Source organism: Oncorhynchus mykiss, chromosome 30, assembly GCF_057628025.1.
Source record: "Oncorhynchus mykiss isolate SJ-2025 chromosome 30, ASM5762802v1, whole genome shotgun sequence".
NCBI classification, from domain to species: Eukaryota; Metazoa; Chordata; class Actinopteri; order Salmoniformes; family Salmonidae; genus Oncorhynchus; species Oncorhynchus mykiss.
In genome coordinates this window covers 40,890,623-40,962,711 of record NC_143051.1, presented here as the reverse complement: position 1 = coordinate 40,962,711, position 72,089 = coordinate 40,890,623, and the positions used below count along the sequence as shown (strand labels likewise).

Genomic DNA, 72,089 nt, shown 5'->3' with positions numbered 1-72,089 from the left:
GAATATGGCACCACAACAAACCTGTCAAGAGAGGGCCGCCCACCAAAACTCACGGACCAGGCAAGGAGGGCATTAATCAGAGAGGTAACAAAGAGACCAAAGATAACCCTGAAGGTGCTGCAAAGCTCCACAGCGGAGATTGGAGTATCTGTCCATAGGACCACTTTAAGCTGTACACTCCAAGGAGCTGGGCTTTACGGAAGAGTGGCCAGAAAAAAGCCATTGCTTAAAGAAAAAAATAAGCAAACGCGTTTGGTGTTAGCCAAAAGGCATATGGGAGACTCCCCAAACATATGGAAGAAGGTACTCTGGTCAAATGAGACTAAAATTGAGCTTTTTGGCCATCAAGGAAAACGCTATGTGTTGCGGAAACCCCAACACCCCTCATCACCCCAACAATACCATCCCCACAGTGAAGCATGGTGGTGGCAGCATCATGCTGTGGGGATGTTTTTCATCGGCAGGGACTGGGAAACTGGTCAGAATTGAATGACGGATGGTGCTAAATACAGAGAAATTCTTGAGGGAAACCTATTTCAGTCTTCCAGAGATTTGAGACTGGGATGGAGGTTCACCTTCCAGCAGGACAATGACCCTAAGCATACTGCTAAAGCAACACTTGAGTTGTTTAAGGGGAAACATTTAAATGTCTTGGAATGGCCTAGTCAAAGCCCAGATATCAATCCAATTGAGAATCTGTGGTATGACTTAAATATTGCTGTACACCAGCGGAACCCAACCAACTTGAAGGAGCTGGAGCAGTTTTGCCTTGAAGAATGGGCAAAAATCCCAGTGGCTAGATGTGCCAAGCTTATAGAGACATACCCCAAGAGACTTGCAGCTGTAATTGCTGCTAAAGGTGGCTCTACAAAGTATTGACTTTTGGGGGGTGAATAGTTATGCACGCTCAAGTTTTCAGTTTTTTTTGTCCTATTTCTTGTTTGTTTCACAATAAAATGTGGTAGGCATGTTGTGTAAATCATATGATACAAACCCACCAAAATCAATTTTAATTTCAAGTTGTAAGGCAACAAAATTGGAAAAATGCCAAGGGGGATGAATACTTTCACAAGCCGCTGTATATATAATATAAAACCACTTCTAAGACTCTTTCCCCCGTTTAACACCTTAAAAATGCGCCATTACCCATCAAACTATTTGTAGCTCGCTAAACTTAGATAGCTAGCTAACGTTAGCTAACCAAGCTAGGTAGCTAGCTATCTCGTGATCATTTTGTGAACAGAACTTGAGTATGGCATTCACATTTTTTTTATTTTTATATATAAATAAAATATATACCGTACCAGTCAAAAGTTTGGACACACCTACTCATTCAAGGGTTTGTCTTTATTTGTACTATTTTCTACATTGTAGAATAATAGTGAAGACATGAAAACTATGAAATAGCACATATGGAATCATGTAGTAACCAAAAAGTGATCAACTAATCCAAATATATTTTATATTTGAGATTCGTCAAAGTAGCCACCCTTTGCCTTGATGACAGCTTTGCACACTCTTGGCATTCTCTCAACCAGCTTCATGAGGTAGTCACCTGGAATGCATTTCAAATAACAGGTGTGCCTTGTTAAATGTTAATTTGTGGAATTTTTTTCCTTCTTAATGCATTTGAGCCAATCAGTTGTGTTGTGACAAAGTAGGGCTGGTAAACAGAGGATAGCACTATTTGGTAAAAGACCAAGTCCAGATTATGGCAAGAACAGCTCAAATAACTAAAGAGAAACGGCAGTCCATCAATTCGGAAACTTACAAGAACTTTGGAAGTTTCTTCAAGTGCAATCGCAAAAACCATCAAGCGCTATGATGAAACCACTACTAAAGGACACCAATAAGAATAGACTTGCTCGGGCCAAGAAACACAAGCAATGGACATTAATCTGTCCTTTGGGCCAAATGTGAGATTTTTGGTTCCAACCTTTGTGTATTTGTGAGATGCAGAGTAGGTGAATGAATGATCTCTGTGTGGTTCCCAACGTGAAGCAACAGTGGAGGAAGTGTGATTGTGCTTTGCTGGTGACACCGTCTGTGATTTATTTAGAATTCAAGGCACACTTAACCAGCATGGCTACCACAGCATTTTGCAGCGATACGCCATCCCATCTGGTTTGTGCTTAATGGGACTATCATTTGTTTTTCAACAGGACAATGACCCAACACACCTCCAGGCTGTGTAAGGGATATTTGACCAATGAGAGTGATGGAGCGCTGCATCAGATGACCTGGCCTCCACAATCACCTGACCTCAACCCAATTGAGGTGGTTTGGCATGAGTTGGACCGCAGAGTGAAGGAAAAACATCCAACAAGTGCTCAGCATATTTGGGAACTCCTTCAAGACTGTTGGAAAAGCATTCCAGGTGAAGCGGGTTGAGAGAATGCCAAGAGTGTGCAAAGCTGTCATCAAGGCGAATGGTGACTACTTTGAAGTATCTAAAATATATTTTGATTGATTTAACACCTTTTGGTTACTACATTATTCCATGTGTTATTTCATAGTTATGATGTACAAATAAAGAAAACCCCTTGAACGAGTAGGTGTGTCCAAATATGTGACTGGTATTGTACATTCACACGTACAGTACCAGACAAACGTCTGTACACACCTACTCATTCAAGGATCTAGGAGACAAATAACGAGGGGTAGATGCCTAGATGATTTTAGTAGTTCCGTGAGTTAGCCATGGTTGGTATATGGGCACAGTCACAGACAAGCTCTCACACCCAACACCGATGATGGAACTGTCGAGTCGAGTGTACGTTACTAAACGAGGACGGGGTGATAGAACAATGCTGCATAGAATGTGCTTTAGCTGAAATTGCTGGCATATTTTGAAGACTCGTTTCGCTTTGAGAACCTTAAAACATAGGTAATTATCTAGCTAAAGCTATTGTGGAATTGCACACATTTTGTTTCATACTAATTTAGCTACTGTTAGCCTGACTAGCTACTGACTACGAGTTGAGTGCACTGAGATGAATGGAGAAGCAAACTAACTAGCTAGACGATTTTCCGTATTTCTAATGTTCACTATTCCTAGCTATAATATCAGACTGGCAAAGAAAGGCGGTACAGTTAGGGCTGCGTCTATATAGGCCCTTCAACCCTTTCTGGTTGTAGCTAGCTAGCTAATATAGTTAGATAAATCGCCAGTACATTTAAGATTATCGTAAGCCTAGGAATATTGAAGGCACTAGGTCAATACCATATTTGGGTAATTTATCCTCCACCACCATAGTCCAACTGCTAGCTAACTATATATTCACAGCTACATATTCACAGCATACCTAGCTAGAAGTTAGCGGACTAGCTCAAAAGCAAAGGTCGCTAACTGCTAGGTCCTTGCTATCAGGGATCCTTGGGACGTCCATACCCCCCATTGCAGTTGTCATTTAAAAAGGTCAATGTTTGGGCTGGGAATTGCCAGGGACCTCGATATTATCACTATACTTAATGAGGTTCCGATGCGATATGTATTGTGATTCTCACGATTTCGATATGCGATTCGATGTACCAAACATTGCTCACTATATCAGCTGCAGATAGGCTGGGCACATGACATTTCTAAAAACTTTTTTTTTTTCTAATAGAAACTAGTTAATTGCATCCGCCATTGAGCCCAGTTTCGTACCATTTGTTCCAGCTGTTTGCCGTAGTGTTTAAGTAATCGCGAAAAAACGCCTTATTTTAGGTTCATTTTTCACCCTGCCAGTCCCTATTAGTTCTATAGAGCACCGTGGCATCTCGCCTTCCGAACGATATATTCCCTTCCCATTGTTCTGCTTAACCTTGTAGGCTTACCTCGGGTAACTCATTATTAACAACGTTACGGCTCCTTGGTGAGCGCTCTAACAGTTCGCCTGTGTAAACGTTGTGGTAACTAGAGATGGCTGGCTGGCGCGTAGCCTTCAAACGTTTTCTGGTCATAGTTAACGTATAATTTTTTCAAAAAGGGTGTAAAACCTAAACGCATATCCATGTCCTCTTTTTCAAGATGTGGGCGATTTTAAACAGCCAGAATACATTATTTTATTAAATAACCATTTTAAAAGATTTGTTGTTTCTAAATGGCTGCTGGGTCATTAGATATGCACGCAATCTGTTCATTTGTAGGCATCGAATTGAGCGAATGCTGCACAGGTTCACTGAGTTGCAAACCAAATGGATAGGTCTAGCTCATTGATTTGTAGAGCTGACGCAGTTGCTACCTCAGATTGAGGATAGTGTCGTGGAGGATAGTGTAGTGTATGTAGAAAAATAATTGTAGACCTCCACAAGTCTGGTTCATCCTTGGGAGCAATTTCCAAATGCCTGAAGGTACCACGTTCATCTGTACAAACAATAGTACGCAAGTATAAGCACCATGGGACCACTCAGCAGTCATACTGCTCAGGAAGGAGACGCGTTCTGTCTCCTAGAGATGAACATACTTTGGTACCAAAAGTGCAAATCAATCCCAGAACAACAGCAAAGGACCCTGTGAAGATGCTGGAGGAAATAGATACGAAAGTATCTATCCACAGTAAAGAGTCCTATATCGACATAACCTGAAAGGCCTCTCAGCAAGGAAGAAGCCACTGCTCCAAAACCGCCATAAAAAGGCCAGGCTACGGTTTGCAACAGCACATGGGGACAAAGATCAAACTTTTTGCAGAAATGTCCTCTGGTCTGCTGAAACAAAAATAGAACTGTTCGGTCGTAATGACCATTATGTTTGGAGGAAAAAGGGGGATGCTTGCAAGCTGAAGAACACCATCCCAACCGTGAAGCACGGGGGTGGCAACATCATGTTGTGGGGGTGCAGGAAGGACTGGTGCACTTCACAAAAAAGATTGCATCATGAGGGTGGAAAATTATGTGGATATGTTGAAGCAACATCTGAAGACATCAGTCAGGAAGTTAAAGCTTGGTCGCAAATGGGTCTTCCAAAGGGACAATGATATAACCAATGTAAACAATTGTTTACAGACAGATTATTTCACTGTATCACAATTCCAGTGGGTCAGAAGTTGACATACAATAAGTTGGCTGTGCCTTTAAACAGCTTGGATAATACCAGAAAATTATGTCATGACTTCAGAATCATCTGATGGGGTGTGTTGTGCAGGGTGTGTTGAGTGGTGGTGTCGCGTCCTCTCAGACTGTTGGCCTAAGGTAGAACTAGGTATATTTAAATAGTGGAGTAGGGTGGTGGATTAGAAGGTAGGCTATTTTGTTGATTAACATTTATTTTCAAGCAAAGTATAAAGGGATAATTTAGAAGGTGACAGTAATCCAACATTTATTGGATGCCAACCGTTGTTAAACCTCACCGAAGAAGAAAAAGTAGGCTTAGGGTTCCCACACGGCCATGTTTCCATGTTATAGCGCTTGTTTATGGAAAGCAGAGTAAGACCGTGTGGACTACCTGTGCTTATTAAACGGAAGACCGATGGCACAAACTTGTCACTGAAAAATACCGTTGGTCGCATCTGAGATAAGAGTGTAAAGTGTGTGTTTTGCATTTGTTGAAATTATTTTGGTGTGATATGAAATTAGAGAACCGTACTGTAATTGATAATCGATTCACATTTGAAATTGAGTATTTGGCTGTTTTGGCTCGCAGAGACAAACGGAACGTGCAGGGTCCTTGGGCTAAGGAGTAACGTTAGTCTCCTTTAGTCCAATATTGGGCTACAGAGGGACAAAAAAGAGCTATGAGAAAGTTTTGAGTCATGGGGGAAGAAAGTGCTGAAAACAAATTGGCTACCTAATTTAAAACTAAGATGGAGAACAAGCTATGGAGGAAAAATACTAGAGTTGATTTGCCAACTAGCAGAAAAATAATATTCTGATATGTAAACTGTATCGATTTATCTTCTCTCCCCCCCCCATCACAAATTAAGGTTAGGGTTTTGGGTAGGGATGTCCCAAGGATTCCCAGATAGCACTAACCTTTACTGCTAGCTAGCTAACAATTTTCTTCTTCCCTGGTTTTAGGCTCAATGGATCAGGGCTGCATTAGCATAGTCTCTGGTGCCCCTGCTGGCCCGAAGGTTCAAGTATGCTTCCCTGGTGTGCGTGCAGCAGTTTTGGACAGCCTAAATCGACAGCGGGAGGAAGGACGGCTCTGTGACCTCTCCATCCAGGTGCAGGGACAGGTGTTCAGGGCCCACCGCTGTGTGCTGGCTGCCTCCTCGCCATACTTTCACGATCAGGTTTGTCTGTTTGGGTTTAATGAGTGTGTGTACTAGTAGTCTCTCTTGGGTTGACACAATGTACCAATGTTCTGGCTTTACACCTCTGTTTGTTAACCAGGTTAGTTTGGCACGGAGGAAAAGGCAGTGATGGGGAGATCTGGCTTTTGTACGTCACTGCCTTATCCGTTTGTTGGACTAGCACAATTCCCGCCCACATTTTAAGCCTACACAAACTTGTGAGTTATCTATATGAAGTTGGACCCGTTTCCCGAAATCGATCTGGTATTTCCCATCCGGACCCGATATACATAAATACTTTTCTACAATATAGAGACCCGTTCCAAATGGACCTGAGGACAACTAGACCCATTCCATATAGAACTGGACAGATCCAAGTGAGGGAAGCAGCAGAAAAGTCCATTTTTAAGGTACTTTATTAACCAGAGCTAATAAAGTGAGGTAGATAGAGGTGAAGCTCTAGCAGGGGCCAGTGTGTGTGTGTGTGTGTGTGTGTGTGTGTGTGTGACAAAGGGGGGAGGGAGAGGCGAGAGCTCGCAACTAACCAAGGCAACTCATGCTATAAAAGACTAGTTGCGCCCTAGCTAGGTTGTTTATCATCGAATATGATTACATAATACCTGTCTTGACTGCAAACCGGGAGAAGCTAGCTAGGCTAATGGCGGCTGCATGCGCTTTATCATCCTACACAGTTACAAACAACTCCTTTCAGAATATAAAGTAGTAGCCTACCTGTTGGCTCTTGGTCGTTGTAGCCTCTCTCCTTTTGTCCCACAGGAAGGCTCTGACTGTGTAGCCTGTTGTTGCTTTGATGACTTATGATTGGCCAACAACACGTTCCACTCGCCACTCTTGTGAAAAGCAAAGAGCAACAGCATAAATAATATTTCTCTCTCGCTCTACTGCAGCAGTCGTGTTCCATCTATATGGGTTCTTCCGGACAAGTCAGTTAAAATTACACATACAGTGGGGCGAACAAGTATTTGATAACCTGCAAAATCGGCAGTGTTTCCTACTTACAAAGCATGTAGAGGTCTGTCATTTTTATCATAGGTACACTTCAACTGTGAGAGATGGAATCTAAAACAAAAATCCAGAAAATCACATTGTATGATTTTTAAGTAATTAATTTGCATTTTATTGCATGACATAAGTATTTGATACATCAGAAAAGCAGAACTTAATATTTGGTACAGAAACCTTTGTTTGCAATTACAGAGATCATACGTTTCCTGTAGTTCTTGACCAGGTTTGCACACACTGCAGCAGGGATTTTGGCCCACTCCTCCATACAGACCTTCTCCAGATCCTTCAGGTTTCGGGGCTGTCGCTGGGCAATACGGACTTTCAGCTCCCTCCAAAGATTTTCTATTGGGTTCAGGTCTGGAGACTGGCTAGGCCACTCCAGGACCTTGATTATGCTTCTTACGGAGCCACTCCTTAGTTGCCCTGGCTGTGTGTTTCGGGTCGTTGTCATGCTGGAAGACCCAGCCACGACCCATCTTCAATGCTCTTACTGAGGGAAGGAGGTTGTTGGCCAAGATCTCGCGATACATGGCCCCATCCATCCTCCCCTCAATACGGTGCAGTCGTCCTGTCCCCTTTGCAGAAAAGCATCCCCAAAGAATGATGTTTCCACCTCCATGCTTCACGGTTGGGATGGTGTTCTTGGGGTTGTACTCATCCTTCTTCCTCCAAACACGGCGAGTGGAGTTTAGACCAAAAAGCTCTATTTTTGTCTCATCAGACCACATGACCTTCTCCCATTCCTCCTCTGGATCATCCAGATGGTCATTGGCAAACTTCAGACGGGCCTGGACATGCGCTGGCTTGAGCAGGGGGACCTTAGGTGTGCTGCAGGATTTTAATCCATGACGGAGTAGTGTGTTACTAATGGTTTTCTTTGAGACTGTGGTCCCAGCTCTCTTCAGGTCATTGACCAGGGCCTGCCGTGTAGTTCTGGGCTGATCCCCACAAGGTGAGATCTTGCATGGAGCCCCAGACCGAGGGTAATTGACCATCATCTTAAACTTCTTCCATTTTCTAATAATTGCACCAACAGTTGTTGCCTTCTCACCAAGCTGCTTGCCTATTGTCCTGTAGCCCATCCCAGCCTTGTACAGGTCTACAATTTTATCCCTGATGTCCTTACACAGCTCTCTGGTCTTGGCCATTGTGGAGATGTTGGAGTCTGTTTGATTGAGTGTGTGGACAGGTGTCTTTTATACAGGTGCAGTTAATACAGGTAATGAGTGGAGAACAGGAGGGCTTCTTAAAGAAAAACCAACAGGTCTGTGAGAGCCGGAATTCTTACTGGTTGGTAGGTGATCAAATACTTATGTCATGCAATAAAATGCAAATTAATTACTTAAAAATCATACAATGTGATTTTCTGGATTTTTGTTTTAGATTCCGTCTCTCACAGTTGAAGTGTACCTATGATAAAAAAAATACAGACCTCTACATGCTTTGTAAGTAGGAAATACACTGCCGATTTTGCAGGTTCAAATATTTGTTCTCCCCACTGTACCTGTGACAATCCTATCAGACCCGTGACATTATTTTGCATCCGGACCCGCTCAGATCCCGTCTCAGGTATTCAGCTACAGGTGGAGCCTTGTAGACCTCTATTGTGAAATCCTATTTTTTGTTATCACTTTCACCAGGTGTTGCTGAAGAATGTGACGACAGTGTCTCTGCCCTCTGTCATGGACCCTGTGGCCTTTGAGAGTGTCCTGAGTTCAGCCTACACTGGCCAACTGAGCATAGTGCGTGATGACATTGTCAACTACGTGACTGTAGCCAGCTTCCTCCAGATGTGGCATATTGTTGACAAGTGTACAGAGATCCTGAAGAGACCTCGACCCCCAGCAGAATGCAACCCTGGGGATGCTGCAGCTGCCACACACCATGGTGCCTCCTCAAGGCAGCAGTCCCCAAGCAGCACTGACTGCCTATACATGGAGAGAGAGGGGAAAGGTAAGGAGAGGAGGCCCTATGGCCAGGAGCAGAATTCGCTGCCTCCATTGGCCACGTGGAGGAGGCCCCAGCAGTTCCCCAGGTGGAGCCGCCCCAGGTCCTCACCCCAGCAAGTCATATCCATGCCTGCCCAGCACCTAGCTGACTCACACCTGGACTACCACCCTGCTGGGGAGAGTGACTACTCCAGCTGTGAGGAGGTGTGGATGTCCAGCCACAGCAAAGCCAGCCCCCTAAGTCATCATGATGGGAGAGGACTGGACCATAGCCACACCAGGCATGGGGGGATTCCTGGTGAGGCGTTGAGACTGAGAGCTAGACTGAGACAGAGGGCAGTGCCACCAAGTGCTGAGAAACTCCATGGCAGGGATAGAGGAAGTGGAGGGGGCTTTGGGGAAGAACCTCAGGAGAAGAGAGGGACTGAAAGAGGGATTGAAGCAAATGAAGAAATGGGGGAAGAGGAGAAGAGGGAGGTGCCTGAGCGGAGAGGAAACTCTGGTATGTACTCCTAGAATGTGAAATGTAAACCGGACTTGGCGATCGATATGCCTGGGTTGGTTGTGTTTATAAAAGTCTCTTTCAATGGGGCATTCTGCAGTTGCTACATACATTTTTGGACTTATAAATTAATGATATGTACCCATTTGATTCTTGAAGAATATACCTTATAAATGCCACATGAGCTTAGTTCAACTGTCGTAACCCCTCAGAACCCCAAATATAAGCTTGTTTTACTCCAATGTTTGTAAACAAAGTAATCTAAACAAACACTACAGACTGTTCAAGTCGGAAGTTTACATACACCTTAGCCAAATACATTTAACACTGTTTTTTACAATTCCTGACATTTAATCCCAGTAAAAATGCCCTGCCTTAGGTCAGTTAGGATCACCACTTTATTTGAAGGATGTGAAATGTCAGAATAATAGTGATTTATTTCCGCTTTTATTTCTTTCATCACCATCCCAGTGGGTCAGAAGTTTACATACACTCAATTAGTATTTAGTATTTGGTCGCATTGCCTTTTAAATAGTTTAACTTTGGTCAAACATTTCGGGTAGCCTCTCACAAGCTTCCCACAATAAGTTGGGTGAATTTTGGCCCATTACTCCTGACCGAGCTGGTGTAACTGAGTCAGGTTTGTCGGCCTCCTTGCTCGCACACGCTTTTTCAGTTCTGCCCACACATTTTCTATGGGATTGAGGTCAGGGCTTTGTGATGGCCACTCCAATACCTTGACTTTGTTGTCCTTAAGGCATTTTGCCACAACTTTGGAAGTATGCTTGGGGTCATTGTCCATTTGGAAGACCCATTTGCGACCAAGTTTTAACTTCCTGACTGATGTCTTGAGTTGTTGCTCAATATATCCACATAATTTTCCATCCTCATGATGCAATCTTTTTTGTGCACCAGTCCCTCCTGCAGCAAAGTACCCCCAAAACATGATGCTGCCACGCCGTGCTTCACGGTTGGGATGGTGTTCTTCGGCTTGCAAGCCTCCCCCTTTTTCCTCCAAACATAACAATGGTCGTTATGGCCACACAGTTCTATTTTTGTTTCATCAGACCAGAGGACATTTCTCCAAAAAGTACAATCTTTGTCCCCATGTGCAGTTGCAAACCGTAGTCTGGCTTTTTGTGGCGGTTTTGGAGCAGTGGCTTCTTCCTTGCTGAGCGGCCTTTCAGCTTATAACACCCCAGCAAGTCACAGCTCTGGGTATCGCTTATAGGATATAGGACTCGTTTTACTGTGGCTATAGATACTTTTGTACCTGTTTCCTCCAGCATCTTCACAAGGTCCTTTGCTGCTGTTCTGGGATTGATTTGCACTTTTGCACCAAAGTACATTTAACTCTAGGAGACAGAACGCGTCTCCTTCCTGAGCGGTATGATGGCTGCATGGTCCCATGGTGTTTATACTTGCGTACTATTGTTTGTACAGATGAATATGGTACCTTCTGGCATTTGGAAATTGCTCCCAAGGATGAACCAGACTTGTGGAGGTCTACAATTATTTTTCTCAGGTCTTGGCTGATTTCTTTTGATTTTCACATGATGTCAAGCAAAGAGGCACTGAGTTTGAAGGTAGGCCTTGAAATACATCCACAGGTGACTCAAATGATGTCAATTAGCATATCAGACGCTTCTAAAGCCATGACATAATTTTCTGGATTTTTCCAAGCTGTTTGAAGGCACAGTCAACTTAGTGTATGTAAACTTCTGACCCACTGGAATTGTGATACAGTGAATTCTAAGGGAAACAATCTCTGTGAACAATTGTTGGGAAAATTACTTGTACAAAGTAGATGTCCTAACCGACCGGCCAAAACTATAGTTTAACGAGAAATGTGTGGAGTGGTTGAAAAAGGAGTTTTAATGACTCCAACCTAAGTGTATGTAAACTTCTGACTTCAACTGTAGTTTTAACCATTAGAAAGAGGAGTATGTATGTAGAACACCTTACACTGTAGGCAATGAAGACTACCCAATGGCAAGGCACTACAAGTCCTTACACCATGGCAACCCTGCCTCCCTACAAGCTATGGGTATTGATCATGTTCCGGCCTCTATTAGGAAAGGGGACCGTCATAAACAGTTAAACCAAAGGGAAAGTTTTTGGATTTACAAATTACAGGTCACTAAATACCCTGGTTTAAATTAAGATATGGATTTACAAACTACAGGCCACTAAGTACCCTGGTTTAAATTAAGATATGGATTTTTCACCCTTCCTGAAGGGTCGTGATGGGTCCATTTGCTGTCATCTAGTGGACATTTCGCTCCTTTGCCCTCAGCTGTGTTTAGACTGTTGTTCATGTTTTGCTGTGTTCTAGTGTACTATGGAATATATTCTTGACACTTCTTGTTCTTGACACTTCTCCCAGTCATATTTAAGGTTAGAACTACCTCTCTAAGTGTTCTGATACTTCTAGCTTGGAGTTGTATTTGTATGGTAACAGCTACAATATTTCACTTTTTAATGTGTATAGTATTGCTTACTAGGTGTGTCCAATCAATCCCTCTTCTAATTAGGGCTAATTGGAAAAGCTGTTCAAAAGAGGACATTGTATTATTGCTTTGTACTCCCTGACGAAGGCTATGCAGCCGAAACACGCTGGATTTTTAAAACTTTGTTTCTATTGAACACGCCATACAAATAAAGGCATTTTAATTAATTATATGAAGAGTACCTTGGTCCTCCCTTTTTTTTGTAGTAGTTTTAACCATGTTGAGGCTATAATTTTTAAATCATGGATGCACCCATAGCTATGTTGTGTTTTTTGAGAGCGGTTACATTTATCTAGCCCCATCCATCAGCTTTTTACCCAAACCAGGGCAGGGAATATGCTTTATTGTTTCAACTGCTGATAATTTTAAACAACTGTCTCCTATTTATGAGATGATAAGCACCAATATGTGATAAGCACACATCCCTGTACCATTATATAATTATCTATGTGTATGTCTTTTGTACATGGTACATCTCTCTGTTTTGTATTTCTCCAGGAGACTTCCACACTAGTGTACACCAAGTTGAAGAGGGAGGACAGCCAGAGGGGAAAAAGAGCTCAGGGGAACTGCAGAAGAAAGAGGAGAGACCGCTGGGGAGAAGCTTAGCCCTGACTTCTCCCCATGTTGTGGATCCAGATGATGTGATTCCTGGCCCATCCTGCCCAGCTCCTACACCCTCATCCCGGATGCAGTGGCAGGCCGGTCCCTGGTCTCAGCAAGTAGCTAGGCCGCAAGCTGGAGAGGAATACTACAGAAGAGAAGACGATGAAGAAGATGAGGAGGAAGTGGACTTTGGCCGATTTGCAGATGGTGCTTTTGGAAGGGGCACCTATGATGAGATTGAGGATGGCACCGGGCAAGTTTCTCAGAGACCCTTAGTACCTGACTCTCCTGATGACAATGACTTTATCCTGGGGGCCCAAGTGTTGAACTGGCCCTCTGGGGCAGACATGACCCTTGGTGGTGGTACCCCAACCTCCAGCTGCCCCCTGTCCCCATCCCCTGCTCCATTCCCCCCTTCCTCCTCACCCCCCATCCCCTCTTCCTCCTCCCTCTCCCTTGCTGGGGCCCCTTACACGGGCAAAGTGCACTTCTGCCACTGTGGGAAGGCCTACACCCTAAAGAGCATGCGTGACCGCCACGTCAAGATGCAGCACCTCAACCTGCGGCCCTTCGCCTGCCCTGTGTGCACCAAGAGCTTCAAGATGAAGCACCACCTGACCAAGCACCTGAAGACCCATGGTGGGCTGCGGCCTTATGAGTGTGGCCTGTGTGGGAAGAAGGTCATCTGGAGGGACAGTTTCCTGCGCCACCAGGCCCGCTGTGAGAGACTGGCCGCCAGCTGTGATGGCGCTGCTGCCAGTAGTAACATCAGAGCGGCTGCCGACATGGACGATGGTTATGCTTATGGGTTCGGGGAGGGGTTTCTCTCACAAGGCGGGCAGGTGAAAGTGGAGCAGGCAGACTTTCAGGGGGAGGCAGAGTCTGGGATGAGTGGGCTGTTAGGGGCTGGGGCTGAGTTAGGCTCTCAGTCAAGGACTCTGGTTAGTCACAACTTTAAGGAGGAAGCCAGCGACAGGTTTAGCTGAAGCGAAATGAGGTAAACAGTTGGAATATAGGGCCCACAGCACTTGAATTGAGTAATAGATTGGTTGATTATGCTCATAATGGTCCATGTGTAATCCATTAACACTCTGATCCATGTTAATGCACCTGTTTGTGAACAGTTATTCTACGAGGGACATTTGTTTATTATTTATTTAAATGACTATCCCATCATGCTATTGATATCGCAAAAGAGGGCACAAACATGTGATGTGAGTCTGTGTACATTTTGTATTTAAATGAGCCAATTTATCTAATGAGCTGTCTTGTGAATGTATTTGAGTCACAATAAACTCAGTTTGCACAGATATGGTTTGAACAAGAAGTTATCAGGGTCATATTGGATAACTAACATAATGCCATAACTGGTGGTTTGCTTCCCAGGAATATTGGAAGAAATTACTGAATATTAATTGAAAGTGTATGCAGGGTAAATACAGGGAACACAAGCGGTCTCTCCTGCTAAATGGAGGAGAAAAAAAGTGTCGTCTTATTTTCATAGTTTGCAGCTAGGTCTGTCCCAAATGGCACCATATTCATAATGTAGTGCACTATAAGGTCAAATGTACTTTAGTGCACTATATAGGGGAAAGAATGCCATTTGGGACCCATAGTACACACAGAGTAGATCAACCTGTACAAGGACACTGCAATCCACTTTCATCAACCCAGCCATCTAGACATTATCTCACATTTATTTTAGAATAACATTTTATTTAAATGGTCACATGCGGCGAATACAACCGGTGTAGACCTTACCGTGAAATGCCGACTTACAAGCCCTTAACCAAAAATTCAGTTCAAGAAATAGAGGTAATAAAATATTTACTAAATAAACTAAGGTAAAAAATAAATCGAATCAGTCAAAAAGTAAGACAAATGTACTTAACAATAACGAGGCTATATACAGGGGGTACTGGTACAGAGTCAATGTGCAGGGGTACAGGTTAGTTGAGAGAATTTGTAAAGTGACTATGCATAGATAGTAAACAGTGAGTAGCAGCAGTGTAAAAACAAGGGGGGTCAATGTAAATAGTCCGGGTGGCAATTTAATTAGTTTAGTTGTTTAGCAGTCTTATGGCTTGGGGATAGAAGCTGGGAGCCTTTTAGTCCTAGACTTGGTGCTCTGGTAGCGCTTGCTGTGCAGGAGAAGAGAGAACAGTCTATGACTTGGGTGACTGGAGTCTTTGACAATTTCTTGGCCTTCCTCTGACGCCTAGTATATAGGTCCCGGATGCCAGGTAGCTTGGCCCCAGTGATGTACTGGGCCGTACGCACTACACTCTGCAGCGCCTTACGGTCAGATGCCGAGCAGTTGCCATGCCAGGCGGTGATGCAACTGGTCAGGACACCCTCAATGGTGCAGCTGTAGAACTTTTGAGGATCTGGGGACCCATGCCAAATCTTTTCAGTCTCCTGAGGGGGAAAAGGTGTTGTCGTGCCCTCTTCACAACTGTCTTGGTGTGTTTGGACCATGATCGTTTGTTGGTGATGTGGACACCAAGGAACTTGAAACTCTCGACCGTCTCCACTTTTCCTGTAGTCCACGATCATCTCCTTTGTCTTGCTCACGTTGAGGGAGAGGTTGTTGTCTGGCACCACACTGCCAGGTCTCTGACCTCCCTATAGGCTCTCATCATTGTCGGTGATCAGGCACTGTCAGCAGACACTGTTGTGTCATCAGAAAACTTAATGATGGTGTTGGAGTTTTGCTTGGCCACACAGTTGTGGTTGAACAGGGAGTACAGGAGGGGACTAAGCACCCATGAGGGGCCCCAGTGTTGAGGATCAGCTTGTCAGATGTGTTGTTGCCTACCCTTAACACCTGGGGGCGGTCTGTCAGGAAGTCAAAGATCCAGTTGCAGAGGAAGGTGTTTGGTTCCAGGGTCCTTAGCTTAGTGATAAGCTTTGTGGGCACTATGGTGTTGAATGCTGAGCTGTAGTCAATGAACAGCATTCTCACATAGGTGTTCCTTTTGTCCAGGTGGGAAAGGGCAGTGTGGAGTGCGATTGAGATTGCGTCATCTGTTGATCTGTTGGAGCGGTATGCGAATTGGAGATTTCAACAGCCGAGATTTATTTAAACTTTGCTGTCTGTCTTTCCGAAAATTGCAACGTTGTTCCAATAGTCAAATTACATTTCGAGCTGTCCCATAGTAATGAATGTGTAGGGGACGTAAAAGGCAGGCAGCGTTTCTCAGCCAGTCGAAATCATGAATCAGCTGGCATCATTTTTATGGATATATGCAAAGAAATGAAAATTGAAAAAAGGTCAAACAAAACAAAGTGCACCAAGTTTGCAGTCTTTACAGATTCAGTGCAGATTTTTTAATGACAGGCGAAATCGCTCCTCATTAGCTCATTGTTATGCATGTCTCCAAATAATTGTCACTAGAAAACAGCTTAAACAAATGCAAATGTAGCTCCTGTTATTCTGTTTAATGTTTGACGTGACTGTAAGTTAGCCGTAGTTGGCTAGTTAGCAAGCAAGTGATAAGAATGTTGCCAGACAGTATGGCAATGGAACATTTAGAACGAATGACTGGGTCGCGTCCATAAATACAGAACAATAAAAATGAATGACTGGGTCGCGTCGCTGGCAAACGAACGGACAGAATGAACGACCAGCCGGCTTGGGTAGCAAACCTTAGATTTATGTCGGGACCATATCTTGTGGAAGGATGAAATAATGTGAATAAATTAACAAAAATAAAGTTTTTAATTCAAATACTTTTTTTTTTTAACAATATGCACATTTTCCCACCAAAAGTGTTTCCATCAAACAGACTTGTTGCAGATAAAAGGCTGTGCCTGATGACGTAGTACACATTTTAAGAACAAGTTAAATGGGTTTTGATTGCATTTTCAACACGATGGTTTTGTCACAAAAACTCTACGGTGGGAACCACACATGCGGAGATCATCCATTCACCTACTCGGCGTCTCACAAAGACATGGCGGTTGGAACCAAAAATCTCAAATTTGGACTCATCAGACCAAAGGACAGATTTCCACCAGTCTAATGTCCATTGCTCGTGTTTCTTGACCCAAGCAAGTCTGTTCTTCTTATTGGTGTCCTTTAGTGGTGGTTTCTTTGCAGAAATTCTACCATGAAGGCCTGATTCACGCAGTATCCTCTGAACAGTTGTGTCTTAATTGAAATCTGTAAAGCATTTATTTGGGATGCAATTTATGAGATGCAGTTAACTCTCATGAACTTATCCTCTGCAGCAGAGGAAACACTGGGTCTTTTTTTAATTAGATTTTTTATAATTATTTATTACAAAAGACACGAAGAAGAGGTAACATTAAGGTATTAGAACATGAAGGACAAACAATACAACATCAAGACACTATCAAACATGTATCAGTCTTTCCGCAACAGAGCCATCCTTATGTGTGAGGGTGCGTGTGCATGATAGTGACATAAAATGTCATAGTTTCCTTTTTCACGATCACCGTCTTGTGAAACCCAATAGCTGTCTTTTTGCCCCTCCGACAGCCCAGAAGAAAATAAAATGTTAAAATCCAATTCATTCCATTCCCCACCCCCAAGAACCCCCCAATGCACCAACAACCAACTAAAGAGAAAAAAGGAAAAGACAGAAGAAAATAGCAAACAACAATGCACTTTTTTTAACAAACTAATACATTTAAAACAAAGGACACCAAGGACAACTGAAATCATAACAGCAATGCCTACTTTATATGTTTGTGTGCATGTCTGGCACTATTACATGTATGTGCGTGTTCTTGTATGTGTTTATTTTAATGAGAGTGTGTGTATATGCATGTGTACAAACACCTGCACGGCATCAGCCTCAGGCAAACCGGCATTCTTTGTAAAAAAAATGCCACTTAGTGTCATTAAAATGTACTTTTTCTATGTTTTATTTTGACTTTTTTTTCTCCTTTATCTTTTGACCATCATTCTCTCTCTCACACAGCAACTCCACTCCCACTTGTCTCCAATTCCACATACCAACCCTCAGCTTCCCTCAGCCCATCCCATCTATCTCTGCTGGCCACCCACTTTGTGTTTCTACGCAACACATATCTTTCAACTATGCTATGATGTTTAACGTACAATTGCAATCTATCTAATCAAATAGAATCTACAGATTGCGTGTTGAAGATAAATACTTTTACTAAGAATATTAGCATATTAGTAATTGACTGACTGGTCTCTCCAAATCTCCTAAGAGTACTATTTCTAGGGTCAATTTTAGATCAATGCTATGCATTTTCAGCCATTCCTGAACCTGAGACCAAAAACAGGCTACCTGAGGGCAATACCAAAATAAATGGTATATTGATTCTGTATCCTCACAACAAAATCTGCAGAGCTTCGATGATTTTATGCCCCAAATATTCAACGTTTTGTTGGTGGCAAGAATTCTATATAATAATTTTAGCTGAAAAGCACGAAGTCTTGAATCTTGCGTTGTTTTATATATCAACTCATACATGGAATCGATACATCAAAAATCTCACAGTTGTCAACATCCTGGTCCTCAAATGAAACTGGTATACTTTCCTATTTATGTTCTTTTTTTTATTCATCCGACAGTTTTGATTCTTTATATTGGGCAGACAGACCAGTTCCCTACCTCCTCCCACTGCCACCCGCCTCCTCCATTTTTGGGGTAATGCTGTAATGAATTGGTTGTACTCTTGGATTGAGCAGACCTTCCCATACAATTCTGATAACTCCATGAAGGACATAACTCTACCATTACAATTTACAATATCATTTAAGAACAAAATACAATTTTCAAACATCTTTCCTATAAATACAGGTATTTTATCAACCAGCACATTTGAGTTCAGCCATAATATTTGTTGTAATATTTGTTCTATCTTTTCAGGGGGATGACATTGAAATTGTAGCCAGCTCCGCAATGCTTGTTTGAAAAAGACAGATACTTTGAAAAAAGTATAATTTTCAATTAACGAAATGAGACATGGCAATCTCATTTTCATCTTAACATGTGTAAATATGTGTAAATATTTGTATGAACATAACAAGATTCAATTACTGATACATAAACTGAACAAGTTCCACAGACATGTGACTAAATGTAATAATGTGTCCCTGAACAAAGGGGGGGAGGGGGGAAATCAAAAGTAACAGTCAGTATCTGGTGTGGCCACCAGCTGCATTAAGTACTGCAGTGCATCTCATCCTGATGGACTGCACCAGATTTGCCAGTTCTTGCTGTGAGATGTTACCTCACTCTTCCACCAAGGCACCTGCAAGTTTCTGGGGGGGTGGCCCTAGCCCTCACCCTCCGATCCAACAGGTCCCAGACGTGCTCAATGAGATTGAGAGCCAGGCTCTTCGCTGGCCATGGCAGAACACTGACATTCCTGTCTTGCAGGAAATCGCGCACAGAACGAGCAGTATGGCTGGTTGCATTGTCATGCTGGAGGGTCATGTCAGGATGAGCCTGCAGGAATGGTACCACATGAGGGAGGAGGATGTCTTCCCTGTAACGCACAGCGTTGAGGTTACCTGCAATGACAACAAGTTCAGTCCGATGATGCTGTGACACACCACCCCAAACCATGACGGACCCTCCACCTCCAAATCAATCCCGCTCCAAAGTACAGTCCTCAGTGTAATGCTCATTCCTTCAACATCTGCCCATCGCCCCTGGTGAGAGAAAACCGTGACTCGTTAGTGAAGAGCACTTTTTGCCAGTCCTGTCTGATCCAGCATAGGTGGTATTGTGCCCATAGGTGACATTGTTGCTGTTGATATCTGGTGAGGACAGGCATACAAGCCCTCAGTCCAGCCTCTCTCAGCCTATTGCGGACAGTCTGAGCACTGATTGAGCGATTGTGCGTTCCTGGTGTAACTCGGGCAGTTGTTGCCATCCTGTACCTGTCCCGCAGGTGTGATGATTGGATGTACCGATCCTGTGCAGGTGTTGATACACATGGTCTGCCTGTAGCGCTATCTTAGGCGTCTCACAGTACGGACATTGCAATGTATTGCCCTGGCCACATCTGCAGTCCTCCTGTCTCCTTGCAGCATGCCTAACAGGCTGACCACACCACTCGCATCGTGTGTGCGAGCGTTGCATAATACATTTAGGAATCTTTGTTATTCAATTATTGCACCTACACTGCTCGCGCACGTCAAGGAGCACCTGCGTTGCCAAGGGCTAAAATAGAAGTCCTTTCTATTTCTGACGCAGATCGCGTAGCAAGTCCTGCCTCACCCATCTCCTCATTGGTTTATTGAAGCAGGTACCCACGTGCCATCCCCTCATTGGTTATACCCATGTGGGTAATTGAAAGACAAACTGTTTTGCCGATAGGCGTAGTAATACTATGAAAGTTTAGATGATAATCACCATGTAAATTCAAAGATGAAAAAGCCTGGAAGGAGGAGAGATAACTAGAAACAATTCTGTTGACCGTTTTATGTGTGGATTAACTGTTGGAGTAGAGAATCTTCTAAGACATCCCTGTCATCTGAATTAGCTACATTTCCATAAATGTTTAATGCTAAGACATCCCATCCCTGCTTAAGACATCCCTGTCTTGTGCCCTTCTATAAAGCAATTTCATCAGATAATTTATTATTTGTCTATATTAGTTTTTTTGTTATATTGTATTATTTTAGCTGGAAATTTGAAAGCTTCCAAAGTTTTAAATGGAAAAAGCCATTCAAGACGATCGAAAGCCTTTTCAGCATCAACAGACATCATTGATAAATATTTGTTCTTTTTTTTGTATTGTATTAAACTGACATTTTTTGTAAGTGTCTTATTGTTTGTAAGTGTTTATTTTTAATAAACCCTGTTTGATATGTATCAAGTCTGGTAATACTTTTGCCATTCTATTGCTTAAAAGCTTTGTTATTATTTTGTCACAATTTATTACATTTATGGGTCTATAATAAGCAGGGGACTCTCCAGATTTTCCTGGATTTAATATAAATGAAATAACTGTTTGATACATGGAACTAGGAAGTACTGAATGAAGTGACATGTGTGTTTCCATTTGTGTAAATAGGGTGGCTACTTTGTCCCAAAATGTTGAATAGAATTCCCCGTGTGAATGTTTTAACAGTATCTAACATTTCTTCTTGAGTGATTTCTGTTTTTATAATGTCTTTTGTCTCCTGAAAGTTGTTTCAGAGTTGTTGAGACTAAGAAGGTCCATCCACTGTTTAATTCTGATTTATATAATGTAAGTGTTCATAGAAACATTTAAAATTGTCATTAATCGCATTGTTGTTTCTAATTACCTCTTTTAAAATGATAACTGGTTTAGCATGTATTTATTTTGTGAGAGCTGTGAGATATTTACCAGGTTTATTTGTCATTAAGTAGTATGCTTTATTTGAGTTTAACCTGGCTCTCTTCAGCAGTAGTTCAGACATTGTATGTTCATCTTTGCCTTGTAAAGATAGTGAGTTATTTAAAATGTTCTTTATTTTTAATTTCTAAATCATATTCAACTTTATCAGAGGATGAGATTATCATTCCCCTAAAATTCGCCTTAAAGACACCCCAAATTATATCGGGGGTCGGCTTTTCTCTGTCATCTATGTCTACATTTGTGAAGGTAAAGAATAAAAACATTTTGTTGACATATTTAAGAAAATTTGGGTCCAGAAGATGCACTCTGTTCGTTCCTCAAATTCTGTTGCTAATTTTATTTTCTCTTGGTGTAATTAAGCATGATGCCAGAGAATGATCCGATATCTCTATATCAAACATTTTTGAATCCAGTTAATAATTGTTTTTTTGTCAATTCTTCCATAGCTTTTCTTACTTTGAGAAAAAAAATGACTAGTATTTTGTAGTTGGGAATAGAGATGACATTTTTCAGCGTCTTTGGAGGCTCTCTGAATATAATTTTTTATTACTACATCTGTTAATCTTATCAAACATGTGATTTTTAGGTAAAATAATAGTTCCTGCCTTGATTTGAACTAATATAGAATTCAAGCTATCTAAAAACACCAGGTTTGCCCCTGGTGGGATATACAATGAAATCAATGTGCTTGTGAACTCCATTCTCTGTGTTCCCCCATACCCATAGGACTGCTGGGAATCGGAGTTGAGACTTGATCCCTTTTTCCTCTAGTGAGTGTCTGATCGGAATTAATTGCTGGAGTTTTTTCCTCAGTCTAGCAGATAGGTTCTAGACAAATTTGAATGGACTGGTCTTGGACCTTAATCTCCTTTCCCCCCCTGTGCCCTCAGAATGTTGACTTTGGTCTGAAAGTTCCACATCTTAAAGATTACCATGCAAGTGTATTTAGCGTTATTCTGTTTCACGCCAATCCAATGGCATTTCTCCAGATCCTCCGATATCAGCTTGATCACATAGCTGGAAAGGTCCCCTTTTCCCTCATCCTACGGTAAAGACAGTATGTTCATGTTTTCTAACTGATCCAGTTCATCTTCTGAAGTTTGCACTTTTGTTTCCAGAAGGCCAATTTTGTTGTCTTGTTCATCCACACACCAGCCCTGTATATGCATACTGTATATGACTCAATAGATTCTACTTTCTTTTCAAACAAATCAACTTTTTTAACAACAGATTGTAACAGTTTCTTTGTTTTGATGAGCATTGAAAGCATTTTAGCTATGTTTTCCTGAATATCCTTGAGCTGTTTGCTGCTCTCATTTACATTTCTAAGTTCCTGTTTGTCTTTTCCTTTAAGGGATGCCACGGCATGTGTCTGCCCTATTGACTGTTCTGTTCAATCTAGTTCAAAGTGGCAACTGTCTATCTGCATGGTTGAATAACATGATTTGTAATTTCATTGATAAGGGACTGCACAGACAGGTATATATATCTGTGGTTACCGCCTTGGAAATTGTTTGATAGAGGACTGCTCAGACAGGTAAATAAATCTGTGGTTATCGCCCTAGAGTAAATGTATTGTTACAAGTAAAACCCGTAAATCAGGTCACGTAGGAAAGTGTAAGAGGTGTATAAAAGTGAGTGTGAAAGTTCTCTGCTGTTGGTGGGGAAGGGATTGAGCACCTCTCCCGAACCGTTGCTTAATATAGTGTAACCTGGTAGGGAGGACGCATCTGGATCTGCACTAGGGGAGGTGAATGTAAATGGTATGAGAGAGACTGTTGAAGTAATATAAATACTAGTAGTTTGAACAGTCCGGATAAAAAAATATATGTATATGAACATTATAGTAAGGTAGTAATAAATGTCAAGACGACATCAGCGATGGCCATTAAAAATTGCATACTGTGTTGCAAGATAGAAGAGTATATAGAAATTGAAACATTTGAAGTAAGAATATACTCAAAAAGAGAACAATTATAAAAACTTAGAGACAGGGGCAATAATCAATAGACCGAGTACAATAATCAGAGAAAGAAAAATGATGTGGATATAAATAGGAGGGAATTAGGGTGTGGTCAAGTCATTCAGGGCTTAAACAGACCATTAAAGATGTTTAGCCCTGGACCTGTAGGGAGAAATCTAAGAACAAGAGAAAGAGAGTGGTTAAATAAAGTGAATTGCACAATAAAACAAAACTAGGAGACCAAGAATAAATACGAATATCACAGGAAAATAGGGAGGCTTGGAAAATAGTTATTTTAATAAAACCATGGAGTCGCTGAAAGAAGCGCAAAAAATATATACCAATTCAGCTCGAATATGGAAAGAATTGAGCAAACTGGATAATATTGGGCAACATTCCCCTGCTAACAGAGAATTCAAATCAAATAAAGAATTCAGGGAGGCAATTGTGAATTGGCACAATCACATAAAACCAGAATCAAAAGCTCAATATACTAGCGTATTGAAGTTAATGTTCTATCACCGTTATTGCACTAATCAACTATTTTGAGAATGGATAGTTTAAAATTGAGTACTTGGTAAAGTCGTTCAGGCTATTTTGTTCGGATTTGAAAGCACTAGTTTGGATGTACCATATTGCAGAATAACTGATGAATTTATTAATGCTCAAAGCCGGATTGAATGAATGGGGCCATGTAACAGGACAGAGGAGCCTCTTAAAGAAGAAGTTACAGGTCTGTGAGAGCCAGAAATCAGAAATCTTGCTTGTTTGTAGGTGTCCAAATACTTATTATCCACCATAATTTGCAAATAAATTTATTAAAAATCCTACAATGTGATTTTCTGGATTTTTTTTCTAATTTTGTCTGTCATAGTTGAAGTATACCTATGATGAAAATTACAGGCCTCTCATCTTTTTAAGTGGGAGAACTTGCACAATTGGTGGCTGACTAAATACTTTTTTGCCCCACTGTATATTTTCTACATTTGGCGCATTACAGGTTAATCTTAAAAGAATACATGTTTAATGAGTGTGAAGCAGTGGTTTGTGATACAAATATAGTCATATTGATAAAGAGGATTGATGTAAAAGTAATGAGTGTTAACAGTATGTGAATGGTAATATGTTATTAGTGCTTTTTTATTAGTGTCTTTTTTTATATAATTTGAAAAGCTGAGGTTTCAATACGAGGTCATATGATGAGTAGAGGGATTGAGCCTTGAGATTGTAAAAAAGATTAGCTGCGGTTGAAATCAAGCAGGTATTGGAATATTTGAAGTAGAGGTATGAGAAACATTACTGTTGCTTGGTTTTATAGATAGGTAACACCAGTGAATTTGAGCAGGGAGTTAATGTATTCTAGAAATTATAATCTGTTTCCATTACGTGGAACAGTGTCCAGTAATAAAAGTAGAATGAATTAAGTATTGGCTATCAAGCTGATAAGGCAGCACCAACTTTTTGAAGGTCCTACATTTGTTAAACAACCGTTCTGTATTTTACTAAACTAATGCAACAGGTTAAACTGATAGGATTACTGGAAAGGGACTCTGGGATTGTATATTTTAGATGGGGTCGATTCCACTTAATGGAATACTGTATTATCTGATGTATCTTGAATATAATTATTGCTTTCAGGACTGATGGAAGTCCAATACAGAGACCATGTCTCAAGCAACTTTTTATTAGATGCCTAGGATCAAATATCACTGATTTCTTAAACTGAGAAATTGACTACATTTGCGACAGGAAAAAGTATTACATTTAGAAAGGTTAATCGGAACACTAAGGTGAAACAGCTATTACATATGTTGATTGGACATTGGTCTATTAACGATACCAGGATAATTGTACATGGGTATGGGAGAGAGAGACCAATTGTGTCTAAGGGTAGTACATGCTAAATTAAGAATGTTTTTGCCATATGGTTTACCACACACCGTCACCAGCACACGCACACAATTTACAGGTTATGAAATATGCGATAGTGGTGTTGATATTGTGGGATTTATTTTGGATAGGGTCTTTTCAATTCCGTTTTAAATTGGGTATGCAGAAGGATGGAAATATGAGATACTAAGGTTGTGAAATGGGTTCTGAAGGACAGGGAAAGGAAAGGGAGAGGAAGTATTTTAATGGTGTCGAATGCCCTGTATACTGACTTTCTGGTGAGGCCAGTTCAATCTCACTAGAAATGATCGAAAACAAGTGGGATTTAATTATTAAATTAATGAGAAACACCAGTCGCTATTCAATGTGCACCATTACTTTGAGATACTATTATTTCCTTAGAATTACAACTCCTTATAACTCCCTAAGTTGATTAGTTATTCCAATTGTTTATTTTTTATTTAACATGTATCAAGGCACAAGGCGAGACCCAAATGCAGACACAGGAGGCAGATGGTTGGAGTCTTACAATGTTTATTAATCCAAAGGGGTAGGCAAGAGAATGGTCATGGACAGGCAAAAAGGTCAAAACCAGATCATAGTCCAGGAGGTACAGAGTGGCAGACAGGCTCGTGATCAAGGCAGGCAGAATGGTCAGGCAGGCAAGGGTCAGAAACAGGCAAGGGTCAAAACCAGGAGGACTAGAAAAAGGAGAATGCAAAAAGCAGGAGAACGGGAAAAACGCTGGTTGACATGGAAACATACAAGAAGAACTGGCACAGAGACAGGAAACACAGGGATAAATACACTGGCACAGAGAGACAGGAAACACAGGGATAAATACACTGGGGAAAACTGGAGGTTGGAGACAATAATGAGGACAGCTGAAACTGATCATTACTGCACTGTTGGAGCTACAAACAAGCATTTCGCTACACCCACAATAACATCTGCTAAACACGTGTATATGACAAATAATTTGATTTGAAAAACTTCCATTTCAAATTTCCACTCGGGCAGCCCTGAGAACCAATAACTGAGCATGCATAAAGCACTTAGCTTGAGACTGTTTTCTTTAAGCAGATAACATTATAATGCAGTTTAAACCACCTCTGTGCGAATGTATGTAATGTGCTCCAGTGTGCCCAAAGTCATTTTCCAGTGCGTTGTCTCCATGTCTCCATTCTTGATGTGAATCAGTTCTAGCGTATTAATATGTTTTATGGAAATAGGGTTGGAAATAGGTGTTTCCCTAATGACAATCTAAAGAGCCTAACTACAACTGGTAAAAATGTGTCACAACGTCTACACGTGCTGCTCTCTCTCCTCTCGCTCATGTGACTCAACCATGTGCTGACAACAAAATCACACAAAAATTATCAATGGAAATCAAATTTATCAACCCATGGAGGTCTGGATTTGGAGTCACACTCAAAATTAAAGTGGAAAACCACACTACAGGCTGATCCAACTTTGATGTAATGTCCTTAAAACAAGTCAAAATGAGGCTCAGTAGTGTGTGTGGCCTCCACGTGCCTGTATGACCTCCCTACAACACCTGGGCATGCTCCTGATGAGGTGGCGGATGGTCTCCTGAGGGATCTCCTCCCAGACCTGACCTAAAGCATCCGCCAACTCCTGGGCAGTCTGTGGTGCAACGTGGCGTTGGTGGATGGAGCGAGACATGATGTCCCAGATGTGCTCAATTGGATTCAGGTCTGGGGAACGGGCGGGCCAGTCCATAGCATCAATGCCTTCCTCTTGCAGGAACTGCTGACACACTCTAGCCACATGAGGTCTAGCATCGTCTTGCATTAGGAGGAACCCAGGGCCAACCGCACCAGCATATGGTCTCACAAGGGGCCCCCAAAACAGTTTCACCCGCGACATTGTTTTCAAAGTAGCCCAATTTGGCGGGAAAACCGTGAACATGGCAATACTGTCTGTAGAAATGTGTCAACATCCACTGAAGTCACTAGCAAGTTTACTAGATGGCTAGTTGATGTCTACAGTAGTTGCCGTAGGAACCAAACAGATTTGCTAGTTTAGCTAACCAAGCCATCAGTCCTAGCTTGCTATTATGAAAATCGAATTCAGCCAGGGGCACAATCGAATCTAATAAATACTCCAAATAGCCTACACGATGCTCGGAGGCATCCGCATGGTCCTAAAGCAGACCTTTGCCTCGTTTTGTATCCCATTCCAATGATAAAACTGGGGGGGGGGACAAAAGTTGCGCCCCTGAATTCAACAATACCAGTACTTCAATTCAGCTTTTGCTTTCAAAAGCACCTCAAACAAACATGTAAAAACGTACAATATCCATTGAATTCTACCATGCAAATGAGTGTTCAGCAATGCCATGGTATAAAACTATTTATAAGTTGTGGTTCGTCAGACCGTATACTGCTCTAGTTGCATTGGTAACCAGTTTATAATAGCAAAAAGGCACCTTGGGGGTTTGTGGTATATTTCCAATATACCACGGCTAAGGGCTGTATCCAGGCACTCCGCGTTGCGTCATGTTAAGAATAGCCCACATTTCATTGATACACTGTAAGCTGATGAATTTCAAGCAGAGAGAGGCAATACTGTATCAGTTGACAAGTCACATAGAAAAGGTGATCTTGTACAATCTTGCAAGGGACAGAAATGGCATACAACATCGTGATACGTTTTACAACAGCCAACTGCTTTACAATACCCCCATTTCTGATGATTTGCCCTACATACTATACAGTACCAGTCAAAAGTTTGGACACACCTACTCAGAGTTTTTCCTTTATCATCTACATTGTAGAATAGTAGTGAAGACATCAAAACTATAAATAACACATGTAATCATGTAGTTACCAAAAAAATGTTTGCCTTGATGACAGTTTTGCACTCTCTTAGCACTCTCAACCAGCTTCACCTGGAATTCAAGATGACTGGTACTGTATGCATTGTATAAGAATAATGAAACCATCTACTATTTGTTATATTCAGCACTTCAAAAAGAACAGTCTTGACATTTGTATCTTGTATTTTTTAGTTGTTAAAATAGCATAAACAAATAGTTAGCATTATCTGATGTATTGGTGACTAAACTAAATGTTATCATAGTAATTCACAGAAAACATAGATTTTGCATGAATGACTCATGGGTGAAATGTGTGAAACCCCAATTAATGCACAATAAAATGTTTTGAACATAAGATAGAGGGTATTACAAGTGTTATACATGGGAGCATTACTTTACTCACTGCGAATAGCATTTACCCACCAATCTTTTTTTTTTTTTTTTTTTACATATACATGGTTGGCACTACTGCAGCTGGTACACACAGTCAGTATTGGGGTACGGAGGAAGGTTGAGCTGGTACTTCTTCTCCATGGCAGGAGGCACAAAACGTCCCCCCAGATAGTGGTAGCGTCCACAGAAGTGTTTTGCTGACTTCTTAGGGGCAGTCAGGGAGATTAGCATGTCTGGCTGGAGTCCATCTGTGCTGCCCTGCTCCACATCCCAACCTGAAGAGGACATATACAGTAGGGGAGAATATCTCCATCCCAATGGAAACATTTTGGCCAAGCTAATAGACTTAAGGCACACTGTATTGAACCTCTGGATTCAACAAATAACGTTCCCAATGTTTTCTGAACAAAATACTGCCCAAAATGTGGTTTTTAATCAAGGCATTTTCTTATAAGCTTTTTTTAGATCAATAGATCAATTTAAATATCTGGTGGTGACCCACAGAAATGCAGGACTGACTATGGCAAGTCAGTTTATATTTGGCTTGGCTAGCTAGCTTGCTAATATGATTTGAATAATGCAGCAACACCAGATCAACAGTATTAGCTATTTAGCCCCGTGCCCCAGTTCCTAGAGGTAAGTGGACTGCGGTGTGAGGGGATGCAGAGGCTCACTCCGTCTGTTGCTTTTCTGGACCACTACCGAGGGTGGGGGGGTATTACTGCCACTTTTACAGTTGCCGAAGCATCACCCAGGTGGGTGCTACATTTCAGTAGTGGATGATCCAGCCTACCTATGGAGGAGGAGCTGCGACTATCCAAGACGACTAAGTGCCCATTGAGGAGCTCCGTGGCCTGTCCGTCTGAAGGTCTCTGTACCATCTATGCTCCCTCTTCTCAAGATACTACCTTTATGTACTGCCTATCATCTTAAGATGTCGAAGACCATCACCCAAATACTGCCAGATTTTGCTAAAATTGTTTTTAAACCAACTTTGAAATTCTACTATATAAAATCAATTATTACCTTGTGATTGAGATATAGTACAGACTGGATATTTTTACTCAACTAGCTTATTAGTGAAAAACATCTACAGTGCCTTGCGAAAGTATTCAGCCCCCTTGAACTTTGCGACCTTTTGCCACATTTCAGGCTTCAAACATAAAGATATAAAACTGTATTTTTTTGTGAAGAATCAACGACAAGTGGGACACAATCATGAAGTGGAACGACATTTATTGGATATTTCAAACTTTTTTAACAAATCAAAAACTGAAAAATTGGGCGTGCAAAATTATTCAGCCCCTTTACTTTCAGTGCAGCAAACTCTCTCCAGAAGTTCAGTGAGGATCTCTGAATGATCCAATGTTGACCTAAATGACTAATGATGATAAATACAATCCACCTGTGTATAATCAAGTCTCCGTATAAATGCACCTGCACTGTGATAGTCTCAGAGGTCCGTCAAAAGCGCAGAGAGCATCATGAAGAACAAGGAACACACCAGGCAGGTCCGAGATACTGTTGTGAAGAAGTTTAAAGCCGGATTTGGATACAAAAAGATTTCCCAAGCTTTAAACATCCCAAGGAGCACTGTGCAAGCGATAATATTGAAATGGAAGAAGTATCAGACCAATGCAAATCTACCAAGACCTGGCCGTCCCTCTAAACTTTCAGCTCATACAAGGAGAAGACTGATCAGAGATGCAGCCAAGAGGCCCATGATCACTCTGGATGAACTGCAGAGATCTACAGCTGAGGTGGGAGACTCTGTCCATAGGACAACAATCAGTCGAATATTGCAGAAATCTGGCCTTTATGGAAGAGTGGCAAGAAGAAAGCAATTTCTTAAAGATATCCATAAAAAGTGTTGTTTAAAGTTTGCCACAAGCCACCTGGGAGACATACCAAACATGTGGAAGAAGGTGCTCTGGTCAGATGAAACCAAAATTGAACTTTTTGGCAGCAATGCAAGACGTTATGTTTGGCGTAAAAGCAACACAGCTGAACACACCATCCCCACTGTCAAACATGGTGGTGGCAGCATCATGGTTTGGGCCTGCTTTTCTTCAGCAGGGACAGGGAAGATGGTTAAAATTGATGGGAAGATGGATGGAGCCAAATACAGGACCATTCTGGAAGAAAACCTGATGGAGTCTGCAAAAGACCTGAGACTGGGACGGAGATTTGTCTTCCAACAAGACAATGATCCAAAACATAAAGCAAAATCTACAAAGGAATGGTTCAAAAATAAACATATCCAGGTGTTAGAATGGCCAAGTCAAAGTCCAGACCTGCATCCAATCAAGAATCTGTGGAAAGAACTGAAAACTGCTGTTCACAAATGCTCTCCATCCAACCTCACTGAGCTCGAGCTGTTTTGCAAGGAGGAATGGGAAAGAATTTCAGTCTCTCGATGTGCAAAACTGATAGAGACATACCCCAAGCGACTTACAGCTGTAGTCACAGCAAAAGGTGGCGCTACAAAGTATTAACTTAAGGGGGCTGAATAATTTTGCACGCCCAATTTTTCAGTTTTTGATTTGTTAAAAAAGTTTGAAATATCCAATAAATGTCGTTCCACTTCAAGATTGTGTCCCACTTGTTGTTGATTCTTCACAAAAAAATACAGTTTTATATCTTTATGTTTGAAGCCTGAAATGTGGCAAAAGGTCGCAAAGTTCAAGGGGGCCGAATACTTTCGCAAGGCACTGTATATCTGCCCTCTAGATTCTATTGAAGTGAGTTAAGGGCCCACCCACCTGAGGGGATGTCAATACTAACTATGGGTACAGTGGTCTTCTTCAGCACGTCCAGGATGGAGCCAAAAGGCTCCCGCACTGCACCCTTGAAGCTGAAGCCAAAGATGGCGTCTATCACCATGTCGTAAGCCTCGTCGACCACCATTGCCTAAGAGGATCATCTCTGTCACTGTCAGAACTGTAACAACTGCACAGCATCACATACACACTCCCAAGATAAATACACCAACAACCTTTTATACAACACTACTGACACTCACAGAAACTTATGTGAGGTAGCCGAGGAGTCAGGACACACACCTAACAACCAAATAGACTTTGTTCTGAGGTTAACACAGGAGCCAGAGCTCACTAGTACCTCAGGCATTTCAGTTAGGAAAGGGATGTCCATCTTCTCACACTGGGTGGTCAGACCCTGGAACAACAGTTTGTTTGGCCTCTTTGGGTACAGTATGGTGGGTGCATAACCCTGTAGTCACACAAAGCATCAAGCACAAAGAATCAGACTATAGGCATGTTACTTAGCAATGCATACTAATAGGTTATTTAAGCCTATGTGATGCCAATTTAAAGTCACTATTACAGAAAAAGCACAACACAGCATTGATTCCAAAAGCAATAGATGCCTTTAAGAAAAATTGGTTAATTATAACAAGAACCAATTCTCTAATATCTGCTGCATGCCTTGATATTTGGAAACATAGCAGATGAGAAGGATGAAACACTCACAAAGAGTTTGAGATGTCTGGCACAGACCAGGCCATCTCCTCCATTGTTACCTGGGCCACAAATCACAAGCAAAGAGGGTCTGGCTTTGACTAGAGAGCTGGTGGGGTAGGCCTGGAACAGAAGAAAGGCAACAGGTGAATAAAAAGGTAGCCTAAAAGCAACACTTAAAGCACATGTCAAGCTTAAAACCATTTCAACCAGCCTAATAGAGCCCTCATGATTTCCAATTGTGAAATGTCTAATCTACACTATGCAGAGTCTAAATTGAGATAAACTTGTGCTTCTGAGATTTTCCAATGCTGAACAGCACACAGCTGTGGCATTCACCACCTCACAGCACCTTGGGTAGTACCAGTCATTGTAAGAGACACTCCTAGGGGAAATGCTGAGTCTCACCCTGGTGATTGCTGTAGCACAGCTGAGCCCAGCCAGCTCCATCAGCTGGTCCACACTGAATCCATACTCTGAGAACAACTCCTCGTCAATTTGTTGAGCCTCCTCCTGCCTGAGGATACAGATATAAATATTTCACACACACACACACACACACACACACACACACACACACACACCTTACCCAAGGTATTTTATGGACTGGGCCATGGTGGACACTTGTCCACTGAAGCACTCCTTATATAGACTATTCGTCACACTGACCAATGGACATGCCCTCCTGCGGGAGAGGACTGTGGTTGCCCGTAATGTCACAAGGAACCCAATCCTAAACAGAGCCCGCACACTCAACATCCAGTTGGTTCAAACACCTGGAAGAGGAGGAACACATTCAATGAGATACCCATGTTTGAATGTAATGGACACTGAAGATGACAGATGAGTAAACTATTGTTATTGCCTGGGTGACAGTTGTTTCTGGGCCCTTGCCAACTCCTTATGGAATTGTCATCCAATTTTTTTTTGATTTGACAATGAGCAATGGAGTTGACAGGAGCACAAACAGGTCTGGGGGCTGGCTTATGTTATTGTGCATGTATGTGCTTTAAGCTATGGTTTTCATAACTCAAAATATATAAATAACTTAAGTTATCAAGAAAGAGTTCTGCAGTAAAACATCTAAATAACATTTTAAACAGAACTATGCCTAATACCATGCAAGCACAACACTGAAAACCTCCAACTTGTCTACTAGTTTGACTTGCTCACATCCATAACAAAGTGATTTGAGAGATGATTAGTAAGACTCACCAAATGCACAATCTTCTAGATTAAAAGGTTGTTAATTTTCAAATATTCTATTGCACAATTTACGAATCAAATGACACAATTTAAATCGCCTTTAAAACCGTGTGTCTGGTGCAGTTTGTCACGCGAATTGCTTAGCATTTACTTCCTGTATAAACGGAAACCGTTTCTTCTTCTGGTATCATCGCGTTCGCACATTTGTTTGTGCATGCCGCCACCTACTGTGCAGTAATGTGTTCTCAATCACGTTATATTTTGTGATACAAAAATAAAAAGGAAGGAGGAAAGGAAAAAATGGCACCACTAACCTTACAGCTATATACCACTATTTCATCACCCCCCTAAAACACCTTAAGCAGGGTTTCCCAAACTCGGTCCTCGGGACCCCATGGGCAACAACTTTTGGTTTTTGCCCTAGCCCTACACAGCTGATTCAAATAATCAACTAATTACTAAGGACATTTATGTAAAAGCAAATAATTATGTGAATATGTATTTTCAGATGCAAGTGGAAAGGCATAAACCCTCATTTTTTGTAGCAATTAATGTACATGTAATTCTACATTATAAAGTTATTAAAAATAAAAACACATAATAGAAGAAACCATGTGTCAGTATTTTCCTTTTATATGACCACCTTATGTCCTTGTAGCCATTTTCCATATTCATTTTGATTATTTGATTATTTATTTTTTTCCTTTGAATGAAAAGAACAGATAACATTTCAACTGAGACAAACCATATGACTCGGTGGAGGCAGAAGCACATATACATCACAGTGTATCCAGTAATCCAGGTACAAATCAAACTTTATTCGTCACATACAAATATTTAGCAGATGTTATTGCAGGTGTAGAGAAATGCTTGTGATCCTAGCTCCAACAGTCCTAGCTCCAATCTAACAATTCCCAACAATACACAAAAATCTAAAGTAAAATAATGTAATTAAGAAATATGCAGTACAAGTCAAACGTTTGGACAAACTTGATGACAGCTTTGCACACTCTTGGCATTCTCTCAACCAGCTTCACGAGGAACGTTTTACAGTCTTGAAGGAGTTCCCAAATATGCTGAGCACTTGTTCGCTGCTTTTCCTTCACTCTGCGGTCCAACTTATCCCAAACCATCTCAATTGGGTTGAGGTCAGGTGATTGTGGAGGACAGTTCATCTGATGCAGCATTCCATCACTCTCCTTCTTGATCAAATAGCCCTTACACAGCATGGAGGTGTGTTAGGTCATTGTCCTGTTGAAAAACAAATGATAGTCCCAAGAGCAAACCAAATGGGATGGCGTATTGCTGCAGAATGCTGTGGTAGCCATGCTGATTAAGTGTGCCTTCAATTCTAAATAAAGCACAGATAGTGTCACTAGCAAAGCACCCCCACACCATCACACCTCCACCTCCATTTTTCACAGTGGGAACCACACATGCGGAGATCATCCGTTCACCTCCTCTTCGTCTCACAAAGACACGGCAGTTGGAACCAAAAATCTCAAAGGACAGATTTCCAACAGTCTAATGTCCATTGCTTGCGTTTCTTGGCCGAAGCAAGTCTCTTCTTCTAATCGGTGTCCTTTAGTAGTGTTTTCTTTATAGAAATTCAACCATAAAGACCTGATTCACGCAGTCTCCTCTGAACAGTTGATGTTGAGATGTGTCTATTATGTGAACTCTGTGAAGCGTTTAATTGGGCAGCAGTTTCTGAGGCTGGCAACTCTAATGAACTTATCCTCTGCAGCAGAGGTAACTCTGGGTCTTCCTTTCCTGTGGTGTATACCACTCCTACTTTGTCACAACAACTGATTGGCCTAAACACATTAAGTAGGAAAGAAATTCCACAAATTAACTTTTAACAAGGCTCACCTGTTAATTTAAAAGCATTCCAGATGACTACTTCATGAAGCTGGTTGAGAGAATGCCAAGAGTGTGCAAAGCTGTCATCAAGGCAAAGGGTGGCTACTTTAAAGAATCTCAAATATATTTAGATTTGTTTTTGGTTGTTTGATTTGTTTTTGGTTATTACAAGATTCCTTCCATATGTGTTATTTTATAGTTTTGATGTCTTCACTATTAATCTATATTGTAGAAAATAGTACAAATAAAGGAATACCTTTGAATAAGTGTGTCCAAACTTTTGATGGGTACTGTATAAATATTAGATAGGTAGATAGGGCAATGTCGAAAATACAGTCAAATAGAAAACAGTATGTACACATTATTAAAGTGACTACTAAAGTGGCCAGTGATTGCAAGTCTATGTACGTATATAGGGCAGCAGCCTCCATGGATGTTGGCTCGTGATGGTTATTTAACAGTCTGATGGTCTTGAGATTGAAAAACAGCTTCTGTCTCTCAGTCCTAGCTTTGATGCACCTGTACTGACCTCACCTTTTGGATGATAGTGGGGTGAACAGGCCGTGGCTCGGGTGGTTGATGTCTTTGATGATTCCTGTGACATCGGGTGCTGGAGGTGTCCTGGAGGGCAGGTAGTTTACCCCCGCTGATGCGTTGGGCACACCACACCATCCTCTGGAGAGCCCTATAATTGCCGGTGATACCAGGCGGTGATACAGCCCAACAGGATGCTCTCAATTGTGCATCTGTAAAAGTTAGTGAGGGTTTTAGGGGCCAAGGCAAATTTCTTCAGCCTCCTGAGGTTGAAGAGGGGCCGTTTGCGCCTTCTTCACCACACTGTTTGTGTGGGTGGACCATTTCAGGAACTTGAAGCTTTCCACCTACTCCACTGCTTTCCCATCGATGTGGATAGGAGAGTGTGCCCACTGCTGTTTCCTGAAGTCCACGATCAGCTCCTTTGTTTTGTTGATGTTGCGGGAGAAGTTATTTTCCTGGCACCACTCTCCCAGGACCCTCACCTCCTCCTTGTAGGCTGTCTCCTCCTCATTGTTGGTCAGCAGTCCTACTACTGCTGTGTCGTCTGCAAACTTGATGATTGAGTTGGACGCATGCATGGCCATGCAGTCATGGGTGAACAGGGACTAGAGGAGGGGGCTAAGCACGACCCTTGTGGGGCCCCTTTGTTGAGGATAAGCGAAGTGGAGGTGTTGTTTTCTACCACCTGGGGGCAGCCCGTTAGGAAGTCCAGGACCCAGCTGCACAGGGTGGTGTTTAGACCCAGGGCCCCGAGCTTAATGGTGAGCTTGGAGGGTACTATAGTGTTGAATACTGAGCTATAGTCAATGAACAGCATTCTTACATACAGTGCCTTGCGAAAGTATTCGGCCCCCTTGAACTTTGCGACCTTTTGCCACATTTCAGGCTTCAAACATAAAGATATAAAACTGTATTTTTTTGTGAAGAATCAACAACAAGTGGGACACAATCGTGAAGTGGAACGACATTTATTGGATATTTCAAACTTTTTTAACAAATCAAAAACTGAAAAATTGGGCGTGCAAAATTATTCAGCCCCTTTACTTTCAGTGCAGCAAACTCTCTCCAGAAGTTCAGTGAGGATCTCTGAATGATCCAATGTTGACCTAAATGACTAATGATGATAAATACAATCCACCTGTGTGTAATCAAGTCTCCGTATAAATGCACCTGCACTGTGATAGTCTCAGAGGTCCGTTAAAAGCGCAGAGAGCATCATGAAGAACAAGGAACACACCAGGCAGGTCCGAGATACTGTTGTGAAGAAGTTTAAAGCCGGATTTGGATACAAAAAGATTTCCCAAGCTTTAAACATCCCAAGGAGCACTGTGCAAGCGATAATATTGAAATGGAAGGAGTATCAGACCACTGCAAATCTACCAAGACCTGGCCGTCCCTCTAAACTTTCAGCTCATACAAGGAGAAGACTGATCAGAGATGCAGCCAAGAGGCCCATGATCACTCTGGATGAACTGCAGAGATCTACAGCTGAGGTGGGAGACTGTCCATAGGACAACAATCAGTCGTATATTGCACAAATCTGGCCTTTATGGAAGAGTGGCAAGAAGAAAGCCATTTCTTAAAGATATCCATAAAAGGTGTCGTTTAAAGTTTGCCACAAGCCACCTGGGAGACACACCAAACATGTGGAAGAAGGTGCTCTGGTCAGATGAAACCAAAATTGAACTTTTTGGCAACAATGCAAAACGTTATGTTTGGCGTAAAAGCAACACAGCTCATCACCCTGAACACACCATCCCCACTGTCAAACATGGTGGTGGCAGCATCATGGTTTTGGCCTGCTTTTCTTCAGCAGGGACAGGGAAGATGGTTAAAATTGATGGGAAGATGGATGGAGCCAAATACAGGACCATTCTGGAAGAAAACCTGATGGAGTCTGCAAAAGACCTGAGACTGGGACGGAGATTTGTCTTCCAACAAGACAATGATCCAAAACATAAAGCAAAATCTACAAAGGAATGGTTCAAAAATAAACATATCCAGGTGTTAGAATGGCCAAGTCAAAGTCCAGACCTGAATCCAATCGAGAATCTGTGGAAAGAACTGAAAACTGCTGTTCACAAATGCTCTCCATCCAACCTCACTGAGCTCGAGCTGTTTTGCAAGGAGGAATGGGAAAACATTTCAGTCTCTCGATGTGCAAAACTGATAGAGACATACCCCAAGCGACTTACAGCTGTAATCGCAGCAAAAGGTGGCCCTACAAAGTATTAACTTAAGGGGGCTGAATAATTTTGACGCCCAATTTTTCAGTTTTTGATTTGATTTGTTAAAAAAGTTTGAAATATCCAATAAATGTCGTTCCACTTCATGATTGTGTCCCACTTGTTGTTGATTCTTCACAAAAAAATACAGTTTTATATCTTTATGTTTGAAGCCTGAAATGTGGCAAAAGGTCACAAAGTTCAAGGGGGCCGAATACTTTCGCAAGGCACTGTAGGTATTCCTCTTGTCCAAATCGGATGTGTGCAGTGTGATGGCGATTGCATCGTCTGTGGATCTTTTGGGGTGGTAAGCAAATTTAACTGGGTCTAGGGAGTCAGGTAAGGTAGAGGTGATATGATCCTTATCTGGCCTCTCAAAGCACTCCATGATGACAGAAGTGAGTGCTATGGGGCGATAGTCATTTAGTTCAGTTACCTTTGCTTTCTTGGGTACAGGAACAATGGTGGACATCTTGAAGCGTGTGGGGACGCAGACTGGGATAGGGAGAGATTGAATATGTCCGCAAACACTCTAGCTAGCACACTCTACGTATGCTCTGAGGATGCGGATAGGGATGCCATCTGGGCTGGTAGCCCTGCGAGGGTTAACATGCTTAAATGTCTTACTTATGTCAGGGCACGGAGAAGAGCCCACAGTCCTTGGTAGCGGACCGCATCGGTGGCACTGTGTTATCCTCAAATCTGCCATCTACGGTTTCTAGTTTGGGTAGGTGTTAATAGTCACCGTGGATACAACATCTCCTATACATTTCCTATGAACTCAGTAACCTTATCCGTGTATTTGTCAATGTTATTCTCAGACGCTTCCTGGAACACATCTCCACCCGTGTGATCAAAACAATCTTGAAGCATGGATTTTGATTGGTCAGACCAGCGTTGAGTAGCCCTTAGCACGGGTACTTCCTGTTTGAATTTCGGCCTATAGGAAGGTAGGAGCAAAATGGAGTCGTGATCAGATTTGCCGAAGGGAAGGTGGGGGAGGGCCTTATAGGCATTTCAAAAAGTTGAGTAGCAGTGGTTCAATGTTTTTCCAGACCGAGTACTACAGTGAACTTGTTGGTAGAATTTTGTTTGTGTTTTCCTCAAATTTGCTTTGTTAAAATCCCCAGCTACAATAAATGTGGCCTCAGGATATGTGGTTTGCAGTTTGCATATTGTCCAGTGTAGTTCTTTGCAGGCCGTCGAGGTATCTGCTTGAGGGGGAATATACACGGCTGTGACTATAACCGAAGAGAATTATCTTGGGAGGTAATACGGTCGGCATTTGATTGTGAGGTATTCTGGGTCAGGTGAACAAAAGGACTTGAGTTCCTGTAGGTTATCACAGTCAAACCATGAGTAGTTAATCATGAAACATACACCCCTGCTTTTCTTCTTCCGAGAGTTATTGTAACGGCTTTCTTCTATCTCTTCCTCTGACGAAGAGGTGGAACAAGGATCGGACCAAAATGCAGCGTGTAGATTGCGATCCATGTTTAATGAACAAACGTAAACATGAATTAATACAAACACTACAAAACAAAAGAACGTAATGAACGAAACCAAAACCAAAACAGCCTATACTTGTGTAAACTAACAAAGACAGGAACAAGGACACTAAGGACAATCACCCATGACAAACTCAAAGAATATGGCTGCCTAAATATGGTTCCCAATCAGAGACAACGATAAACACCTGCCTCTGATTCAGAACCACTTCAGACAGCCATAGACTTAACTAGAACACCCCACTAGCTACAATCCCCATACATACACACCACATACAAAAACCCATGCCACACCCTGGCCTGACCAAATAAATAAAGATAAACACAAAATACTTCGACCAGGGCGTGACAGAACCCCCCCCCCCCCTAAGGTGCGGACTCCCGAACGCACCTCAAAACAATAGGGAGGGTCCGGGTGGGCGTCTGTCCATGGTGGCGGCTCCGGCGCGGGACGTGGACCCCACTCAATCAATGTCTTAGTCCCCTCTCCTCGCGTCCTTGGATAGTCCACCCTCGCCGCCGACCATGGCCTAGTAGTCCTCACCCAGAACCCCACTGGACTGAGGAGCAGATCGGGACTGAGGGGCAGCTCGGGACTGAGGGGAAGCTCGGGAGTGAGAGGAAGCTCAGGAGTGAAAGGAAGCTCAGGAGTGAGAGGAAGCTCAGGCAGGTTGATGAATCTACCAGATCCTGGCTGGCTGGTGGTTTTGGCAGATCCTGGCTGACTGGCAGATCCTGGCTGACTGGCAGATCCTGGCTGACTGGCAGATCTGGCAGATCCGGGCCGACTGGCGGATCCTGGCCGACTGGCGGATCCTGGCCGACTGGCAGATCCTGGCCGACTGGCAGATCCTGGCCAACTGGCAGTTCTGGCAGATCCCAGCTGACTGACGGATCTGGAAGAGTCTGGTTGACTGGCAGATCTGGAAGAGTCTGGTTGACTGGCAGATCTGGAAGAGTCTGGTTGACTGGCAGATCTGGAAGAGTCTGGTTGACTGGCAGATCTGGAAGAGTCTGGCTGACTGGCAGATCTGGAAGAGTCTGGCTGACTGGCAGATCTGGAAGAGTCTGGTTGACTGGCAGATCTGGAAGAGTCTGGCTGACTGGCAGTTCTGGCTGCTCCATGCTGACTGGCAGCTCTGGCTGCTCCATGCTGACTGGCTGCTCTGGCTGCTCCATGCTGACTGGCTGCTCTGGCTGCTCCATGCTGACTGTCTGCTCCATGCTGACTGGCATCTCTGGCTGCTCCATGCAGACTGGCTGCTCTGGCTGCTCCATGCTGACTGGCGGCCCTGGCTGCTCCATGCTGACTGGCGGCTCTGGCTGCTCCATGCTGACTGGCGGCTCTGGCTGCTCCATGCAGACTGGCAGCTCTGGCGGCTCCATGCAGATTGGCAGCTCTGGCGGCTCCTTGCAGACTGGCAGCTTTGGCGGCATCCTGCAGACTGGCAGCTCTGGCGGCTCCTTGCAGACTGGCAGCTTCTTGCGGACTGGCAGCTCCTTGCGGACTGGCAGCTCTATGCAGACCGGCAGCTCCTTGCAGACTGGCAGCTCCTTGCAGACTGGCAGCTCTATGCAGACTGGCAGCTCCATGCACACTGGCAGCTCTATGCACACTGGCGGCTCTATGCACACTGGCAGCTCTATGCAGACTGGCAGCTCCTTGCAGACTGGCAGTTCTGAACAGGCGGGAGACTCCGGCAGCACTGTAGAGGCGGAAAGCTCTGGCAGCACTAAACAGGCGGGAGACTCCGACAGCGCTGGAGAGGAGGAAGGCTCCGGCAGCGCTGGACAGGCGAGGCGCACTGTAGGCCGAACCGGAGACACCGAACGCAAGGCTGGTGCCATGTAAGCCGGCCCAAGGAGACGCACTGGAGACCAGATGCGTAGAGCCGGCTTCATGGCACTTGGCTCGATGCTCACTCTAGCCCGGCCGATACGTGGAGCTGGAATGTACCGCACCGGGCTATGCACCCGCACTGGAGACACCGTGCGCACCACAGCATAACACGGTGCCTGCCCGGTCTCTCTAGCCCCCCGGTAAGCACAGGGAGTCTGCCCAGTTCTCCTACCTGGCGTAGCCATACTCCCTGTTAGCCTCCCCCCCCCCCAATACATTTTTGGGGCTGACTCCCGGGCTTTTTCTCCTGCTGCACCTTTGGGCGGCTACACTCCCCTGGTTTAGCCCAGGGTCCTCTCCCGTCGAGGATTTCCTCCCATGTCCAGAAATCCTTATTACGCAACTCTTGCTGCTGTTGTTGCCTGTTACCACGCCGCTTGGTCCAGTTGTGGGGGGTGATTCTGTAACGGCTTTCTTCTATCTCCTCCTCTGACGAAGAGGTGGAACAAGGATCGGACCAAAATGCAGCGTGTAGATTGCGATCCATGTTTAATGAACAAACGTAAACATGAATTAATACAAACACTACAAAACAAAAGAACGTAATGAACGAAATGAAAACCGAAACAGCCTATACTTGTGTAAACTAACAAAGACAGGAACAAGGACACTAAGGACAATCACCCACGACAAACTCAAAGAATATGGCTGCCTAAATATGGTTCCCAATCAGAGACAACGATAAACACCTGCCTCTGATTGAGAACCACTTCAGACAGCCATAGACTTAACTAGAACACCCCACTAGCTACAATCCCCATACATACACACCACATACAAAAACCCATGCCACACCCTGGCCTGACCAAATAAATAAAGATAAACACAAAATACTTCGACCAGGGCGTGACAGTTATTTTTTCCTGTTCTGCACAATGTACTGCGAGAATATGTTACAATCCCTGATGTTTCTCTGGAAGGAGATCCTCACCCTGAGCTCGTCTGCTTTATTGTCCAGAGACTGAACATTAGCAAGTAATATACTCGGAAGCAGACTAGAAGTCCATTCCGAATACCTCTTCTCCGCCGAAAGTGTTTTGGAGCAGCCTCTGGAATAAGTTGAATTGCCCTGGGGGGTACGAACAAAGAATCCAATTCGGGAAAGTCATATTCCTATTCGTAATGCTGGTGAGTTACCGCTGCTCTGATATCCAAATTTATTTTTGGCTGTACGTAATAACACAAATCATTTTCTGGGCTAATAATGTAAGAAATAACACACACAAAAAAGAAATACTGCAAAGTTGCTTGGGACTTAGAAGCAGAGCTGCCATATCTGTCAGCGCCATCATATTTGTTCAAACAGCCAATACAATGTGCAGCATTGAATAACAAAACGAGACCACAAGAACAAAGATACACCATTAAAACAACATGAGGCAATTGTATTGATCCATGCATAGTTATTCTATTCTATTATTTTATTAATTGTGACATGAATAGAAGCTATATGTGTTACAAATCAGACTGGAGACATACTGTAACATGCAGGGATCCATTGGGAAAACATATAGCTGACAGTGGCACTAGTGGTTCAATCAAATTTTCATGCCAACAAATTAATCTAACCTTTATTTGTGCTCTGTCTGGATCTAAACATAAATCAAATACAATACATGTGCATGTCTGAATGTATTACAATGTATAAAGTTAGAAAAACTTTATTGGATAAAGAGTATAAAAAAAGATATATATGTAAAAAATTGAGATGAAATGGAGTCCATGTGCACCAGTAAGAACTCAAAGAACTTCACATGATGGGGCAGTTCTCCATTCTAGATCCACTCTGAAAAATTAGATATATTTTTTAACATACGCTGTTGGTTGTGCAAAATATCTTAATATGTTGAATAGCTCAATGACTACACAACCAGAGTTCTGTGTCATTAAACAGGTTTTGTGTGCTTTCCAGCAGATGAAGTGTAGATTTCAAATGGGCCTACTTATAGGGACTAAAAATGTGTCTGTGGGACTTATAGGACCTACCCTACGAGACGTGCTGCTGCTCACAACATAGGAGTGTGGGAGGAGACCCTCAGCGATGCCCCCACTTCGGATTGAGCGGGACGTGGAGGACACAGAGAAGCCTCCGCTGGACTTGCTGTCAGCGGGCAGGCCACAGGAGCCACACCGGCTCCGAAGGTTATACTCACCATCTCCTCCACATGTGCTATGGGCCATCTGCAGGGGGCGTCAGAGATATATCTATTAACCACACATTAATTTTGCTGCATTCCTTATGGACGTGCCAAAGTCCGAAGACACATCCTTTTCATACTCAATTGGCATTTGATTGCACTCACCATGTCATCATCATCCTGGTCAAATAGGGTGCGGGTCACCTTCCTCATAGCCATTTCCTGAATAGAGAGAAAGATCCGTTGCAATGTCACAAACTATAATTTGAACATGTTTGTGGGGCAGGCCGTCATTGAAAATAAGAATTTGTTCTTAAACTGACTTGCCTAGTTAAATAAATGTCAAATAAATAAATAAACAGTGAGTGCCCACCTCTCCGTTGGCACTGATCAGAGTGGTCTGGAAGTGGTCTCCACTGCCCCATGAGGTCTGGGTCTTCCACACCAGGTCAGAAGGGGGGTTGTGGCTGCCGCCAGCTGCAGATGCCCAGATCTGATTCCCCAAAAGAACATTCAGAAGTAATTTCATTTTTTTCACAGATAAAATGACCATGTTTAACACAATGATAATTGGAGCTTTTCAGACACACTTACCGTGACCCTCTGTCCAGCCTTCAGGGTGAATTTAGGGGGGAACTTGAAGGTGACGGGGGTGCCGGAGCCCATCTGTCGCTTCAGCTGCCAGTTTCCCAGGTTCTGGTCCTGTGGGAGTGATGTAGAGGATGGATTTACTGTAAATCCCTAATTAAAGTGCTAAAGCAGTGGCAGTAGATTTGTAAATGTCACTCTTCAGCCTCATCCTATCAACCTAATAAGAAAACAAACAGACTTTAATGTGTAAAATGCCAAACAAGCCCCTCTCACCTCATCTGCTTTGTTCCTGAGCAACACATACTTCCCATCCAGGTCCACTTCATCCACAGTGACACGTCCACTGGCAGAAGCCTGCTGGGTGATGCGTGTTCGTGCCACTGTGCCTCCTGTCAGGCCTGAGGCCTCACTGTCAGTGTTGTTGAGACGCCGCTTCTTGGTAGAGGAACTGCAGTGGACGGTATGGGTGCCTGATCCACTTCCTGTCACTCGCGTAGTGGGAGGGCTGGGGGACAGACGCAACCTGGATGGAGTAGAATTGATCCATGGGTTTTAACAACCGAGAAGGGAAAAGAGCAAGAGTAATTTGTGAATGACTGAGTTTGACATGTATTTGTGCTTCTGACCTGTATATACAATACTTTTTAATACTTTTTAATACTTTGCCACATGTGACTGTTTGTAGCCCTGTGAGTAAGTACATGTAAAGTATGTGTGTAAAAATGTACAATATGCATTAGTATTGTAGAAAAGGCTTTCAGATGTAGTATTTCTAGTTCGTCCCTTTAGTTAGAATACCCGACAGATCATCAGTCAATCACCACCAAATTTCTATCCAATCAGAGACATTCTCTTTAGCCTGCTTGTTGTAAGGGAATAGCCCCCTGAATTGTACAAAAATGAATGGCAAAATATTGGCATTGGACAAACCATATACACAATGTCCAATACCACCCAAAGCGGCGTTGATTCGTTCAAAGTATATTGCAAATGCCATATGGCAATTGCCAATTGTAACACTTCAAAAATCCAACAGGGGGCGAGTGCGCTCCACCGGGGTTTTTCATATTGGAAATGCAACCCAAGTCAACATCCAAAAGCAAAATTTTGAAAAAATGATTTTTTTTTCAAAAACGTATCACCCCTTAAAAAAGTGCTTTCTGGACCTTTTTTCGAAATTCTTTCGATTTTTTTGTCAATTACACATGTGTAAGAACTGTATGAATATACTTTTGTCCAATTTTGTTATCATAATTTTTTTTTTAAATTACATGCGCATAAGGCATATGTTTTGTCCATTTGCAATATGATTTCATAGGAAGTCAAAAGTCAAAAGTCAAAAATGTCAAAATTTGGTAAAAAACTTCACACATCCTTAAAAAAGTGCTTTCTGGACCATTTTTCTAAATTCTTTAGATTTTTGTGTCAATTACATTCGTATAAGAACTGTATCAACATACTTTATTCGTATTTTATTATCATATATATATATATATATTTTTTTTTTACTTGTGCTTAAGGCATATGTTTTGTCCATTTGCAATATGATTTAATAGGAAGTCAAAAGTTGAAAATGTGAATTTAAAAAAAAAACTTATCACCCTCGTAAAAAAAGTGCTTTCTGGACCGTTTTTCGAAATTGTTTTGATTTTAAATCAATTAATCATGTGTAAGAACTGTATGAATATACTTTTGTAAAATGTTATTATCATATTTTTTTTTTTACTTGTGCATAAGGAACATGATTTGTCCATTTGCAATATGATTTCATAGGAAGTCAAAAGTCAAAAGTAAAAAGTCAATTTTTTGGGGGCCAAAATTGACTGAACTGATGAACTCGGGATGGCCGGGCAGTGATAGTTGTTCATTTCCATCCCTCGTTGTGTTGATTTCATCATGTCCATTTGGTGATGTTTTTTCACTATAGAATCATATTGCAAATGCACGTGCAACTGGTGATCTGAAATGTGCAACTGGTAACTCCCCAAAAAAAGGTTTTTTTTTTGTTGTTGATGTTTCCTTACTTTTTCAAAGTCACTGTGCATTTGCAATATGTTTTAATGGGCAGGTACCATCACGAATTTGTCATGCTCAAAATTCAAACTATACTTTGCTCAAACTTTACCTTTGTCAACTTGTATTATCATAATTTTTTTTGGTTTTACTTGTGCATAAGGCATATGTTTTGTCGATTTGCAATATGATGTCATAGGAAGTCAAAAGTCAAAGTCAAAAGTAATGATTTTCCTCCGTGCAACTGGTGATCTGAAATGTGCAACTGGTGATCTGAAATGTGCAACTGGTGATCTGAAATGTCCAACTGGTGATCTGAAATGTGCAACTGGTAACCCCCCCAAAAAATGTGATTTTTTTGGTTTATGTTTCCTTACTTTTTCAAAGTCACTGTGCATTTGCAATATGTTTTAATGGGCAGGTACCATCACGAATTTGTCATGCTCAAAATTCAAACTATACTTTGCTCAAACTATACCTTTGTCAACTTGTATTATCATAATTTTTTTTTGTTTTACTTGTGCATAAGGCATATGTTTTGTCCATTTGCAATATGATGTCATAGGAAGTCAAAAGTCAAAGTCAAAAGTAACGATTTTACTCCGTGCAACTGGTGATCTGAAATGTGCAACTGGTGATCTGAAATGTGCAACTGGTGATCTGAAATGTGCAACTGGTAACCCCCCAAAAAAATTTTGATTGTTTTTGGTTTATGTTTCCTTACTTTTTCAAAGTCACTGTGCATTTGCAATATGTTTTAATGGGCAGGTACCATCACGAATTTGTCATGCTCAAAATTCAAACTATACTTTGCTCAAACTATACCTTTGTCAACTTGTATTATCATATTTTTTTTGTTTTACTTGTGCATAAGGCATATGTTTTGTCCATTTGCAATATGATGTCATAGGAAGTCAAAAGTCAAAGTCAAAAGTAACGATTTTCCTCCGTGCAACTGGTGATCTGAAATGTGCAACTGGTGATCTGAAATGTGCAACTGGTAACCCCCCCCAAAAAATTTGATTGTTTTTGTTTATGTTTCCTTACTTTTTCAAAGTCACTGTGCATTTGCAATATGTTTTAATGGGCAGGTACCATCACGAATTTGTCATGCTCAAAATTCAAACTATACTTTGCTCAAACTATACCTTTGTCAACTTGTATTATCATATTTTTTTTTGTTTTACTTGTGCATAAGGCATATGTTTTGTCCATTTGCAATATGATGTCATAGGAAGTCAAAAGTCAAAGTCAAAAGTAACGATTTTCCTCCGTGCAACTGGTGATCTGAAATGTGCAACTGGTGATCTGAAATGTGCAACTGGTAACCCCCCCAAAAAAATTTGATTGTTTTTGTTTATGTTTCCTTACTTTTTCAAAGTCACTGTGCATTTGCAATATGTTTTAATGGGCAGGTACCATCACGAATTTGTCATGCTCAAAATTCAAACTATACTTTGCTCAAACTATACCTTTGTCAACTTGTATTATCATATTTTTTTTTGTTTTACTTGTGCATAAGGCATATGTTTTGTCCATTTGCAATATGATGTCATAGGAAGTCAAAAGTCAAAGTCAAAAGTAACGATTTTCCTCCGTGCAACTGGTGATCTGAAATGTGCAACTGGTAACCCTAAAAAAAAAAGTTTTGATTTTTTTTGTTTATGTTTCATTACTTTTTCAAAGTCACTGTGCATTTGCAATATGTTTTAATGGGCAGGTACCATCACGAATTTGTCATGCTATAAAAATCCTGCAGGAATGTGAAATTGACTGGCCCGATGAACTCGGGATGGCTTTGCAGTGATTCTGGTTCATCTCAATCGCTCGTTAGGGTAGATTTCAGAATGTGACTTTGGTGATGTTTTTTCACTATAGAATCATATTGCAAATGCACGTGCAACTGGTCACCCAAAATAAAAAAATGTTGATTTCATTATGTCCATTTGTTTATGTTTCCTTACTTTTTCAAAGTCACTGTGCATTTGCAATATGTTTCAATGGGCAGGTACCATCACGAATTTGTCATGCTATAAAAATCCTGCAGGAATGTGAAATTGACTGGCCCGATGAACTCGGGATGGCTTTGCAGTGATTCTGGTTCATCTCAATCGCTCGTTAGGGTAGATTTCAGAATGTCGCTTTTGGTGATGGTACCTCACTGTTTAAACATATTGCAAATGTACAAGAGTCAAGTGGACAAGAGTCCATCAGTCAATTAGATATCATTCTGACACCAAACTGATACAAACTGACACCAAACCCGCTTTTTCCAACTCGTTTAGTAGCCAACTATTACATACTTCAGAGCTGGCTCAAAATTCACAACGCCTTCGGTTCAAACCATAAAAAAAAACATAAAACACGTAGTTACGTTCTAGCTGCGGGTCCATTTCTTATGTTATGTGTTGGCCTAGCTGAGGCGACCCCGAATCCCAAGTTTCGGCTCGATAGGTCATTTGGTGTCCGAGAAAAACCATAATTGGTGCTGAAAATCCACTATTTTCCATGACTTGCTACGGGGTCCTTGAATGAGCTATCGGACAGAAACGTTGGGGTCTGTCTATATGGGCAGAGACGTTCGCAATGCACCTAGTCTTGCGACTCTGGGACATTTCTAAATGTCGTCATTTTCGTGATGCAAAAATTAATTGAAAGTATTGCAAATGTACGAGGCTGTTTCTCGGTCCGAGAACCTTCTAGAGCCACGTAACTCACCACGCACCATCGACCGGAGGTCTAGAACAGGTTTCTAAAGTTTCGGAACTCTAGGTCTGACGGTTCTTTTTTAGCTCCAACAAAGCTAACTATTGCAGCCACTGTCTGTCTCTACGCACCCCAATACGTCCCTCCTTCCAAGTTGTGTTTTAGTGTTATTTTTTTTTCCTTTGAATTATTTGGGGAAAAATGACTGATTTACAGTTCATGGGGGTTGCCTAATCACATATATGAAGTTTTGGACAGATCTGACTTTTTTAACCCCTCGAAACAGCCCCTCGAAACAGACACCAATTATGTTACTTCCGGTTGGCACAGGAAGCTATAAATCAACACTTTTAGGGTGATTTTAACCACTTCCGGTTGGTCCAGGAAGCTTAGAATCAACACAGGTAGACCTCATAGTGGCCTGATGGACTGGTACCGAAGACAGGTTAATACGGCATTCATAACCCATATAGACTTCAGGTTGAAATGAGGGGTGCAGGCAATGTATTCCTATGGGGAGAGAAGTCAATGCAAACTGTTAAGGGTTAATGTTAAACTATTAAGGGTTAATGCCACACGGTCAAGGTTAGACTTGCACGGATCGGGAGGACCTTAGGAACATTCCTGTGGTGGAATTTTTCTTCTCACCCTAACGGTTCTCTCACTCTCACCCAAAATCAAATGACGTTGTGGGGCAGGCTTTATTTTGGGCCTACTATTCTAATGGTCGCTGCGCCTAGACCGAGCGAGCTACGGTCAAGCGGGATATCTCGTTGAACTCGGCACGGCCTAGGGATTATGGTAATGCCATTTCCTGCTCTCTGTGTCTTTAAGCACCGCACTTTATCACTCCATCCTTCCTGTGTGTGTGTGAGGGAGCTTTTCTTTGACATCTGTTGGGAGAAATGACTGATTTACAGTTCAGAAGGGTTACCTAGTCACACATATGAAGTTTTGGAGAGATGTGACTTTTTTAACCCTTCGAAACAGACAGTGTGACCCAATTAAAGGCACTTCCGGTTGGCACAGGAAGCTATAAGTAAACACATGTCTTGATTGACATAGCCACTTACAGAATCCTGAGTTTTAAATCTTTACGTTAAGAATTGACTGATCTACACAGGGTTAAATGCACAATGTCTATCAAACTGCAGGCAGTGTATGGGTGATTTTAACCACTTCCGGTTGCTCCAGGAAGCTTAGATTCGACACAGGTAGACCTCATAGTGGCCTGATGGACTGTCATAGAAGACAGGTTCATAAGGCATTCATAACCCACATAGGCTTCAGGTTGAATTTAGAGGTGCAGGCAATGTATTCCTATGGGGCGAGAAGTCAAAGCAAGCTGTTTCAAGTAAACACCTTCTTTTTACTGTGAAGGGTTAATGCCACACGGTCAAGGTTAGGCTTGCACGGATCGGGAGGACCTCAGGAACGTACCTGAGGTCGAATTGTGCTTCTCACCCTAACGGTTCTCTCACTGCCACCCAAAATCAAATGACATTGTGGGGCAGGCTTCATTTTGGGCCTTCTTTTTTTCAAGTTCGCTGCACTCAGAACGAGCTACGGTCAAGCGGGGCGTCTCATTGAACTCGGCACAGTCTGGAGACTATGGTGATGCCATTTTTTGTGTTGGTTTCAGAATGCCATTTTGGTGATGGTCCCTCTCTGTTTAAACATATTGCAAATGCACAAAAGTCAACTAGCAAGTCAGTGTCCATCAGTCAATTAGATGTCATTATGACACCAAACGGATATCAATTGACACCAAACCCACTTTTTCCTACACATTTAGTAGCCAACTATCACATATGTCAGAGCAGGCCCATAATTCACAGCGCCTTCAGTTTAAAACATAATAAAAAGGTAAAACACATAGTTACGTTCTAGCTGCGGGTCCAGTTCGGACATTATGTGAAGGCCTATGTGAGGCGACCCCGAATCCCGAGTTTCGGCTCGATAGGTCATTTGGTGTCCGAGCAAAACCCTAATTGGTGCTGAAAATCCACTTTTTTCCATGCCTTACTACGGGGTCCTTGAACGAGCTATCGGACAGAAACGTTGGGGTCCGTCTCTATGGGCCGAGCCGGTTTCAATGCACCTAGCCTTGCATCTCTGAGACTTTTCTAAACGTCGTCATTTTCGTGATGGTCAAAATGAATTGAAGGTATTGCAAATGTACGAGGCTGTTTCTCGGTCCGAGAACCGTCTAGAGCCACGTAACTCACCACGCACCATCGACCGGAGGTCTAGAACAGGTTTCTAAAGTTTCGGAACTCTAGGTCTGACGGTTCTTTTTTAGCTCCAACAAAGCAGCCACTGTCTGTCTCTACGCACCCCAATACGTCCCTCCTTCCAAGTTGTGTTTTAGTGTGATTTTTTTTTCCTTTGAATTTTTTGGGGAAAAATGACTGATTTACAGTTCATGGGGGTTGCCTAATCACATATATGAAGTTTTGGACAGATCTGACTTTTTTAACCCCTCGAAACAGCCCCTGAGACACCAATTATGGCACTTCCGGTTGGCACAGGAAGCTATAAATCAACACATATCCTCATTGGGGTATGCTGTAACAGAATCCTGAGTTTTAAGTCTTTACGTTAAGAATTGACTGATCTACACAGTGCACTATGTCTGTCAAACTGCAGGCAGGGTATGGATATACACTTTTAGGGGCATTTTAACCACATCCGGTTGGTCCAGGAAGCTTAGAATCAACACAGGTAGACCTCATAGTGGCCTGATGGACTGGTACCGAAGACAGGTTCATACGGCATTCATAACCCATATAGGCTTCAGGTTGAATTTTGTGGTGCAGGCTATGTATTCCTATGGGGAGAGATGTCACTGTAATCTGTGAGATCAAAAAACCCTGTTTTACTGTTAAGGGTTAATGCCACACGGTCAAGGTTAGGCTTGTACAGATCGGGAGGACCTTAGGAACATTCCTGTGGTGGAATTTTTCTTCTCACCCTAACGGTTCTCTCACTCTCACCCAAAATCAAATGACGTTGTGGGGCAGGCTTTATTTTGGGCCTACTATTCTAATGGTCGCTGCGCCTAGACCGAGCGAGCTACGGTCAAGCGGGATATCTCGTTGAACTCGGCACGGCCTAGGGATTATGGTAATGCCATTTCCTGCTCTCTGTGTCTTTAAGCACCGCACTTTATCACTCCATCCTTCCTGTGTGTGTGTGAGGGAGCTTTTCTTTGACATCTGTTGGGAGAAATGACTGATTTACAGTTCAGAAGGGTTACCTAGTCACACATATGAAGTTTTGGAGAGATGTGACTTTTTTAACCCTTCGAAACAGACAGTGTGACCCAATTAAAGGCACTTCCGGTTGGCACAGGAAGCTATAAGTAAACACATGTCTTGATTGACATAGCCACTTACAGAATCCTGAGTTTTAAGTCTTTACGTTAAGAATTGACTGATCTACACAGGGTTAAATGCACAATGTCTATCAAACTGCAGGCAGTGTATGGGTGATTTTAACCACTTCCGGTTGCTCCAGGAAGCTTAGATTCGACACAGGTAGACCTCATAGTGGCCTGATGGACTGTCATAGAAGACAGGTTCATAAGGCATTCATAACCCACATAGGCTTCAGGTTGAATTTAGAGGTGCAGGCAATGTATTCCTATGGGGCGAGAAGTCAAAGCAAGCTGTTTCAAGTAAACACCTTCTTTTTACTGTGAAGGGTTAATGCCACACGGTCAAGGTTAGGCTTGCACGGATCGGGAGGACCTCAGGAACGTACCTGAGGTCGAATTGTGCTTCTCACCCTAACGGTTCTCTCACTGCCACCCAAAATCAAATGACATTGTGGGGCAGGCTTCATTTTGGGCCTTCTTTTTTTCAAGTTCGCTGCACTCAGAACGAGCTACGGTCAAGCGGGGCGTCTCATTGAACTCGGCACAGTCTGGAGACTATGGTGATGCCATTTTTTGTGTTGGTTTCAGAATGCCATTTTGGTGATGGTCCCTCTCTGTTTAAACATATTGCAAATGCACAAAAGTCAACTAGCAAGTCAGTGTCCATCAGTCAATTAGATGTCATTATGACACCAAACGGATATCAATTGACACCAAACCCACTTTTTCCTACACATTTAGTAGCCAACTATCACATATGTCAGAGCAGGCCCATAATTCACAGCGCCTTCAGTTTAAAACATAATAAAAAGGTAAAACACATAGTTACGTTCTAGCTGCGGGTCCAGTTCGGACATTATGTGAAGGCCTATGTGAGGCGACCCCGAATCCCGAGTTTCGGCTCGATAGGTCATTTGGTGTCCGAGCAAAACCCTAATTGGTGCTGAAAATCCACTTTTTTCCATGCCTTACTACGGGGTCCTTGAACGAGCTATCGGACAGAAACGTTGGGGTCCGTCTCTATGGGCCGAGCCGGTTTCAATGCACCTAGCCTTGCATCTCTGAGACTTTTCTAAACGTCGTCATTTTCGTGATGGTCAAAATGAATTGAAGGTATTGCAAATGTACGAGGCTGTTTCTCGGTCCGAGAACCGTCTAGAGCCACGTAACTCACCACGCACCATCGACCGGAGGTCTAGAACAGGTTTCTAAAGTTTCGGAACTCTAGGTCTGACGGTTCTTTTTTAGCTCCAACAAAGCAGCCACTGTCTGTCTCTACGCACCCCAATACGTCCCTCCTTCCAAGTTGTGTTTTAGTGTGATTTTTTTTTCCTTTGAATTTTTTGGGGAAAAATGACTGATTTACAGTTCATGGGGGTTGCCTAATCACATATATGAAGTTTTGGACAGATCTGACTTTTTTAACCCCTCGAAACAGCCCCTGAGACACCAATTATGGCACTTCCGGTTGGCACAGGAAGCTATAAATCAACACATATCCTCATTGGGGTATGCTGTAACAGAATCCTGAGTTTTAAGTCTTTACGTTAAGAATTGACTGATCTACACAGTGCACTATGTCTGTCAAACTGCAGGCAGGGTATGGATATACACTTTTAGGGGCATTTTAACCACATCCGGTTGGTCCAGGAAGCTTAGAATCAACACAGGTAGACCTCATAGTGGCCTGATGGACTGGTACCGAAGACAGGTTCATACGGCATTCATAACCCATATAGGCTTCAGGTTGAATTTTGTGGTGCAGGCTATGTATTCCTATGGGGAGAGATGTCACTGTAATCTGTGAGATCAAAAAACCCTGTTTTACTGTTAAGGGTTAATGCCACACGGTCAAGGTTAGGCTTGTACAGATCGGGAGGACCTTAGGAACATTCCTGTGGTGGAATTTTTCTTCTCACCCTAACGGTTCTCTCACTGTCACCCAAAAGCAAATGACATTGTGGGGCAGGCTTCATTTTGGCCCTACTATTCTAATGGTCGCTGCGCCTAGACCGAGCGAGCTACGGTCAAGCGGGATATCTCGTTGAACTCGGCACGGCCTAGGGATTATGGTAATGCCATTGCCTGCTCTCTGTGTCTTTAAGCACCGCACTTTGTCACTCCATCCTTGCTGTGTGTGTGTGTGTGAGAGCTTTTCTTTGACATCTGTTGGGAGAAATGACTGACTTACAGTTCATGGGGGTTGCCTAATCACACATATGAAGTTTTGAAAAGATCTGACCTTTTTAACCCTTGGAAACAGCCACTATGACACCATTTAAGGCACTTCTGGTTGGCACAGGAAGCTATAAATAAATGGGGTATGCCTTTACATAATCCTGAGATTTAAGTCTTTACGTTAAGAACTCAGTTATTTACGGAGGGTTTAGTGTGTGTGTGTTATTTCAGAAAATCATAGAAAATCACAGAAATCTCGCAGAGCTCCGCCTCACACTTTAAAAAGATTCGTATGAACACCCCGCAACTGGATCTGTAACCGTTGAAAAAAAAAACGCCTATTTGTGAACATCTCCAATTTGTCATTGTTCCGTTTCTCTTAAATGACGATAGATAAATGGCTGGTTCTTTTTTTATTGACGCCGGAGGCTCCTTGACTTTGACCTGAAGTGGAAAAATAATTTCTCTATTTCCATTTAGGACCTTTAATCCCAGAAAAATGGCCATAACTCAAAAACCGTTGAGGCCTAGACGCCATCTTGTTCGGGGCCAACTGCCCATTATGCCAAACCTACGCTCACCAAGTTTCGGCTTCGAAATATTTTCAGTTTTCGAGATAAGGCCCCGTCGTGATTCGTGATGTTTTGCCAAATTGCCATATGATTCCTTATGCCCTCTTGTGGGAATTTCCGGGATAGCGGAAAAATGGTCCAAAACTTGTTTATTTTATTAAACGGAAACCGAATGTCCGACAAAGTTCATTTGATGACTTCCCTACCGCACGGCCCGACGCCGACCGCGAATTTTACAAACGATTTCGGACGTCTAGTAAGGGACCGTACATTTGCAATATGGACTTTTTCACTAACTATACACGAAATGCCGAAATGTTCCCTTAAGGTATGAGTACCGCCTCCAAGTTGTAATTGCTTATGTATCGTTATTGCTAGCAACTAGCTAGTTAGCCAGGCTAACTATTTTCTATGATTCATGCACACAGTGCATTGCAGTTATGTTTATGCTTGAGATTTAAGAATATTTATGTCCTTTTATTATCGTGGTCAGAGTTTGTTTACATTGTACAGCCTGCTGGTTACTGCGGCAGCTTATTAGAGATAGCAGGTTTAAGTTGTGTTAGTGAGCGCTCTCGCTCTGTCCACCATTTTCATGGTCAGTACACAGTTATTGCACCTTGTAGTGGTCACGTGTCCTTGCGGGCCACTTTATAGCTTACTGTCTATGTTAGCATACTAGAACTGTATTGTGTAGCAGTGTATAGACTGCAGATGTATTCTGCTATTGTGATTCATGTTCTCCTATACTGCATTATATTTTAGATGTAATGGAAGCCTATTAAATACACCATATCATTTTAAGTCCGTATTGTATTCACATCTGTGTGAAGCCTTTTTTCATTACATTTACATAGCAAATTGTAGTAAGCTTATCTGGTTAAACCTTTATATACTGTATGCATCTTATAGTAATAATCACATTATTGTGTCCTATAATATGTTTGTTTTTCTATTCCTTGTAAAACCACATCCTACAGTTGTTCATTAAAGAACCCTAAAAAGTACCAGTGTGTAGTTCATGGTGGTGAGGTGACTAGCCAATTACGACGGCATCCATACTGCTCTAGCCGGCAGCCCTTGTAGTGATTCAATATTGAAACCAGCAAGCTAACTTAGCTATCAGAACAGGTTTAACCCTGCCCTATTTTACAAGTATTGTATGTGTGACTATAAAATGCATATTTCTATGTCTTCAGTATACCTCTGCTCCTCTCCCTCCAGTAGCTTTCTGTAGGCACAGATCTCCATGTCCAGGGCCAGTTTGACATCCAGCAGCTCCTGATACTCATCCAGCTGCTGCTGCATCCTCTGTCTCATCTCAGCCATCTCTCTCTCCTTATCCCCCAGCAGACGGCGCGTGGTGTCCCTCTCACGAGACAACGCCTCCTCCAGGTCCCTCACCTTCGCCTCACGGGCTGCCAACTGGAATGGGTGGAAAGGTTCTTATGAAATGGGTAAAACTTACTTATTGACAGGGTATACATATTTTTAACAGCTAAGCTAGCTAGCTAACTCAGTCTAGTTGTTTTCTCAAGGTCAGGGTCGGATGTTCCTTGCAACTGGGAACTAATCTATTTTTCAAAATTAAATTTGATAAGATTTCCCAAAGAAGCAATTCAGTGAATAGCCTAAATTGGAAAGGTTTCCTCTACCGACCTTGAATAAAATCACATTTTAACTTACTTTAATGGTTGTCTGTGTGGTTGGCCCTTTTCCAGGTACGAATGTGAGAAAATATATCTACAGGAAAGTACGTCAACTTTTCAAAGCGCTGAAAGAGCGTTCAGATTTCTATCACCTGAAACGCACAGAAACATGTAAACACGTTGCACGAGCTCTAGAAGTAGGCATGCGTCTCATGCATGTATTTTCATCTTGTATGAATGCATCAGGTGATAGAAATCATCTGAAAGCACTACCAGTACTTTGAAAAGTTTATGCAATTATCTAAAGGACCAACCGCACAGACAACTGGTAAAGTATGTTTAAATATAATTTTGTTTAACATTCTTGTTTGTAGAGCTTGTGAGAAGAAATTTTCCAAATAAATGTAAGGCAGCCCAGCCCTAACACCTGACATTCTGCTAATTATTTGTATTAGACACTATTCATTTAACTATTCAATTCTCTCTTGTTTTGGAGTAAGATGGATGTCTAAACCCACTAACTATTTACATAGGCGTTCTTTGTATGATATGAAATAAAGTGTTGATCCTTTGAATTAAGTATAGTGTATTTTATGGTGATTTAATATTCCCCGTTTGTCTGTTTCATTTGATTGTCACTCACTCTCAATTTGTCTAATATTGCATAGATTTGCAGCTGATGTCCTTGATCATCGGTGTAACAATCCCTGTATGGCTGACATGGGATGCAACCCCTGTCTACAACAGCACTTCATACCCACAAACCAGCATCCATTATCCTAGTTGGGCTAGGATAACAGTACTTTAGGTCTAAGGGTGGGTGACATCACCACACAATGGTTACTAGGATTTTGTCTCACTTTGTCTTTCCTTGATTCCTCACATCCCATTTCCTCATCTGTATTGTATTGCAACTGTATTGGATGAGAAGCCACAAGGTCCCTACCCTTCTGACCTTCTCCAATGGGTTTTGAGAAGGAGGAGAGGAATCGAGGAAGGATGAATTGAGAAGTAGAAGCAACTGTCAACTAGCTAATGTGCGACACACTCACACATCCTTCTCTGCATCAACCTCAGCAGTCAGCAGAGCAGAATGTGTGAACTGAATCAATCTAGCACCCCCATTGGAATGTGACACAAAAAAAGGGACAGTGTGCTTTAGGACCATGTGGACACCTCCGAGCGGTCGGGTAGGCTGTTTGGAGAGTTTATCCAACTGGATTAAAAATAAATAATAATGTCCCCCCCACTTCCGAAGTTGCACCCCGGTTTAATTCTGCTACACTGACTCAGATCACACAGTCGGTGGCTGAGTTATACTGTCGGCGGAGTAGGAGGATGTGAAAGGGGTGTGACTGGAGCAGAGGTGAGTTCTAGTAGCCAATGTAATGTGAGGTCTTCCCCCCTGAGACTTAAAGTAGTGTCTCCTGTCCATCATGAATTTATCTATATCTTAATACAATAAGCATATCAGCTGCGGGAGGATTTTGCGTCAATTTGCTTCATTCTGCTACACTCACTGTCCTCCAGCAAGCTAACTTCAAGTGTCATTTGATTATGTTCGTACTATGTTCGTTCTCAATTCGTGGAAACATGAGTCTCATAAAATGTCTGTGTCCAGTTGCAGCGGGGTCGTTTGAATTTAGAAAATGCTCTGTTATTAAAATAAATACATTTTATTCTCCATGAAGTAGTCCACCAATGTGTATGCCACCATATTGTCTATTTCAAATATGTTTTCATTGATTGAGACAGGTGAGTGTCATCATGACATCTGGCACTTTGGGGTGGTTCCACCTGTCTTGATCAATGAGAGAACATTTGAAATAGACGAGATGGCAGCTTACACATTGTTGGATTACTTCATGGCTCAAAAGATTTATTTATTTTAATAATTCAAACGGACCCCCTGGAACTGGACATTTTATGAGACTCCTGTTTCCACAAATCGAGAACAAGACAGTATCACAAATACCAGGTTAGTTGAAAAACCTTTGGCAACATTTTATATTGGCAAACCTGTAACTCCCAGTATAATGGGTAAACATCTTTTGGGGTTAAATCACATTATCTGGTGTTAAAATCTGTAGCTAAACCTACCCTTGTAATGAAGGTAGAACTTAGGGATTTTTTACATTTTTAAAAATGTATTTAAACTTTATTTAACCAGGAAGGCCAGTTGAGGAACAAGTTCTCATTTACAACTGCGACCTGGTCAAGATAAAGCAAAGCAGTGCGACAAAAACAACACAGAGTTACACATGGGGTTAACAAATGTACAGTCAATAACACAATAGAAAAATCTGTATACAGTGTGTGCAAATGAAGTAAGGTAATAAATAGGCCATAGTGGTGAAGTAATTACAATTTAGCATTTAACACTGGAGTGATAGATGTGCAGATGAGGCTGTGCAAGAAGAAATACTGGTGTGCAAAAGAGCAGAAAAACAAAAACAAATACGGGATGAGGTAGGTAGTTGGTTGGGTGGGCTATTTACAGATGGGCTGTGTACAGCTGCAGCGATTGGTAAGCTGCTCTGACAGCTGATGCTTAAAGTTAGTGAGGGAGATATAAATCTCCAACTTCAGTGATTTTTGCAATACGTTCCAGTCATTGGCAGCAGAGAACTGGAAGAAAAGGATGCCGAAGTAGGTGTTGGCTTTGGGGATGACCAGTGAAATATACCTGCTGGAGTGTGTGCTATGGGTGGGTGTTGCTATGGTGACCAGTCAGCTGAGCTTTGCCTAGCAAAGACTTATAGATGACCTGGAGCCTGTGGGTTTGGCGACAGATATGTAGTGAGGACCAGCCAACGAGAGCATTCAAGTGGCAGTGGTGGGTAGTATATGGGGCTTTGGTGACAAAACGGATGGCACTGTGATAGACTGCATTCAATTTGCTGAGTAGTGTTGGAGGCTATTTAGTAAATGACATCGCCAAAGTCAAGGATCGGTAGGGTGAAGAGTGGAGGCTTTGTTGTGAAAAAGGAAGCCGATTCTAGATTTAATATGAGTCTGGAAGGAGAGTTTACAGTCTAGCCAGACACCTAGGTATTTATAGTTGTCCACATATTCTAAGTCAGAACCGTCCAGAGTAGTGATGCTAGTCGGGCGGGCGGGCGGGTGCGGGCAGAGATCAATTGAAGAGCATGCATTTTGTTTTGCTAGCATTTAAGAGCAGTTGGAGACCACGGAAGGAGTGTTGTATGCCATTGAAGCTCATTTGGAGGTTTGTTAACACAGTGTCCAAAGAAGGGCCAGATGTATACAGAATGGTGTCTTCTGCGTAGAGGTGGATCAGAGAATCACCAGCAGCAAGAACGACATCATTGATATACACAGAGAAAAGAGTCGGCCCGAGAATTGAACATGCATGCATGAATTTAACATGCATGAGCCCAAGGCTTTTACGGTTACAGAAGTCAACAAACGAGAGCGCCTGGGGACAAACAGGGCCTGGGTTAACCTGACACGCACAGGAGAGAACCATTATTAGTTCATTTAACTTCAAAATACATCACCAAATATGTTGCTTGAAATAAAACTAATGTTATGTACCATCCTGGTGTGATGATATGCAGTTCAACATTATCCCCACAAGGTGTCAGTGCTAGCATCTGTAAAGTTCAGCTTTACTGTAAACACACCACTAACTAAGTCTTGGAAAGTGAGGCTGATAATACATGATTGGCACAAGCTAGTGGTTCATTAAAACTAGTTTGTTGATTTTAAAAAGTCAGTGGGCTTGGGTAAAATATAGTTGTGTTTTGGAGGATGCAGACGAAGAACTGAGTGACATTGGTTAGGGGGAGAGGGGTTGATAGTTGGGTAATTACTGCTGCTAGCTAACTTATGAGGTAAACAATGTGGCAGTCAAACATTGAATTTATATGCTAGCTACATAGTTACTTTGTTGGCTGTCGTGAGAGATATTCATTTATCTAGCTAGCTGGCTAACAATGTAAACTGATATTTTTCTACCTTCACATCACGCTAGCTCCAGTGATATTATTTGCTGTGCTAGCCAAATGAAACACCAGAGCAAACAGAAAATATACAGGAAATAAATGTTGTCTGATGATTTTGTTTAGTGGATCTGGTACTAAAAAGTCAATGTGTGTATATTAGTCATTTGTTCCGTTTTCTGGTTGGATCTAGCTAGCAATTATGGCGCGCTGCAGCACCGGATGTGAACTGGGGAATAATCTCTTGTGGAGCGATGAACCGGTGAGAATCTGTCAATCCTCACATACATGTGATTACGAGCAGCAGTAGTTCCTGGTTTGGGTTTTTCTGACAAATCAGGATTGTGCGAAGGCGGCGTTTAACTAGTGCAGTGATTTTTAAGTCTGTGTGTGGATGATAAACGGTTTCCACTAACAAAAATGTGCTTTTTGGCCATGATAAACACAGGTGAAATTAGCGAAAAAGAGGGGTTTGGCAGAGAGTTTCCATTTGCGATGGAGGAGACTTAGCTTCCTTCCTTTCCACAAAGGTAATCGCAATTGTTAATGGCATGAAATGACAAACTTTCGCAAGATAATTTTACTTCTGGGTAACCGAGATTAACTGTGGAATCTTTTGGTTGCGCATGTGTATATAACGTGTTATTATTTTGACAAACCTGCACAAATACTATACCTGTTTTTGCAGCTGGCTGAGTTGGGAGGACATAGACTCGATGCGTACTCTGGTCTGCTGCAGCTCCTCATGGGCTGCCCCCACCAGGTGACTGCTCCTGTCAGCAGACTGGCGGGCATTCTCCAACTGGCAGAGAACAACAAAAGGGCATCAGTCCTTGGGAGCATGGGGACCAGAATCAGTGGTCGTCTAAACTGATGCTATTCATCCCTTAGCTATGCTGATGAAATGTACTTCAATCAAACTTGTGCTCAAATCTCTCAAATGGTAGCATGCATGTTGGCCTGCAGCTTTCTGAATATACTACTAGCAGGCACATTGCACATCATGAAGCTCTCTTTCTCAACCTCAAAATCTGATGGATGGGCTACCTTAGATGTATAGGTTTTCTCTATGTCATCCTTGTACATCTTGATCTGTAGCTCGTGCTGGGAGCGCATCTCTATCAGGGCCTCGGCCAGCCTGCTCTCAAAGTCCTCCTGTTTTCCGTTACCCAGCTCCACCATGCAAGACTCGTGGCGTCTCTTTGTTTCTCTCAGCTCCTGTAAGAGATTTATCAACAAAACTAAATCTTAAGGACCGGTTTCCCCTCAGATTAATTAAGCCTGTTCCTGGATTCAAAATAATCCTCAATGGCAAGTGTTTGTACATTCACTCTGCCAAAACAGTACACAGTAAAGGCGTCCGCATACATAGGTTTGGTTTGCTTCGAGTAGAACTCGGCTAGGCGAAACGAACACCTGTGCTCCCACATTCCCTCAAGGTCCTTCTCTTGAATAACGAGGAAAAAACAACAATATTACTGTTTTTTGTCCCTCTTGAGCCACTGTAGCAACAACATAGCCAGAAACAATTCCACAAAATATTCAGGAAATAAATACATTTATTTTCAGGGCTAACATTCTGACCACACAGCCAGTGTTGCATTTCAGGTTAAATAACAACCCAATGTTTATATACCAGGAAAAATTAGCTAGCAACAGCAAGCTAGCTAGCTAAATGTCAATGAATATTTAATTTGTTTCAACCTGTCCCCAAACTAATATAGTTGGTTCAGAGTTTGTTTTGATATTTCAACCTACGCGTCCTGATCATGTCCGGTGTGGATGGACCAAATCAACATGCGTGCGATGGCACATGAAGACGCACGCATCTAGTCTAGTCTATTTATTTATTTTATTTTACCTTTATTTAGCTAGGCAAGTCAGTTAAGAACATATTCTTATTTACAATGATGGCCTGGCAAAAGGCCTCCTGCGGGGACAGGGGCTGGGATTAAAAATGTCAATATATGACAAAACACACGACACAACAAGAGAGACACCACAATACTACATTGAGAGAGACCTATAAGACAACAACACAGCATGGCAGCAACACATGACAAAAACACGGTAGCAACACAACATGGCAGCAGCACAAAACATGGTACAAACATTATTGGGCACAGACAACAGCACAAAGGGCAAGAAGGTAGAGACAACAATACATCACACGAACAGCCACAAGTGTCAGTAAGAGTGTCCATGATTGAGTCTTTGAATGAAGAGATGGAGATAAGACTGTCAAGTTTGAGTGGTTTTTGCAGCTCGTTCCAGTCGCTAGCTGCAGCAAACTGATAAGAGGAGCGACCCAGGGATGTGTGCGCTTTGGGGACCTTTAACAGAACGTGACTGCCAGAATGGGTGTTGTATTTGGAGAATGAGGGCTGCAGTAGGTATCTCAGATAGGGGGAGTGAGGCCTAAGAGGGCTTTGTACATTAGCATCAACCAGTGGTTCTTGCGACGGCTATACGGAGATGACTAGTTTACAGAGGAGTATAGAGTGCAGTGATGTGTCCTATAAGGAGCATTGATGAAAAATCTGATGACAGAATAGTAAAGAACATATAGCTAAGGTATTTGGTAAACTATTTCTCAAGTGAAAAATGTGCACGAAAACTAGTAATCTCGTTGAGTGAAGAGGAAGAGGCGACTCCAGGATGCTGTCCTTCTGGGCAGAGTTGCAAAGAAAAAGCCATATCTCAGACTGGCCATTAAAAAGAGAAGATTAAGATGGGCAAAAAAAACACAAACACTGGACAGAGGAACTCTGCCTAGAAGGCCAGCATACCGGAGTCGCCTCTTCACTGTTGACGTTGAGACTGGTGTTTTGCGGGTACTATTTAATGAAGCTGCCAGTTGAGGACTTGTGAGGAGTCTGTTTCTCAAACTAGACACTAATGTACTTGTCCTCTTGCTCAGTTGTGCACTGGGGCCTCCCACTCCTCTTTCTATTCTGGTTCGAGCCAGTTTGCACGTTGTACAAGATCTTCCGTTTCTTGGCAATTTATCACATCGAATAGCCTTCGTTTTTCAGAACAAGATTAGACTGACGAGTTTCAGAAGAAAGTTATTTGTTTCTGGCCATTTTGAGCCTGTAATCGAACCCACAAATGCTGATGCTCCAGATACTCATCTAGTCTAAAGAAGGCCAGTTTTATTGCTTCTTTAATCAGGACAACATTTTTCAGCTGTGCTAACATAATTGCAAAAGGGTTTTCTAATGATCAATTAGCCTTTTAAAATGATAAACTTGGATTAGCTAACTCAACGTGCCATTGGAACACAGGAGTGATGGTTGCTGATAATGGGCCTCTGTACGCCGATGTAGATATTCCATTAAAAATCTGCCGTTTCCATCTACAATAGTCATTTACAACATTAACCATGTCTACACTGTATTTCTGATCAATTTTAAGTTATTTTAATGGACAAAAAAAAATTAATTTTCTTTCCCCTAACTTTTTAACGGTAGTGTATGTGCAAATTTTTTCGACTGGGAAGCATATGGTAAGATTTTAATTTAGCCAATTACCTTTAGCTGGCGAATTAGCTATAGTTGCCTCAATAAATGCTTTCAATATGGATTTCTACAAATTATAGTTGGTTTGAAGTTGAGACATTGAAATTTGGAGCTATTAACCTTTTCAAATATTATTCCATGTACATTTTGTAATTTATTGATGGTCCTTAAATAGCCCCATACGGATACTGAGTGTCAAACCAAATTGACCATGGGCATTATGATGGGGTCATGTGCAGCTGCGCTCCTAATTGATGATTACTTTGCTGCTGCCAGCTGTGGGCATGAGGGCAGGATTGACATAAACCCAACCCAAGGAAAACTGTTATGGAACCCTTCATTACGTGACATACCATTTATTCCTATTGTCTCGCAAATCTGAGTTTTGTACGAGACTGACTTTATGACAAAAATTATTCTATTTACACTTTGTAATCAATTTTAACACTATAACAAATGTTTCTGTCTCATATCGATGCAACATAGGCTGTTTTCAAAACAAGAAGTAGCTTTTTAGGGGCAGTTGCTGTTTAATCTTAATCGAGAAACATTACTGACCCATAATGATTACTACTAGTTTTACTGCAAACTAGTCATGAAGGTCTAGTTAAAATGTCTTAAAATTATGATTATCATCATCATGGTAACAGTAGTGACAATGTCCGACAGTCTGACCTCAGTGTAGAGGTTCTTCTGGAACTCCAGCTCTTCTTTTACTGTCTGGATGCGGTTCTCTCCATCCACTCTCCTCAGCATCTCATCCTGCAGCTGCTTCTTAGCATCGCTCAGACTGGTCTCCAGCTGATCGAGTCAGAAAGAGAAATAAGATGTTAGGGTATGGCATTCACACACATGTAGGCAAGCGCACACAAGCATGCACACAATGAGAAGAGATAACAGTGTCAACTAGATGAAGAGATTGAATCAGAATGAACTGGAGTGAAAAAAGTCAGTGACTCACAAAAGCAATAGTGGAACAATAGTGTTGGACAATAGCTGTGTGAATGGGATTGATAGTGTCTTGGAGAACCAGACAAATTGTGAGTGCGTTCACCTTGGCTAGCTGGGCCTTTAGGTTTCTGACCTCTGCCTCAAGGTTGCGTTTCTCTCCCAGGGCAGTGGTCAGGGATGCATCCTTAGAGTTCAACAAAGCCTCCAGGTCCTTCAGCCGGAGTAGCGCCCCCGCCAGGTCGGACTCCTTCTTTGTGTTCCTGAGGAGACATGCATTCACTGGAATCACTGGTTTGTATGAACATAATTATGATGAACAGTCTCTTGGAGTGTTGAGTAGATTTTATATTAATATAATAAATGTAATTTTATCTGTCTCCAATCTCAATTGCTACAGAAAGAAAGAATGTCAGTGACAAGAGTGTATCTACACTGACTTGATTACCTACACTGATTATCCCTTCAACAAATAAATCATGTAGATGTAGAACTGTTTTTCCAACAGTTCCTTTTTTTCATTCATACAGCTGTATCCTGTGGCTATTTTAGGGAGATGAAAGCCTGGAGGAGAAAGGTGGGAAAGCCTGGGAATGGGTGGGGGTGTTTCCAGCCCTGTGCTATGAGTCATAGTTATATCTTCATCCATCCACTGTGACGCATATGGTAGCCACAAGCCACGACCGTCTTTGTTTGGTTGAGAGACTGCCATGGCAACCCGGCCTGCCTTTGCCAAACACAAGGCTGTCACCATCTCAATATTTATGAAAAAATAATGGAAGCGGGGAGTGGAACACTCCAAACACTGCCACGTATTGTACATTTAAGTTGTGTCCCAAATGGTACCCTATTCCCTTCACAATGCACTACTGTTGACCAGAGCCCTATGGGGCATGGTCAACAGTTGTGTACTTTGTAAGAAATAGGGTGCAATTTGGGACACAGATTGATGACTGGAAAGCACAAAAGGGAAAGTGTTAGTCACTGGGCTTGGATTCTGTATAGTAGGATGGGGTGGGAGCTGTTTGGCTGGATGATGGTTGCAGTCAAACTGCATTGAGCAATGAGGAAAATGAAGGAATATGCTAAATAAAACCGGAATCATTTGACACATGCAGAAGGCGTAGGAAGTGGGTGTGTGTAGGCAAACTACAGTCACCGGACAGTTTCATTTGGTGCACCACCCTGTTCACGAAAATGGATCGCTCCTACAGTCACGTGACCATAGCTTGTTATGTAAAGAAGGCAGACAGGCATCGAGGGCATTCAGTTACTGTTCGATTGAACATTAGAATGGGGAAAAACTAGTGACCTAAGCGACTTTGAGTGTGATACAATCATCAGTGCCAGCCACGATGGTTCCAATATCTCAGAAACGGCCCCCCTATGCACAAAACAGTACAGTAGTAATGAGGTTTGTGCAGTGGGCTATAGGCCCAAAATATTATCACATTGGCTTTGCTTTCAATTCCCCTGCCAATGCATTGTTGTTCTTCTCAGACAATTTTTTTGAGATAGGCTATATGATCACGCTAATAGATCAGTTGTTGTATTACTTGTGAGGCACAGCTGAGTGAGCATAAATTTGAATAATTTGCTTTTTTAGTGGGCTGATGGAGCCTGCATCTGATAGTCAGTCTGAGCTCAGCAGAGGGAGAGGGCAGCAGACGGTCCACCTCTCAATGTCCCTCCAGTCTCCCTTTCCTCCGCTGACAATGACTGAAATGGACAGCATCATCCAGCTGATGGTGAAACTCGAATCGCACCATATTTTGTCTGCCTTATGCACAAATTAATGTTGTTACTCCTATGACCAGAGAAAGTGAAATATTCCTCGGTATTAAAAATTATTAAGTAGGGAGAACGCACATTTTATGACTTGTAAAAGTGTTAAATAGAAAGTGTTGACAGTGCTGACTAAAAACTTTGAAATGAACTCACTCATAAAAATAGCAGCTCTTTGCTGTATTCAATGACTGTCTGTCTCTAGTCATGGTTTTAAAAGTGTAGAAATCTCACAGTATCAACACCTGCTATATTACTGCAGACACGATAATCTGAGCCATCTGATTGGCCATTGGTAGGCCAATGCACTTGATTTGCTCCTCCTAGGCCTGTTCTGGAGGCAAAGGGGGCACCGACCCAGTACTAGGGATGGAAGTTCGTACCTTCAGATATATGAAATGGTTCAAAATGGGAACACGTCGCCTACCTGGCGTGTAGGGAAGCTGAATTGAGTGCAGCTACCGCCAACAGCGTGAGACTAATAAAAAAAATTAGGATCGCAAGGCTTATCGTTGGGTTTTTTTTTCGTTGGGTTTTTTAGGCTAATCCAAATTACCTTAAATTGTATTTGAGGTCAAAGGCAAACAAGCTTTTGATCAGAATCAGAACGTCTTCAAAAGGCATTCAAGCATCCAAGTGCCCACAAGAATGGAGATGCAATACAAAACATCTGGATCTGTTCAGATCTTAGGAAACTGTATATTTGCATACATTTTTAATCAGAGAGACAAAATTTCCGTTGAAACCTCAGACTTAGTCGTTCACATGGTCAATGCATGCTCTTGAGTTGGTTCCCCAGTGGTTGTTATATAACCACTGGAGACATTGTGGCAGTATAACTTTTACATCTTAAACCTATTTGGGTGAGTCAGAGAACCCAAACTACTCCAGAATGGAAACAGTAGGCATGGAAAGTTTGAATCCAACGCTTAACCATCACACACACTTTCATAAGTTCAACTGACTCTGTAAACCTGTGCCAAATGTGCCTAGCTTTTCTGGCTGTCACAGAATGATGTAATCAGACATTCTTACTCTAATTAATATTAATAGTCTAATAATACTAAACTCAGTTCAACTGAATGGCACATCAACGCTCCACCGCTCTCCCTGCACTCTAATGACACACAGACACACAGACACACAAACACACACACACCAGGACATTACAGTATGAATGTGTTGCGACGGCAGGGTAGCCTAGTGGTTGTTGGACTAGTAACCGAAAGGTTGCAAGTTCAATTCCCCGAGCTGACAAGGTACAAATCTGTCGTTCTGCCCCTGAACAGGCAGTAAACCCACTGTTCCTAGGCCGTCATTGAAAATAAGAATTTGTTCTTCACTGACTTGCCTAGTAAAATAAAGGTAAAATATATATATATTTTTTAAAGATTATCTTTCTTAATTGAGAGCTTTATCAATTGCATGGTGGGGCTTATAGGATAAAAACATGGTTTTTATATTGGAATATACACCGATGCTGTAGGTACCTGGCCTTGAGCTCCTTGTAGTCCTCCCGCACCTTGCCTAGTTCCAGCTGCAGGCGTGCACGCTCTTTGGCCACCGAGTCAAGAGTCTGCCTGGCGTCAGCAAGCTCGGCCTCATAAGCAGCCTTCATGCCCTTCATCTCCCGGCTAATCTCGGTCTCCGATTCAGTAATGCGCATCCGCAGCCCCGCATTCTCAGATTCCAGCGAGCGCACCTTGTCGATGTAGACGGCCAGGCGGTCATTGAGGTTGCACAGGTCATCCTTCTCCTGCAGCCGTGTGATGCGGTTGGGGGAGAGCGGGGTGCCCACGCCGCGGGGGGTTCGATTCTGGTTAGGTGTCGTCATGATAGGTGAAGGTAGCCTAGTCTGTACAGGGAGATAAAGATCTTTGTCAGAATTTCAGAACAAGGCCTATATCAAAGTCAATTAACTTGTCATTTGCATATGAATACCACAAACACTCAAATAATCATGAACTTCATATAATCATAAATCTCAGCACTGTTGCCATAGGCCTTTCTAGACAGTAGATTCCAACCCTACCGTTACTCTTCTTTACAATGAGCTGCGGTTGTGGCAACTGCTAGCTAGTGTGTGGACAAAAATTGCAGTTTTTGATGTATCAGTTTGGATATAGGTAAAAGTTGGAGTACAGTGGAACATCCCATCCCTGCATTGTCACTTTTTCCGACCCACATCTCGTGCCGGCTCTGCAGTCTCTTAATCTAACCATGATTGTTCCGACCTCAGTGCAGCTCAGTGTTAACAAGCATAACGGTAAGGTCGGAATCTGCTGGCTAGACATTAACATGCAAAAATTTAAAAATGTTATCTAACATTCCAAAAGAAAGTCCTGCTGCTGGAATTTGAAAACAACTGAGTCTAGTCATTCAAAACTTTGGCCATAGAAAGGCTGATCATAATTTAATTTGTATTTTTTTAAATATATTATCTGTTGGCTAGTCTTTATATAACTGGATGATCAACTCAAACAAACACATAAGTTTTGTCTCTATTTCATAGGACAATCTTCCATGAGTCTTACCTTGAAAGGTGTTGTAGGAAGGGGGAAAATGTAAATCAGCGTTTGTCTGATGGTCAACTTGTCTTTCTGACTGTGAAAATAGCTCCAGTTGTCAGTGTATGTTCTGTAAATGAATTACCAGCCTAGGAACACTGTCTGAGAATCAGTCTGTTAGTGCCCATATAGTTGACCACAGAGAGAGAGAGAGATTTCCTCAATGCTCCGCCTATCTTCCCCTCTCTTCATTCACTGTGTGTGTGTGAACTTTAGGGATGAATGTTGAATTGCCCAAGTAAATTCATGATGCTACATTTAAATTGCAAAACAATTGCTCAACACTAAAAGGGCTAATGTAAACATGGTTTGTCAGCATTACATTCCATGCTTCTTTTATTTCATTTGTGTACAGCTTTTGCCTCTACATGAGTATATCAACTATGAGGTTACAGAAAACATTTAATATTTGATGGTAGGCTATGCAGTCAGAAGTCATCCCTATTCGTGGCAGCTGAACACTTCAATATAAACCCAAAATAATCCCTCACAAACAATGTGATTAAAAACAGAAATGGGTATTTACATTGATGATTATTTCAAGACAATATTTAGTTCCAGTAAAGCCATAATAACTAGGCAATGGAATTCTGCAGACTGTGGTGGGGAGCAACTGTAGCTATGACTCATAGACAAGAGGAAAGAAGTAGCCTAGTCCTCCCTAGTGCTACAAGCAAGGGAAGCAAAGCAATCACTTGGAAACCAATAAAGATATGTGTTTTAATAAACTAGTGTATGTAATCAAATCGTGAGAAAGATTGCACACTGAATGTTTCTTTTATTTCACCTTCATTTAACCAGGTAGGGCAGTTGAGAGCAAGTTCTCATTTACAACTGCGACCTGGCCGAGATAAAGCAAGGCAGTGTGACAAAAACAACACAGAGTTACACATAAACAAATGTACAGTCAATAACACAATAGAAACATTTATGTACATTGTGTGCAAATGTAGAAGAGTAGGAAGGTAAGGCAATAAATAGGCCATATAGGCGAAATAATTACAATTTAGCAATAACACTGGGTGATAGATGTGCAGATTATAATGTGCAAGTAGAGATACTGGGGTGCAAAATAGCAAGAATATAAATAACAATATGGGGATGAGGTGTGGGTGTACTATTTACAGATTGGCTGTGTTCAGGTACAGTGATCGGTAAGCTGCTCTGACAGCTGATGCTTAAAGTTAGTGAGGGAGATATAAGTCTCCAGCTTCAGTGATTTTTGCAATTCGTTCCAGTCATTGGCAGGAGAGAACTGGAAGGAAAGGCAGCCAAAGGAAGTGTTGGCTTTGGGGATGACCAGTGAAATATTCCTGCTGGAGTGCTACTGGTGGGTGTTGCTATGGTGTCCAGTGAGCTGAGATAAGGCGGGGCTTTACCTAGCATAGACTTATAGGTTACCTGGAGCCTGTGGGTTTGGCGACGAATATGTAGCGAGGGCCAGCCAACGAGAGCATACAGGTCGCAGTGGTGGGTAGTACAGTATGTAGGGCTTTGGTGACAAAACGGATGGCACTGTGATAGACTACATCCAGTTTGCTGAGTAAAGTGTCGGAGGCTATTTTGTAAATGACATCGCCGAAGTCAAGGATCGGTAGGATAGTCAGTTTTACGAGGGTATGTTTGGCAGCATGAGTGAAAGAGGCTTTGTTGCAAAATAGGAAGCCAATTCTTGATTTACTTTTGGATTGGAGATGCTTAATGTGAGTCTGGAAGGAGAGTTTACAGCCTAACCAGACACCTAGGTATTTGTAGTTGTCCACAAGTCAGAACTGTCCAGAGTAGTGATGCTAGTCGGGCGGGCGGGTGCGGGCAGCAATCAGTTGAAGAGCATGCATTTAGTTTTACTAGCATTTAAAATCAGTTGGAGGCCACGGAAGGAGTGTTGTATGGCATTGAAGATCGTTTGGAGGTTTGTTAACACAGTGTCCAAAGAAGGGCAAGATGTATACAGAATGGTGACGTCTACGTAGAGGTGGATAACCAGCAGCAAGAGCAACATCATTGATATATTTACAGAGAAAAGTATTTGCATGAGAATTTAACCTTGTGGCACCCCCATAGAGACTTTCAGAGGTCCGGACAACAGACCCTCCGATTTGACACACTGAACTCTATCTGAGAGGTAGTTGGTAAACCAGGCGAAGCATTCATTTGAGAAAGCAAGGCTGTTGAGTCTGCCAATAAGAATGCGATGATTGACAGAGTTTGAAAGCCTTGGCCAGGTCGATGAAGATGGCTGCACAGTACTGTCTTTTATCGATGGCGGTTTTAATATCGTTTAGGACCTTGAGCGTGACTGAGGTGCACCCATGACCAGCCCGGAAACCAGATTGCATAGTGGAGAAGGTATGGTGGCAGGCAATGAGGCAGTGATTGCTGAGATCCTGATTGAAGACAGCAGAGGTGTATTTAGAGGGTGAGTTGGTCAGGATGATTTCTAAGAGGGTGCCCATGGTTATGGATTTAGGGTTGTACCTGGTAGGTTCCTTGATAATTTGTGTGAGATTAAGGGCATCTATCTTAGATTGTAGGACGGCCGGAGTGTTAAGCATATCCCAGTTTAGGTCACCTAACAGTACGACCTCTGAAGATAGATGGAGGGCAATCAATTCACTTATGGTGTCCAGGGCAAAGCTGGTGGCTGAGGGGGGTCTATAACAAGCGGCAACGGTGACATACTTGTTTCTGGAAAGGTGGATTTTTAAAAGTAGAAGCTCAAATTGTTTGGGCACAGACCTGGATAGTATGAAGGAGTAGATTGCATCTCCGCCGCCTTTGGCAGTTCTATCTTGTTGGAAAATGTTGTAGTTGGGTATGGAAATTTCAGGATTTTTGGTGGCCTTCCTAAGCCAAGATTCAGACATGGCTAGGACATCAGGGTTGGTGGAGTGTGCTAAAGCAGTGAATAAAACAAATTTAGGGAGGAGGCTTCTGATGTTAACATGCATGAAACCAAGACTTTTACAGTTACAGAAGTCAACAAATGAGAGCTCCTGGGGAATGGGAGTGGTGCTGGGGGCTGCAGGACCTGGGTTAACCTCTACACAACCAGAGGAACAGAGGATGAGTAGGATAAGGGTACGGCTAAAAGCTATAAGAACTGGTCGTCTAGTGCGTTCGGAA

The 72,089-nt window shown here is 42.3% G+C and overlaps 3 protein-coding genes across 11 annotated transcripts in view; 1 reads left to right on the top strand and 2 right to left on the bottom strand.

Annotated features, from left to right (window-relative positions):
• The window catches only part of LOC110488433 (zinc finger and BTB domain-containing protein 22), a 16,595-nt gene extending 2,477 nt beyond the window's left edge, over positions 1–14,118 (top strand). For 2 of the 8 annotated variants that reach the window (XM_090228318.1, XM_090228319.1), the window contains 4 exons: positions 2,163–2,377; positions 5,998–6,215; positions 8,882–9,692; positions 12,701–14,118. In XM_090228318.1, the coding sequence (XP_090084444.1) occupies positions 2,163–2,377; positions 5,998–6,215; positions 8,882–9,692; positions 12,701–13,794 (2,338 nt within the window). In that variant the 3' untranslated portion in view covers positions 13,795–14,118. Of the gene's footprint in view, positions 1–2,162; positions 2,378–2,559; positions 2,888–5,997; positions 6,216–6,315; positions 6,626–8,539; positions 8,687–8,881; positions 9,693–12,700 lie in introns of those variants that run through there. The other 6 variants (XM_090228320.1, XM_090228321.1, XM_090228322.1 and 3 more) reach the window with 5 other exon arrangements.
• Positions 14,119–25,515: 11,397 nt separating this feature from the next.
• naxe (NAD(P)HX epimerase) lies at positions 25,516–33,117 on the bottom strand. Of its 2 annotated transcripts, none has more exons than XM_036971155.2 (7): positions 32,928–33,117; positions 32,302–32,488; positions 32,121–32,229; positions 31,725–31,835; positions 31,354–31,464; positions 30,996–31,143; positions 25,516–28,508 (listed from the first exon to the last, which is right to left on the bottom strand). In XM_036971155.2, the coding sequence occupies exons 2-7, from the start codon at positions 32,469–32,471 to the stop codon at positions 28,306–28,308; spliced, it is 852 nt and encodes a 283-aa protein (XP_036827050.1). In that variant the 5' UTR covers positions 32,472–32,488; positions 32,928–33,117; the 3' UTR covers positions 25,516–28,305. The 2 variants fall into 2 exon arrangements, with proteins under 2 accessions (XP_036827050.1, XP_090084443.1); XM_090228317.1 differs by having other exon boundaries at positions 32,382–32,488; positions 32,928–33,078.
• A 9,220-nt stretch (positions 33,118–42,337) lies between these two features.
• Positions 42,338–69,166, bottom strand: LOC110514751 (lamin-A). Its single transcript, XM_036971154.2, has 13 exons — positions 68,931–69,166; positions 67,887–68,251; positions 64,718–64,874; positions 64,339–64,464; positions 61,190–61,360; positions 60,819–60,944; positions 55,733–55,953; positions 43,954–44,203; positions 43,684–43,791; positions 43,463–43,582; positions 43,255–43,311; positions 42,938–43,132; positions 42,338–42,737 (listed from the first exon to the last, which is right to left on the bottom strand). Exons 2-13 carry the CDS (start codon positions 68,228–68,230, stop codon positions 42,702–42,704), a joined length of 1,911 nt encoding a protein of 636 aa, XP_036827049.2. The 5' UTR covers positions 68,231–68,251; positions 68,931–69,166; the 3' UTR covers positions 42,338–42,701.
• Positions 69,167–72,089: the final 2,923 nt, after the last annotated feature.

Coding starts and splice junctions, on each gene's coding strand:
- naxe (XM_036971155.2), bottom strand. CDS start 32,471: ATGTTGAGTGTGCGGGCTCTGTTTAGGATTGGGTTCCTTGTGACATTA. Junction 32,230..32,301: donor CAGTCCATAAAATACCTTGG/GTAAGGTGTGTG, acceptor CTGTATCCTCAG/GCAGGAGGAGGCTCAACAAA. Junction 31,144..31,353: donor TCCTAACTGAAATGCCTGAG/GTACTAGTGAGC, acceptor TGATCCTCTTAG/GCAATGGTGGTCGACGAGGC.
- LOC110514751 (XM_036971154.2), bottom strand. CDS start 68,230: ATGACGACACCTAACCAGAATCGAACCCCCCGCGGCGTGGGCACCCCG. Junction 43,792..43,953: donor TCAGGAACAAAGCAGATGAG/GTGAGAGGGGCT, acceptor TCACTCCCACAG/GACCAGAACCTGGGAAACTG. Junction 43,583..43,683: donor AGGCTGGACAGAGGGTCACG/GTAAGTGTGTCT, acceptor TTGGGGAATCAG/ATCTGGGCATCTGCAGCTGG.